The 72089-nt window shown below is 37.3% G+C and overlaps 2 protein-coding genes across 2 annotated transcripts; both read left to right on the forward strand.

Annotated features, from left to right (window-relative positions):
- The first annotated feature begins 13015 nt into the window (after positions 1 to 13015).
- Positions 13016 to 41709, forward strand: LOC132311228 (ras-related protein YPT3). Its single transcript, XM_059809055.1, has 2 exons — positions 13016 to 13372; positions 41024 to 41709. The coding sequence occupies exons 1-2, from the start codon at positions 13152 to 13154 to the stop codon at positions 41448 to 41450; spliced, it is 648 nt and encodes a 215-aa protein (XP_059665038.1). The 5' UTR covers positions 13016 to 13151; the 3' UTR covers positions 41451 to 41709.
- On the forward strand, positions 29758 to 32862 carry LOC132313786 (uncharacterized). The gene is made up of 5 exons (XM_059812734.1): positions 29758 to 30237; positions 30318 to 30399; positions 30525 to 31334; positions 31453 to 31571; positions 31671 to 32862. The coding sequence occupies exons 1-5, from the start codon at positions 29758 to 29760 to the stop codon at positions 32124 to 32126; spliced, it is 1947 nt and encodes a 648-aa protein (XP_059668717.1). The 3' UTR covers positions 32127 to 32862.
- Positions 41710 to 72089: the final 30380 nt, after the last annotated feature.

Genomic DNA, 72089 nt, shown 5'->3' on the forward strand with positions numbered 1-72089 from the left:
AAATTACCCTCCATGATTTTATGTAAATATAATGCCAATTGAATGGACCAAAATAACCCTAATAGTCGTTCCATGGCCAACCCAAACATCACCACAACCACAGTATAACTGGAACAAACCATGGTCACCACCACCGCCACACACCACAACCACCTGAAATTATTGGTTGGATGAAATTATTCAACTGAGAGATATGCAACTGAGAGATGAAATTATTGGTTGGATGAAATTATTCAACTTACAGTTTGAATTTGACACAAAAAAAAGACCTTAACCCATTTTCTCTTCTCTGCAAAATCAAAACTAACACCATCGATAATACAGTGAGATTTATGTGGAATGTATAAGAAGGATCCATGGCCGAACTCATCACCAACCAGCTCCATCTGACCCGCCATTCAAATCACCGAGAAGTTTCCCTGCCGACGTAAACCCAGTTTTGCCGGTACACTCTAGTTCACTTCTCTACAACCATCCATCAACGGAACCGCTAGACGACCTTTGCTCACGACTGTTTGCTCACGGCAGATTCTGGTCGTCTTTGCTCGCCGGTCCACTCCGCAGTTCTTCAGACCGTCCCTCGCCGATTCATTCTGCTGGCCTATCCAACTGAGCCCGAACCTATCCATCGCCGCAGCCGCCACTTCACCGCCGGGCATAACCATCATTAGCAGTTCAGTCCTCTACTCTATCACGGCCGAAATCATCCAAGCCGAGCCCTATAAGTTGCCGTGAGTCCTCCATGCACAAGTCGTCGTTGCCGTCGCTGCCATCACGCCGCGAACCACCCCATCGCGACTGAGTTCAATCCACATTCCACCGCCGTTCCGAGTTATCTCTTGCTCGCCAGCCAGCTGATTCTTTCCCGCCGGTGCAACGCCGTAAAATCTCAGCCGAGTCCTCCACTCCGAGCTCTTCGCCTCTTGGGTCAAAACCAGTAAAGCTAGCCTGCCAATTATTGCTCACCCGCCGGAATCCTCTCTGGTTAGAAAAGGTCGCTGCTTACTGCAACCACTAGGTCGCTCCGACAACCTAGTTCTTCCATTACTGGTGACCTCCTTGGTCGCCTCTTTTCAACCACACTACCCATTCCCATATACTTGGCTTTCCTCTTTTATAGGTGACCATTGAAGATTTTTTTTTTTTTTACTTTTTTTTTTTTTGGTTTTGGTAATTAAATAATAAAAGGTAATATTGTTATTTCACATTTGACCTGCACATGTCAGCAATGATATAAGCATGAGATTTAAATCAAGGGTATAATAGTAAAAACACTTTATTCATATTTTTATAGGGGTGTGAGAGTAATTTTGGCTGAAGTTTAATATAAGAGCAATAAGTCGAAACCTGAGGGGCTGTGAGAGCATTTAACCCTACCTTATATGGAGTTTACTTGCTCTTCTCACAGGCATCTCCTATATATACCCCCTATACTCTTGTATTATGAAAATCTCATAGCAATACAATATATGGTATTAGAGTCTTTTGAGATCCGGTAATAATCTACCAATTTATTGTAGTCACCGTCGGCGATGGTACCATCAGCCTCATCCTCTGCAGTGATCAAACTTCAAACTTATGCTTCTGCATCCCAACCTTCAGTCTCAAGTCCATAATCAACAAAAACCTTATTTGGCTACCCAATCAGCCTCCAAGACACATCAACAGCGGTGTCAGCAGTAGTGCATCACCTGCCACGACAGTTGCCATACATGTCAGACACAACTAGCAATGGTGCCAGCAATAGTGCCACATCACCTGCCACATCAGTTGTCATGTCAGACATAGTCAGCAACGATGCAAGCAGTAATGCCATGTCACCTACCGTACGTCAACTGTTAATCGTGCCTCTATCTTTATCATAGGTGAAAACCTATCTCCACCAAATTTCTATCAACTTTCATGATCTTGCCTTCAATCTCAAGTTGAGTCAATCTTTAATTACCGACTATGAACTATTTATGATTACTGTTTTTGTTCTTATATTGATCACCATCACCAATATATAAACGTTTATTCTAACCAAGTGGACATATTCAATTCCATCATGAATCGAAAACATAAATACATTTTCATTCACCAATTGTATAACGCATAAATATTATTTCAGATAAAGAACATATGTCTCTTGTGATGACTGTGTCATCTTTTCTTTTTCCGAGATATTTTTATTATTATTAATAATTAATTATTATATTATTATTATTTATTTTTCTTTTATTATTCATTATTATTTCGTTTCTTGTTACCTAAGGGCTTTGGAGGACATGAGGTAGGGTTCTAGGATTGATTTCCGACACTTAATGCATTTAATTTAGTTTATTTTATCATCAATGTATAATTTAATTGCGTAATGATGCATACTTATTATATTATACTTTCGTGGGGGTATATGTGCTTTATTTCTTTGGGGATATTTTCATTTTTGGGGTCCTTTGTGTGATTATCTTTTGAAGATATTTTATTTTGGGGCATTTATGCAATTATCTTTCTAGATATTTCCAGGAGGGAATTTTGTGCAAATTGGAGAAGTTGTGCAAAATGTCATCTTTTGATTGGACCAAGTGTTAGACTTTAATTGGTGACATGTGTAAGGCTTAGATGGCCAAGTGTTGGGTTGGATGTGTGTTTTGTGTGGTAGACTTGGATGGTGATAAGTGGAGAGCTAGGATGAATGTGTGTGTGAGCGAGGTAGTGTAAGACCACCTAGTAAGGTTATATCTCATTTGTCTTCCGGCTTTAAAGATTAGTAACTTCATTTTCTTCATCCATTCTCTCTCCAAACCACCATTGTTGCATACCTTAGAGCTTAGGTTCTTCCATCTTCCTCTCACATTTTGCTCTCACCATGGAGGGAAGAAATCTTGCTTGCACCTTGGACTACAAGGCTCTTGTCTTGGATTTCTCATTGCTCATCTTTTGCTTGGATTCTAGAGAGCCTTTCTCTAGTGAGGTAGGGGGTGTAGTATGGTTGTAACTTTTAAATTTCCTTGTGTTTTGGAGTTTACCATATGTTATATACATGTTGCGTAAGTTGTAGTAGGATGCATGCAGAGATTATCTTTCTTAACTTAAGCCTTTATATTAATTCAAGCATGTATATTTATTGTCTTGTAAGTTTGTTATTCAATTGGTAGAAGATTATATTATTACTAATTTCCTTGAAATATAATTGTTATATTCTTAAAGTTTTCTTGCCATTATAAATTGCTAAAGACTTATATAATATTTGCATAGTTGTGTAGTTAAAGTATTAAAGATTTTGTAGTGCTAGCATGAATTAATTATTTAAGTTGATTTCTTAATGTTAGCATATATATAGTTAACTTGTTGATATCATGCCATATTTAGTCTTAAGGACTTTAGACATAAAGTGCTTGATTTTCACATCTTATGTGTTCATGGAAGGTGAAACTTGTGTATTATATATATATAATTATATTGTGAACATTATTATTGATTTTGGGAAACACCTGGGACATTGTTACTTTGATAGCTAGAGTTTTGCTCTAGTAAGAGAGGTATGAGTTCTCCCCAATTATAGTGCCTACTTGAGTAGTTCCCGGCGGGTTAGTATCCCGGAATAACTAATTTTGTCTTGGTTGTGATATGTAACTAGATTTGATGTCCAAGATGTACCTATAATGTAATTTCGTATTTCATTTCCAAGTTGAGAATCTTATCTATTTGTAGCTTGAGGTTTTGGTATTGGATATTCCAATCTTGTTAAAATGCATTCTTGAAATGTGGATATTGTTTACAATGCTTTAATGTTAGTTCTAGGATGATTCCTCAACTTCACCATTGAACTAGACATTAGGAGGCATGTTTCTCATGTTATGATTTATGTTATACGTCAAAGCCATTGAAACCTTAGGTTATCCTCATAATGCACTTTTCTATGGAGTAATTTAAATTACTCACACCCATTGATAAACATTTTTCAGGACAAGGCATGCTTGGCATGGATATAGCTTCATCTAGCTTGGATGTATCACTTTTATTCTTGTTTGATCATCTTGTATATAGAAATGCTTCTATGTATAAATCATCTTGTGAGCATAGATGTAATTGTCTTTCAGGCACATTGTATCTTAAAAAACAATTGATGTAATGTAATAAGGTGAATGACCTTTTTATTTCAAAGTGTACTTTTGCTACTTCAATGTACCCATGTATGTATTTATCTCATTCCATGCTTCATTTTATTTAGTATTGACCTTAGAGGCCTTAGGGATCATTTTTTGGCAAGGGAAAAATAATGTACCAAATATTCAGTTTTCTTTTTTTGTAATTTTGGTCACGGTTACTATTCATCCATTTTTTTTCTACAACTGTACCGCCCACTCCGGGACATCCGGGGGTCATTTGGGTGTATTTGAATACTGCATATTCAATTTAGACCTTGGGAAACCTTTCTAGCAGCCTACTTTCAGTTCTTGGGCAGAATCCGCAGCTATTGTTCATGCATTGGACATATTTTTCACCCAATCTTGCAACAGTCATAACTCCCTCATTCAAGATCCAAATTAGGCCATTCTTGAGTCTAATTTCAAGGATTTTGAGTTATATTTCCAATGGTATCAATCCCATTTTTATATTCTATTCCTACTAGGAGTTATACTCTTTTTAGTGGGATAATGTTGGGAAATCACTTGATCAGGAGTAGTATTTTTGGGAAATCATGACTAAAGGTCTTAGAACCTCTTGAGATGTTATGAATTGATTAGATTGGATTGAGTAAACTTCATGTGACTTGTTTTGAGTTAAATTTCTCAATCATTGGGTAAAATGACCATTTTACCCCTAGTTCCATATTTTGTCCATTTTGACCTTGGCTTCCGCATTCATCTTTTATTTGAGTTTTGTGACTTCTTAAAAGGTCACTTTGTTGTCTTAAAGGTAGTGTATATCTCTAAAGACCTCCTTTCTTTTCTTGCTTCTGCGTTTCGGACTCGATATTGGGTTAGTTTTTGGGTTACTCACTGACGCTCCGGGTTATGAAATTCAGGCCGTCACATCTCTATAATCCAAATAGGAATTCACTATATCAAGGCATACAAATCCTAACACTCCTAACATTAGGAAAAGGTTGAACCAACTGTAGAGGACTCTAGACAGTGCAATGTCATCTTTGTTAGAGCGGATGAATATGAAGTGATGGATGAAACTGGCACAACTATGGTAGATCTTGGTGCTAGGACTTGTGTATGTAGGGCATGGAAAATTTATGGCCTCCGCTGCAAGCATGCAACTGCTGTAATGGCTTACAGGAGAATGAAAATTGAGTTGTTCTGTGATGAAAAATTTAGTAACGATGTTTATTTAGAAGCTCACGGGGGAATGCTACATCCCATTGTTGACTCAAAACTATGGCCACTTGTTCATGGTGATCCACTTAATCCTCCTCCACCTTATAAAAGACCTGGCAGGCCAAAGAAAAATAGAAGAAGGGATATAGATGAACAAGCAACAAAGACTAGTCAAGTGAGAAGGTCGATGGCCATAAGATGCATACTTTGGAAGGCTTTTGGACATAAGAAAAGAACATATCCAAAATATATTAATAAGGTCCAAAAGAGAAGTTCTTTAGAAGCTGTCAATACAAATGGTTCACAGGCAACTTTAAGCACATCTGAGGTAATTTAATTAACTGGTTTAATTTAATTAAGTGTTTTAATTAAACTGGATTAGTACATACCATTTATTCTTGTGTTGTGTTTGTTTTTTAATCTTAGAGAGTTAGGTGGGGGGTTTATCACAACCCTTGTCTAAGCACCAAGTTACTAAAGGGACATCTCAAATGATAACAACCCTAACTTGTTTCTTTTTCTATTTACACTTTTACTTTATTGGCAATGTAAGGCTTTGAAATTAATTGCTTTGGTTGTTTATCTCAAGCAGCTAGAGGTGGGAGGGGTGGTACAAGCATTTCTCAACCCTAATTTGGTAAATTAAAGTGTGTGATGTAAATTTTAGTTCTATATATATATTAAAAAAAAAATTAACTCCATTTATTTATTTTCCATAGGTAATGTGGTAACTGTCATGCTGTTACAATCCTTCTACCCTCCCTTGAAGACTATTTTTTTATGTTGTTATTTGGAGCATATGTGGATAACCTGCCACTTTTGTTTATCGTAGTCACAGAAGCCAGATCAACATCATAAGAAGCAATTCCCCTTTGGTAACAAATGGTTGTCAATTAAGTGGGGAAAATCCTATTTCTACTCAATCTGGGACTACGAAGGATTGCTCGCCTCTTCACACAAGACAATATTGCTTTATTTTGATCGCATATGGACAAGCGCTTGCTCATAGTTAGGGTTGCTTATGCTGCTTTATTTATGTTTGGGATCATTACTTGCTCATACTTGACAATATTTTGGATATTGTTGGAGAACTTCTTGGACAGGATAGAATTATAGACTCATACTCATGGGTCATGAGTATACTTTTGGTTGTTTTGTGTATGTATTGAAGTGGAGACAGTTGGAATGAATTATATATAAGCTTTACTTTTCAGTTAAGTGTTGGTATATTTTTGCATGCCACTGTGTTTTGCAATGGAGTTCATACTATATAACTTGATTTATTACATTGTTTCTAGTTCATATAAACACGCAAATTTCTTATTTCTTCTTAACAGACTTATATTGCTTCTAGTTCATATGAACACTAAGTGTCATATTTCTTCTTAACAGACAATACAAACTTAATAGCTTCTAAAACATTTTGACAAGGCTAACAAAGACAACAATAAAGCTGCAATAATGAACATCTTCATTTGTCTATTTCTTGCTTCAATCAGATCCATACATCTATTCATATCTTTGGTCTTTCATATCAGCTTTGAACTTTACCATTTCGATTTGTAGAGGATTCATAACCACCCATTGAACTAATGGGGTTGCACCACTTCCACACTAAACATATATATATATATATATATATATATATATTTTTTCATAAATATAATACAGCCTCCCTTTGTTGCGATTAGTGTTGCAAATTATAACCCATATTGAAGCTATTATACCACAATAACAAGTCATACAATTGTACCTCAGATTCCTTAGAGCACTACCTCTTGCAGTATTTGAGCTTGGCAGAGACCTCTAGTTGAACAATAATGAAAAGGAAAAATAAATAAAATCACAAAATACGAGACAGATAGAGGGAAAAACTGTAACTATATATATAGATAAAGAAAGATAGATATTATATATATATATAGAGCAGTGTATATGTTAGAGATTGGACCTTGTGCGGAGGGAGACCGACCTTGTATAGAAGGATATTAATATGCTATCAGGTTCCTACATAGATGTTGAAAATGAAAGATTTGGTAGTAATACTACCAAATATTATTAGCTGTAAATATAATTTTTGGAGAATATTTTCTGTAAATAAAATATTGGTCAAATACTGTAAAATAAGAAATTATTAAATAAGCCAGCTAGGTATGTATGTGTAGTCTCTCCTATAAAGAGAACCTGTGTAAACTCGTGAATTGTGTGCTAATACAGAGAAAAGGTTTTTCTATTTTTCTTTCCTTTATAGTTTATATGGTATCAGAGCTACCCTAAGGAAAAAAAAAAAAAAAAAACCTCTAATTTTCTTTTCTGCACAATTTCTTCACTGATCAGCCATGTCTGACGGCTTCTCCATGTCATCCTCGCCTATCACAACCCAGTCAACAAATTCGACAACCCAAGCCCCCAGTACCGATTCTCACTTGATCGGTTTAGATCACCAATATTCGCCTTAATGGTGACAATTATTTACAGTGGTCCCAGTCCATTCGGATGTACATCCGAGGGTGGGGAAAGATCGGGTACCTAACGGGAGACAAGAAAGCACCAGCATCGGAGGACCCAACGTACGTGACCTGGGATGCAGAAAATTCAATGGTGATGACTTGGCTTGTGAACTCCATGGACGAGGATATTAGTTCCAATTATATATGCTACTTCACGGCTAAGGAGCTCTGGGACAACGTGAATCAGATGTACTCTGATTTGGGAAATCAGTCTCAGATCTACGAATTGACTCTAAAACTTGGTGAGATTCGGCAGGGAGAAAACTCGATCACCAAGTATTTCAATTCATTAAAGCGCATTTGGCAGGACATGGATCTATTCAATGATTATGAATGGAAATCCACTGAAGATGCCAATCACTACAAACAAACCGTGGAGCCTCATCGTATTTACAAATTTCTTGTTGGGCTCAACGTGGAATTTGATGAAGTACGAGGACGGATCATTGGCAGGACTCCACTTCTTCCAATTGGTGAAGTGTTTGCTGAGGTTCGAAGAGAAGAGAGACGTAGACATGTAATGTTGGGGAAGAAGACTACCAGCGGACCTGTTGAAAGTTCTACCCTTATTGTTGCTGAGACTGCTGCTAATAAAGCAGTCAATTTTCAGCGAAACTTAAAGAAAAGCCACGGGTTTGGTGCGACTTCTGCAACAAACCACGCCATACTCGAGAGAATTGCTGGAAAATCCACGGAAAATCAGCGAATTGGAAGAGTAGCAAGCCTAGTGACAGAAATAGGCGTGCGGTTCCTACTGCCAATGAAGCTGAGACAAGTCCCTTAAGCAAGGAGTAGATGGATCACCTTCTGAAGCTGTTGAAATTTAATTCCTCATCTGGTATTCCTAATGTTTCTCTTGCACAAACAGGTAGTGCACTTAACGCCCTTTCTTGTTATTTAAATTATACTCCATGGATCATCGATTCTGGAGCCTCTAATCATATGACCAGCCTTTCCAATCTTTTTAGCACTTACTCACCATGTTCTGGTTTTGAAAAAATTAGAATTGCAGATGGTAGTTTCTCACCTATTGCAGGAAAAGGTTTGATAAAATTATCCGAGAATATAAATCTTAAAAATGTTCTCCATGTCCCTAAACTAGCCTATAACCTTTTGTCTGTGAGTAAACCAACCAAAGAATCTAATTGTCATATAATTTTCTGTGATTCTTACTATGAATTTCAGGGTCGGAGCTCGGGGAAGAAGATTAGCAGTGCTAAGATAATAGATGGACTTTACTACTTTGATGGGGACTTCCCAGTAATAAAAAGGTTCAGGGTCTTAGTAGTGTTAGTTTTAACTCTGTTTATGATCAAATAATGTTTTGGTATTTAAGACTAGGACATCCTAACTTTTCATATCTTAAACATTTGTTTCCTACTTTATTTAAAGGTTTGGATTGTTCATCGTTCTATTGTGAAAGTTGTTGCTTATCTAAGAGTCATTGTACTACTTATTTGCCAAAACCTTATACTTCCTCAAAACCATTTTATTTAATACATAGTGATATTTGTGGACCTTCAAGAGTCACTACTATCTCTAGGAAAAAATGGTTTGTTACTTTTATAGATGATCATACCCGTTTATGTTGGGTTTATTTGATGAATGAATTTGGGGAGTTTTTTGGAAGAAAAGGGTATTCATCATCAGTCTACGTGTGTGGATACCCCTCAACAAAATAGAATTACTGAAAGAAAAAATAAACATTTACTTGAAGTGGCTCGTGCTATAATGTTTTCAATGAATGTTCCAAAATATCTTTGGGGGGAAGCTGTTTTAACAACTTCGTATTTGATTAATAGAATGCCTTCACGTGTTTTAAAATATAGCACACCATTAGAATGTTTCAAAAGAACTTTTCCATTATCAAGGATATACTCGGATTTACATCTAAAGGTTTTTGGCTACATAGCTTTTGTTCATATACCCAATAATACTCAGTCCAAACTTGATCCTCGAGCTGAAAAATGTGTTTTCATAGGGTATGCTTCTAATTAAAAGGGATATAAGTGCTATAATCCCCAAATAAGAAAATTTTATGTAAGTATAGATGTCTCTTTCTTTGAAAATAAATCTTACTTTCCCAAAAATTCTCTTCAAGGGGAGAATGAGGTGATGGAAGAAATTTTTTGGGATTTATCTCCTACTCCTTTACCAAATGTGATTTTGACTCCTTCACCTCATCTTACTGTTATTCTCGAAATTCAAAGTCAAGAACAATGTGATAAAACCAATGAAAACAATGAAGAGAATTCTAGTCATATAGTGCCAAACATTATTATATCTGAAACAGGGGAATAATCACTACAACCGGGCACAAAAGTTCCCAATACTGAGCATACTCGGAGAATACTTCATCAAAAGAGTCAAAGTTAGCCTATTCCTCTTGGAATTGATCAATCTCAATCTCCGGGAACTGGACTTCCAGATATCATAGGTAATTCTGATCCTAACTCATCTTCAGTTCTTATTGTTTCTCCTACTCAAGAACCATCAGACATTGATATTCCTATAGCTGTTAGGAAAGGTATTCGAATCAAATATCCAAATCCAAAATATCCCATTGCCAAATACCTTTCTTATGAAAAACTCTCTCATACTCATAGGGATTTTGCCTCAAAAATCTCACACTTGTTTGTCCCGAGAAACATTCAGGAAGCTCTTGATGATCCGAATTGGAAGTTAGAAGTGATGGAAGAGATGAATGCTCTTAGAATAAGTGGTACTTGGGAGATAGTTGATTTACCTAAGGAGAAAAGAACAGTAGGCTGCAAGTGGGTTTTTACGGTGAAATGTAAAGCTGATGGTAGCATATAGAGGTACAAGGCAAGACTAGTAGCAAAAGGGTTCACCCAGACCTATGGAATTGATTATCAAGAAACTTTTGCTCCTGTAGCCAAGATAAACTCAATCAGAATTTTGTTATCTTTGGCTGTGAATTTTAGCTAGCCATTACACCAGTTAGATGTAAAAAAATGCCTTTTTAAATGGAGATCTTGAGGAGGAGGTCTTTATGAATCTACCACCTGGGTTTGAGGGAAAATTGGAACCTAATAAAGTCTGTAGACTGAAGAAATCTTTATATGGTGTCAAACAGTCCCCTAGAGCTTGGTTTGAGAGATTTGGGAGAGCTGTGAAGAATTGTGGCTCCTGTCAGAGCCAAGCTGACCATACCATGTTCAACAAACACAGTAGAGAAGGTAAGGTTGCAGTGTTAATTGTCTATGTAGATGATATAGTCTTGACAGGTAATGACAATAAAGAATTGGAGAGACTGAAAAAGAGACTTGCAGCTGACTTCTAGATCAAGGATTTGGGTGCATTAAAATACTTTCTTGGAATGGAGTTTGCTAAATCCAAAGAAGGTATATTTGTGAATCAACGTAAATATGCTCTTGATTTACTTAGTGAGATAAGTCTGCTAGGATGTAAACCAGCCGAGACACCCATTGAGCCCAACCTTAAACTGCAGCATTCTAAAGATGAAGAAGTTCTTAATAGAGAGCAGTATCAAAGACTTGTTGGAAGACTGATCTACTTGTCACATACACGTCCAGATATAACTTTTGCAGTCAGCATGGTTAGCCAGTTTATACATTCACCTGGACGAGAACACTTTGATGCAGTCTACAGAATTCTTAGATACCTAAAGGGGATCCCTGGAAGAGGTCTATTGTTAAAAAACCGTGGGCATTTGCAAGTTGAAGCATATACCGATACAGATTGGGCTGGGTATGCTATTGATAGACGGTCAACTTCTAGCTACTGCACCTTCGTTGAAGGGAACCTTGTCACTTGGCGAAGTAAAAAACATAATATAGTAGTGAGAAGCAGCGCAGAGGCCGAGTTTAGATCAGTTGCTCATGGAATTTGTGAGGTGTTATGGATTAAGAGACTATTGGATGAATTAAAGGTCTCTAATCCATTGCCTATGAAATTGTACTGTGATAATAAAGCTGCTATTTTGATCGCTCACAATCTAGTGCTTCATGACAGAACAAAGCACGTGGAGGTAAACAAACACTTCATCAAGGAAAAGCTCGAAAATAGATTAATCTGTATGCCATACATTCCTACTACCGAGCAAGTTGTAGATGTGCTTACAAAGGGACTTCCTACAAGATAGTTCGACCGACTAATTGGCAAGCTGGCTATGGAGGATATCTTCAAACCAGCTTGAGGGGGGTGTTGAAAAGGAAAGATTTGGTAATAATACTACCAAATATTATTAGTTATAAATATAATATTTGGTAGAAAATTATCTGTAAATAGAATATTGGTCAAATGCTGTAAAATAGGAAATTATTAAATAGGCCAGCTAGGTATCTACGTGTATTCTCTCTTATAAAGAGAACCTATGTAAACTCGTGAATTGTGTGTTAATACAAAGAAAAGGTTTTTCTATTTTTCTTTCCTTTATAGTTTATGATAGAGAAATTTTAGAGAGATAATTTTTAGGGAAAGAAAGTAGGTAATATTTTGTAGACATAGCGTGGGTTTATAAAAATGTCATGCAAAGGCTTTTTTTGTCTATCTATTCGGGGTATATAGGTTACTATTTGAAATGTCCTTGCAAGTTGTAACTATCGTAAGGGCAAGTGTGATATTTCAAGTTTAAAAATGGCTTATGTATCATTAACAGACATTCACTTTCACAAGAAGGGGTAAAATGTTATGATCGAGCAAACTTTAAGAGAAATCAGTGCAATATTTGACATGTTAGAGGTATTGTGTATAATCAAGTGTGATATTTCAAGTTTAAAAATGGCTTATGTATCATTAACGGACATTGACTTTCACAAGAAGGGGTAAAATGTTATGATCGAGCAAACTTTAAGAGAATTCAGTGCAATATTTGACATGTTAGAGGTACTGTGTATAATTGGGCCTAATATAAAAAAAAATGTAATATTGACGTGTTAGAGGTATTGTGTATAATTAGGCCTAATATAAAAAAAAATGTAATATTTTATTTTAATTGAAATCCATTAGGTGTACTGACATATAACTTATCCGTCCAAATAAACCGAAAAACATTAACCAATTACGTAGTAAATAAAATACGTAGCATAAAAGAAGACTATTATTTTTGGACTTTAATTAAATTGTGCTGTAAACTTATTTTTGGGCTTAAAAAGTCACCATTTGCCAAAAAGGAGAAAAAGGAAAAGGCCAAAAAGAAATAAATTATTTCATCTTTCCAAGAATCTAGCAAAACCCGACAAGAGTCCTTCTTCCTTGCTATTTCCCTCTTCAAATTTGGAAAAGGGCGAAACGAAGCAAAACGAAAACAAGTGAAGAAGCTAAAGAGGGAGAAAAGAAAAAAGAGATGGCTGGATATAGAGGTGAAGATGAGTACGATTACCTGTTCAAGTTGGTTTTGATTGGTGATTCAGGTGTGGGAAAATCGAATCTTCTTTCGAGGTTTACTAAGAACGAGTTCAATCTGGAGTCTAAGTCTACAATCGGGGTTGAGTTTGCCACCAAGAGTCTGACTGTCGATGGTAAGGTTCTCAAAGCTCAGATTTGGGACACTGCTGGTCAAGAAAGGTGAGATTATTTCTCTCTCAATAGTTTAATCATTCATGTGTGTATCTGTTTTAGTGGGTTGGTGTATCTTAACATGCATGCACATCGGAATTATATGTGGGTTTCTGAGGCCAAGTTGAAAATTCCCTAATTTTATGATATGATTTGCGATTCCATTATCTGAAATTTCTTGGGTTTTCTAGCGAATGTTTTCATATGGATTTTGATGCCTAATCCCAGATTTCTTGGGTCTGTGAAGCCCAGAAAAGTGAATATTTTCGTTGTCAGAAGTTTCGATTTTAATCCTGAGGGTTTTTGTATTTCTGTTTGGAATTTCATGGGCTTTTGTGGACTAAGGTGCTTATTTTTCTGATATTGGTTTGAATATCCTTATATTTTGTGGGTTTATGAGGCCAATTGGGATTTTGCATCTTTTAATAATCTTATTTTTAATATAATATATGATGTATACCATATGTGATTTTTACAAATTTGTTAAGAAATTATTACTTCAAAGATTTTTTTTCGTTCTATTGATCTATACCACAAATCCTTGAGAATTATGTTGATTTAATAATTTAGCAATTCAATTCAGTTAGTGTTAAATATTTGTTCAAAATAATGCGTTCTCTACCAATGCAATAATTTCCCATAATTATTTCACAACTTGAAAATGCTATTGCCATACTGGAAAGTGTTCTCTCCTCCTCCTGCACCTTCTTCCTATTCTCCTCTGCTTTGACCTTCTTAAGTCGTAACAAATCACTTGTTCAGAATATCATTTTATCACTTCAAGAGATTGATGTTGCAAAATATTAAATGTGCCAATTTATAATGCTCTTGCTTGAGTTGATAGCAATTTTCTTTGCGAAAGGTTAATCCCTGCGTTTGCGTTAATCACAGTGACCTCCCCTGTATTTAAAAAAATTCCACTGCAGTCTCCTGTCACAACTTGGCGCCTCACTCCATTATCAGAAGCTAGGAAATTATCATTGCACTCATTATTTTCTTGATATTATTTTAATGGGTAAAGTGAGAAAAACATCCTTAATGTTTACATTTTGGGCAAATAACACCCTTAATCCTTTAAATTGTGTATATAAGTCCGTTAAGTTTGAAAAAATGAGCAAAGAAGGGCTTATTTTGTGTATATAAGTCCGTTAAGTTTGAAAAATTAGCAAAAAAGGGGCTTGAAGTCACTGTTAAGATATAAAATTCCGAAAACATCCTCATTGCTTCCGATAATACCCCTAATGTTTACATTTTGGGCAAATAACATTCCTATCCTTTATTTTGAGTATATAAGTCCGCTAAGTTTGAAATAATGTGGCAAAGAATGGCTTGAGGTCATATAAAACTTCAAAAATACCCTTGTCTATTTCGATAATGCCCTTATATATATACACTTGTCACTTTTAATTAGTTTTTTTTTTTTTTACCTATTTTTAATTTAGTTATAGAGGGATACTTTAGTCTTTTCAGCATTCAGGTCTTTGTTTGCACCAAAATTAAATGTTAAGGAGGTTTTAGAACGTATAAGGGGTTATATACTCTATATGCATACCATAAGGGTGTGTCTTGCCCGCAACCCTATATTATATATATAAAAAGAGGGACAATTTAGTTATTTCACATTTAATTAGTTTTTTACCTATTTTTTTATTCAGTTAGAGAGGGATACTTTAGTCTTTTCAGCATTCGGGTCCTTGAATGCTCCAAAATTGAATGTTAGGGACTTTTAAGAACGTATAGGGGGTTATACACTCTACATGCATACCGCTCGCAACACTATTTTAATTGAGATACCAATGGTTTGTACTAAAACACCCACCTAAGAACATATTTTGTCTCTACCATCTTCTTTCTCTCTATAGCGTTCAAACAAACCCAGTAGACATATACTTATATATATATTATAAGCATATAAATCCACATAAAAGAATGGTTTTCTACCAAATTAATACATATGAATACAACATATACATCTACAAACAATAGACCTGCATAAAGGAACAACTCTATTGGATTGAAATGGACTCTGTATTGATGCTAGAAGAGTCATGACCTTGCCGGCGATTGAGAGAGAGTTTTAGAGAGAGAAGAGAGAAAGGTTATAATGGTCCTGGGTCTTACTCTTTGGTTGCCAACCTTTTGTCCTAAGATTTAGTACAAAAATTTAATATTTAATATTGACATACAGTTGTAGCATAGGGTTGGACTGAAAGTGGTTGCAGTGGAGATTTGATCAGTGTCGGGGGGATGGATTAGGGTTTATTGGAATGGATGCCAATGGTGTTGATGAGGATGGTGATGACAAATCTGGTTGATTTGATTATGGGAGTAGGTTCCGGGTTTGGATGGTTGCAAATTGGGTTTTGTAGTTGCAGGAGGGGTCAAAGAATCAATTGTCAAAGAAGCTTGTGAAGAAGAGCTGGCGTTAGGTGTGTGCCCTAGAAATGGTTTCTTAATGCATAGACAACTTGACCATATACCCCATTTCTTTAATGTATGAACATTATGCCAGCCACGCCTCCATCTTAGCTGCATCTCCACACTCCATCTCAATCTGGGTCTCTTTCCCTTCTCTTCCTCGATCTCCAACTAGGTTGAGTTACTCTCAGAAACAAAGGTTGGATTATGCCATGTATATATGTGATACGTATTTCTTTTTGATAAGTATATACATGATACATATTTCACCAGAAAAAATATGGGATATATATACAACGTATGTATATATACTAGTAAGTGTGGTCAATATATATATACATGTATAGTGTATATATGTTTTTGTAACAAAGATTAAGCAAGAGAAAAAGAAAAAAACGAAACGAAGGAGAGGAAGGTGATGTTGATGGAAATGGTTGATGCAAGATAGAGTAGATCGAAGAAATAAAGAAAGAGAAACCTTAATTTTCCAAATTAGATGAAAGCACTGGATGAGCAATTGGAGGCACTGTTTACTTGAAGCATTGATCACTTGATTATTTGCAAATAAAATTGCACTGATCATTGTGTTTGTATGTATATATGTGTACACAGGGGCGGAGCCAGGATTGCCAAGTGGACTGGGCTAAGAGGAAAAGTGGTATTGCATATGGACCGGGCTAAGAGGAAGAGTAGTATTGCATATGGATCGGGGCTGTGAACTGATGCACAATAGTACTAATATATATATTTTTTGAACCTGGGCTATAGCCCAGGTTATGCCTTCAGTAGCTCCGCTCCTGTGTGTACATATATGTTTATATTAGAGTTTTGAAAATGCTGCACCAAAGCAGAGGTAAGGGCAAATCATCCTTTAGATAAGGGTAAAATCGTGATATAATGAAACGATTGAGTATATTATCTTTCAACTTTTTTTCGAGGCCAAAAATGGAATATAAAAGGGCAAATCATCCTTTAAACAAGGGTAAAATTGTGATATAACGAAATGATTGAGGAATATATTATTGTCCTTCAACTTTTTTCAAGGGCAAAAATGGAATATCAAAATATTTGGTTGTTGAAGTTGTTTTAGATTGTCAACGTCTTTGACTGTCACTAGAGGGGCAAGTGTTACCAAAACACAAATGTCAGAGTAGGACTTCATTTTTGAAAATACAAGGAGAGGGGGTGTAATAAACGCAAATGTCTTGGGAGATAGTTTAATTTACCCAAAGATATATGTATCATTATCACAAGGATTAAGGTTGCAACTTGGCATTTATTGATTTGGTTCAAAGCAATGTCTTCTTGCATAATTTGGATTCTAAACATTCATGATCTGGATGTGAATGAGTCAAATTACGTATCCCTCGGTATAGTGTAATTTTCCCAAAGATATATTTATTACTATAATAAGGATTAAGGGTGCAACTTGGCATTCATTGATTTGGTTTTTGTATTATGACAATTATCTTATAGGATAAGGATCCTGTACATTGGTTGATGTGGCGTGTTTATGCTCATTATCTACCGTGATCATATATTTGTTGTCAGGGACTTATTTGTTATTATTTACATAATGGAGGGTGCTTATGTGTGATATGCAATTTTTGAAACTTCTTAGTATAAATAGAATGTGTTGGAAGGATGAAAGTATTCTTTCATTATTTATCTTTTTCCCATCTCTTTTTCTTTTTCTCTTCTCCTCTTCCTTCTTTTCTTCTTCTACTTTACTCTTGTTTTGATTTTCTCTTAAAGTCAACATGGTATCAGAGCATGGTTTGTAAAGCTATAGGGTGTGTAGTTGAAACTAGAGAAAGTTTGTGTAAACCCTAGTGGGTGTGAAGGGTTTTGAAGAGATTCCAAGATGGGATTTGTTTGCACGAATATTTTTGTACTTGTTTTTGATCGATTGAGTCTCGATAAGTGGTTTTTTTCAGTGTTCATGTGGTTCTGCAACGACGGTTTTTTCTTCATTGTTCGTGATTTTGGTATGGTCTACTTTGTTGCTTTCTAGGCTCTGTGTGGTGACTGTGTAGTAACTTTTTTATGCATCTAAGAAGACAATAATCTCTCTCGTTGTAGTCTTTGTGTGTTAGAGAGGTGGTTCTCTATACATTTTGTTGTTGTTTTGTCTCTGAGGAGTATATACCTAGAAATTGTTTGATAAAATATATGTCTCAGAGGTGACTTCAAAAGAAGCTGGCTCTTCTTCTAGTGTGACTCCAGTGTTAGGAGGTAGTAGCGACCACCATCCAGGCTTTTGTATTACACCTGAGGTTGGATGAGATGAACTATATGGAGTGAGCTTAATCTGCTCATATGCATATCAATGGTTGTAGGATGACCATGTGGAAGGGACTGTCACATATCCCTCCAAAAGCGATCATGCATTCAAAGAGTGTAGTGCAAATAATGCACTAGTTATGACGTGGTTGTTGCAGTCAATGCAACCACAGATGAGTAAAGGGGTTTCTGTTTGCGAAAATAGCTAAAGAGCTATGCGACGCTGTGAAAAAGAAGTATTGGTAATTTTGCAAAACTGTACGAGTTTGATGGAAATCATTAATGGTACCTTAGTCAAGATTGAGGCAGTTAATGGTGCCTTGAAAAGTGTTTAGTCAAAGTCTATTAAGTAGTAATTATGGTATGGAAAATCTAAACTGTCATGGGAATATAAGAGTTGTCTTTAATGCTCTTTTGGGTAGTCTAAAAGCCAATATAGGAAAATGTAGTCAGTGATAGTTGGCTTATAAAAGGGACAACCTCTTTATCAGTTGAATCTAGTCTTTATCAATATATTTTGAGATTATTATCAGCTATAACAATTCTTAAGGCTTTCCCACAGATTTCCCTATAGAAATCTAGGCTCCGACGGTGATCGGAGTGTCTTTTGTCTTGCTTACTGTTGTAAGAAGACTAGTGTCATTTTCTGTTTGCTTCAAGTGGCATCAGAGCCTTTCTTCCCAGATCTGTGATTATTGAGGATCTATGGCTAGGCAAGGAACCACGATAGCCACAAAAGAAGACTTTCAGAACTTTCACAATCTGCAAAAAAATCTGCAACATCAAATTTCTCGATTGAGCACTTTATTAGAGCAATATGGAATCATTTCTCCATTGAATATGGACAATAGGAGAGATGCATATAAATGTGAATATTAGGCAGAACAGCCTAGAGGAAGAATTCAGCAGCATAAGTTGTATAGAAGTCCAAAGCAGTTGTGCTGCCAGATCACAAAACACATGGACATCAATGGTGAATCGTATTGAAGAACCTGAATTGTGATATGTGAGGATTCAAGATTTAAGTCTGCCAAGATCCCAAGAAATGTAAACTGCCACAATATTGATGGGAAACAACTCCGGGGTGAGGAAGATCTTGGGAATTATGTTGATGTCAGCTCAATTTCTGATGAATCCTTCGGATGTATGTGTGAAGAAGGTGAGACATTGGATGAAAATTCAACTTTTGACGAATCCCTCGGAAGTGTATATGAAGAAGGTGAGACACTGGACGAAAATTCAACTTCTGATGAATCTTTGGGAGGTGCATATGAAGGTCAGATCTTGGGGGTGCATTCAACTTTCCATCTTCCACAATTTGAGGACAATGGAGAGGAATATGAAGAGACAGTTATGGTAGAAGAGAAGTCCGAGGAAGAAGTCAACATGTTAAAAGCTGAGGTTGAAGAGGACAATCTACAGACATAATCAGAAACTTGTCTAGAGTTGAAGAAGCTGTCACTGTTCAACCTGAGCCTCATGGATTTGTCAAAACTTTTCTTGCCTATCACATACCCTGGTCAGAGCCATGCCCAAATCTTATACTCTTACTATGATTTGCCCAAGACTCTAGTTGCAAATCTGCATCAGGATTCTGCTATGAAAAGCATGGATTTGCATCCAATGCAACAAACTCTGCTTCCTTTGGCAACGAATCATGGTGATGTTGCATTGTGGGAGGTTGGTGGCAAGGAGAAGTTTGCTCCTAGAAATTTCAAGGTATGTGTCCTTGGATCATGTTCAATGACAATGCAGGCATCTTTGGCTAATGAATATCCTGCATCAGTGAAGAGAGTGATATGGAATCCTGATGGCATCCTTTTGGGTGTTGCGAAATCCAAGCACCTTCTGCAGATATCTTCCTATCATACTGGTGAGGATATACAAAACAACCTAGAGATTGATGCTTATGATGATCTTGCTTTCTCTCAGCCAAATCAACAGTTATGGTTCATGACTTGTGGAGAGGACAAGACAACTAAGGTTTGGGATGTTGCTACTGATTCTAAGAAGTACACTTTTGAGAGTCATGAAGCTTCTTTCTATTCTGTATGCCCACACAATAAGGAAAAAATTCAGTTCATCTTTTTAGCAGCTATTGAGAGTAAGACGAATAAATCTGATTTGGCAATGTCTTCTCACCGAGGAGAATCTGAAGATAAAAACAGTGAACTTCCCATGGTACATGGCACAATAAGAATTACTCCAGATTCATTATCTGTTTGCTTCAGAGTTTCAACAAGAGATTTCAAGATTCAAGTAGAAAGACCAAACTCTTGTTACATATTACCACACTCTATGTGGTAAATGGGAAGAGTTAGATCACTAATAGGACTACATACCTGTGTGTGTAGCTGATGTTAAAGCTTTTCGGGCTATGGTTGGAAGGAATCGAATCTATGAGTTCTTGGGTGGTCTGCATCCGAAATACGAGCATGCTAGGGTATAAGTGTTAGGTAGGTATAGAGCCCTTACTTCAGTTAGAAAGGTTGTTGGAGAATATCATAGGAGTGATTTTAACCTATGATAGAATATTGATTGGAGGGATTTATGGTATTGATATTAGAAATCCTCTGCAATGTATTTTCTATATTTATAACTTGTATTATTTCACCTATATAAATAGAGGTGCCGATTATAAACAATATTAAGAGAGAATATAATAAAAGTGATGTAGCTCTTTGGGCTTTGTGCGTCTTACCTTGTGTTCTCCATGTTTAATTTTTCTCTTCAATTTTTATGTCTTTCAATATGGTATCGCCGTATCAGAGCAGGTTTATTCTACCCTAATCTAAACTCTACTCGTATAGGATTTCAGATCAACTCGTCTTGAATTTTCGGATCAACCCGTCTCGGATCTTCGGATCAACTCGTCTCGGATCTTCAGATCAATTCATCTCGGATCAATTCAACAGTTATGGTTCATGACTTGTGGAGAGGACAAGACAACTAAGGTTTGGGATATTGCTACTGGTTCTAAGTAGTACACTTTTGAGGGTCATGAAGCTTCTGTCTATTCTGTATGCCCACACAATAAGGAAAAAAATCAGTTCATCTTTTTAGCAGCTATTGAGAGTAAGAAGAATAAATCTGATTTGGCAACGTCTTCTCACCGAGGAGAATCTGAAGATAAAAACAATGAACTTCCCATGGTACATGGCACAACAAGAATTACTCTAGAATCTCCAGATTCATTTTCTGTTTGCTTCAGAGTTTCAACAAGAGATTTCAAGATTCAAGTAGAAAGACCGAATTCTTGTTACATATTATCACACCCTATGTGGTAAATGGGAAGAGTTAGATCACTACCAGGACTACATACTTGTGTGTGTAGCTGATGTTAAAGCATTTCGGGCTATGGTAGAAAGGAATCGAATCTATAAGTTCTTGGGTGCTCTGCATCTGAAATACGAGCATGCCAGGGTATAAGTGTTAGGTAGGTATAGAGCCCCTACTTCTGTTAGAGAGGTTGTTGGAGAATGTCATATGAGTGATTTTAGCCTATGATAGAATATATTTTTTTTTGATAAGTAATAATTGAAATAAAAAAGGCGTTCAAAAGGGGAACGCATCCCTTATACAAAAGTGGAACTAGGGATTAAGATCCCAAAGAATCCAAAAAAATAATTAAATCTTCGGAAGAAGAATAGGAGTTCCTCTTCACATAACTGAAAAAGAGCGTATGATGTGAAGTTTTAGACTCGCCGTGGACGATTCTTTCCTTTCGAACATTCTACTATTCCTCTCCTTCCAAATGCACCACCAAACACAATATGGTACAACTCTCCAATAATCACGAACAGCGCTACTCACACGGCATCCTCTCCATATACAAATCAAATCCTTAGGATAACGAGGCATAACCTAATGCATATCAAACAGACAAAAGATAAGATTCCAACAATCCCTCGCTATAGGACAATGTATTAGAATGTGAGCAACTGACTCACCATCTTGTTTGCACAAACAACACCAATTAACAAGACAATTGCCCCTTTTCCTTAGATTATCAATCGTAAGGATCTTACCTCAAATAGCGGTCCAAACAAAGAATGCCACTCTAGTTGGAGCCATAGAACGCCAAATAGTCTTCCATGGAAAATCAACAATATCCAAATCAGAAAGACATAAGAATAAGGAACGAACTTCAAAGCGACCATGGGAAGAGGGAATCCATGTCATGACATCACTACCTCTGCCAACTGCCTCCTGTCAATACAACAAATCCATGAAAACACATACCTCGTCCACCTCCCGATCCTGAAAAGAGCGTCGAAATTGCACGTCCCACGTAATCCCTCTACTATCAAGTTGATAACAGTTGGCTACGTAGGCAAGTCTATCAACTGCAATACTGTATAACCTGGGAAATAAACGAGATAAAGGTTGGTCTCCACACCAAAGATCCTCCCAAAAGCGTACACATCTGCCATCACGAACTTTGAATCTGATATGAGTAGAAAAAGCATCCCATCCCTTCCTTATGAATTTCCACGCCCCAACTCCTCCCACTAGAGAAACCGGACTAGTAGACCAACCACCACTCTCTTCCCCATATCGACATGAAACTAGCCGTCGCCACGGGCGATGCCTTACCCTTCCATACCTCCACAGCCATTTACCCAGAAGAGCTTGGTTAAAAGGGACCAGTCTTCTGATACCAAGACCACCAAATTTCATTGGCTTGCAAACTTGTTCCCAATCGACAAGGTGATACTTAAATTCATCACCTCTTCCACCCCAAAGGAAATCCCTTTGAATTTTTTCGATCCTATTAGCAACAGAGAATGGAATTTGGAACATACATAAAAAATAAGTAGGAAGGCTCGATTAAGTGCTCTTTATAAGCGTAACTTTCCCTCCCTTAGACAAGTATTGCTTTTTCCATCCCGCTAATCTCTTACCTATCAATCACAGGGTCCCAACACCCCACTGTTCTAGTGGAAACCCCTAAAGGCAAGCCCAAATACTGAATTGGAAAAGAACTCACCCTACACCCAAGGACTTCCGCTAAAGAAGAAATATCAGCACAAGCACACTTTTAGCCACATTAACTTTTAGACCAGAGACAGCCTGAAAGCAGGTCAAAATGCACCTCAAATATCTAAGCTGAGACACATTAGCATCACAAAAAACAAGGGTGTCGTCTGCAAAAAGTAAATGAGAGACCTCCATCTGATGAACATAATCTCTTCCCACCATAAAGCCCTTGATAAGATCAAGATCATTTGCTCTTCGCATAAGTCTGCTTAAGCCCTCCATAACAATAAGAAAGAGGAAAGATGACAGGGGATCTCCTTGTCTTAAACCCCGAGAGCACCCAAAGAAACCAGTAGGAGACCTGTTCACAAGAACAGAGAATTTGACTGACGAAAGGCATGTCTCAATCCATTTTGTCCATTTACTTCCAAACCCTATTCTCTGAAGCAAATAAAGCAGGAAATTCCAATTCACATGATCATACGCTTTCTCAATGTCAAGTTTGCACAAAACTCCAGGAACTCCACTTCTCAATCTGGAATCCACACATTCACCTATAATAAGAACTGAATCAAGAATTTTTCGTCCTCCAACAAAAGCATTCTGAGAATCTGAAATAATCCCATCCATCACTCCCCTCAACCTAAGAGCAAGGACCTTAGCCAGAAGCTTGTAGATACAACCCACTAAGCTGATAGGACGAAGGTCTTTAATGTCAGAAGCACCTCCCGTCTTAGGGATAAGGGCAATGAAAGTTGCATTAAGCGACTTCTCAAAAGCACCAATAGAATAAAACTCCTGAAAAGTGCCCATGACATCATTTTTCACAATTGTCCTACTTTCCAAAAGAAACCGCATAGTGAACCCATCTGGCCCTGGAGCTTTGTCCCCATTACAACTATATAAGGCCTTTAGAACTTCTTCAGTAAAAGGAATCTCAAGCCCTTCCCTATCAATCTCGGAAATGGCCTCGAAATGAAGACCATGAAGTTTGGGTCTCCAAACAAGCGGTTCAGTATAAAGCTTTTGATAAAAAGAAGCAATCCGATTACGCACATCTTCCTCCTTCGACATCTCTACACCTTCTACCCGAATACGTCCTATATGATTACTTCTTTTATGAGCGTAAGCGAGTCTGTGAAAAAATTTTGTGTTGTGATCTCCCTCTTTTAACGAAAGAGCCAGAGATTTTTGTCGCCAAGATATCTCCTCCATACTAGCAATCTCTGCAAAAGCTGCCTAGCAAGAAGCTCTCCTAGAACGCAAGAACTCCACATCCCCACCCGCCTCTTCAAGGCGATCAATCTTATAAAAATTAGCAATGACTCTACTCTTCCTCCATTCAAGATTCCCAAAAACGTCTTTATTCTACTTTTTAAGATCGAATTTGAGAGCCTTCAACTTTGTAGTTAACATGAAGCTAGATGAGCCTATGACAACAACTCCTTCCCACCAAGACTGAACTTTCCCTTTGGAGTCCTCCGTTCTTAGCCACATATTCTCAAATCGATACGGAGACCTTTGAGAACTCAAACCTCCACGATCTAAAACCAAAGGAACATGATCAGAAATGACCTGAGCTAAAACTGCTTGAACGACATCCGGGAATTTTTCTTCCCACTCCCCATAAATCAAAAAACGATCTAGCCTTGAAAAAGTGACTAGGTCCCTGCCATTAGACCATGTATAGGCTGCGCCTTCCATAGGTAAATCGATAAGAAGATGCTCGTCAATGAAATCAGAAAAATGATCCATTTCAGAAGACCTCCTACCTCCTGTGGACCTCTCTAATGGGGATCTAACAGAATTGAAGTCCCCACCCAAGCACTAAGGAAGAGACCGCATTTCTTGAGCATGATTAAGCTCCTCACAGAAAAAAGGCGATCAATATCAACAACTGGTCCATAGAACCCAGTGAAAACCTAACTGAAATTGTCCTCTTCCAACTTGAACTTGCAAGACACTGAGAATCTCCCCACCCACACATCCAACCGTGACACCCATCTACAATCCCACATAATTAAGATACCACCCGAAGTACCTGTAGCATTCAAAACCTCCCATTCTACAAACCTTCTTCCCCACAAACTCCTAACCACCCCATCCGTAATGGATGCCAACTTTGTTTCTTTCAAACAAACAACATGGGCCCCCCACTTCCTCAAAGCAACCTTTACAAACTCCTAACCACCCCATCCGTAATGGATGCCAACTTTGTTTCTTGCAAACAAACAACATGGGCCCCCCACTTCCTCAAAGCAACCTTAACCACCCACTTTTTATTCGGGTCGTTGAGACCACGAACATTCCAAGAAATAATTCGTAGCTTCATTAAGAACCAGATAAGATAATCTCCCCACCTCCTTTCTTCGTGCTCCGACTCCTAGTCCTTCCCCTCTCCTTCACCACCCCCTTCTTTCCTTCATTATTGACTTCAGAGATCAGATTCTTGATCTCCTGTGCCCCTTTCTAGGATGATAAAGGCCTCGGGTTCACTACCTCTTCAGTCACAGCAACCTCTCTGCCTTCCACTATAGCTTGAAGAATGGAAAGTGTTTGGTTACTGTTTCCCTCTGAAGAAACACCTAGCAACTCACTAGCAGCTCCTATGTTTTCAATCATCCAATCCTTACCCAAATCAACATTTGTTGTTGAACAACCAGATCTCTCAATTGCCAAAGGTTCCTCCTCTATCACTTCAGAAAAATCATTCTCCATCCAAGGTACAAACTCGTTAGAACAGACTTCTTGGATAGAAACCAAATCAGTAGCCACCTCCTCATTATAAGCCCTTCCAAAATCAAAAGGCTCTGAAAACGAGTCAGAATCAGTACAGTCTCCCAATCCACTGCTCAAGAAACTAACCAATTTTTTCTCCTCTTCCCCAACAGACGATGTACAATTAAAACCTTTTAAAGCAACATAAAGGCGAGGTTCTTTGAGCAGAGCCATGGTTGACTCATTAGACAACTGAAAGTGAAGGTCTCTTCCAACTCGAACCAAGACCCCATCTGATGAGTCCTGAACTTCACAATTGAGTGAATCTGCTTGGCCTGAAGTGACAATTTCGCTAGCAGTCGTCTCTGTAACCAGCCCAAACTCTTCAGCAGGTGCCGAATTCGGCACACGAGACATAACACAACTCTTCTCCATTGGCATCTCAACATCGCCCCTCACCTCTCCAGAAAGGGAAGAGGAAGAAGAAGGTGCGTTAAGGGAGCTCTGAGAATGAGAAACAAAGGACATACCTGGGTCAGTGGAGGTCCATTTCTGTTTATCTTTCCTCGACCATCTATAAACATGGTTGCTTCTGTGAGAATCCCGAATTGAAAGTCTAGAGCTGTTTCCCATTATCCGAGATGTAGCTGGAGGGGGCTTGATTGAAGAATCAACGCAACACTGTAGATGACGAAAACCCTTCTTATCTGTTCCCACACCAGCCTCATCTTCACTTAATTTCATCCATCTCCTTTTCTCCGGTGAGCTCCAGAATTTCACAGAGAGAACATGAGGAAGACGATCCTGTATATGATCAAAAATTGGTTTGGTGGCTGGACTGGGTTTTGTATTAAGAAAAGAAACTGATTTCTTATTATTGGCCCAATGAACCAATCTTTTTAAGTCTTCAAATGGCCCAATACGTAACTTAGTATTATTACGGCTGGACTTGGGCAAATGTGGGTTGGGCTTATCATTTAGGAAAGAAATGGATAGCTTATTGTTGGGCCTCCACATAACATTCCTTTTAAGTGAAGCTTGTGGTCCATAAGAACCTAAAGGCCCATTGTTCAACCCAGAAAAAAGAGGCCCACACTTACGCCCATTTGATTCAGCTGTATGAAAGGCCCTCGTGAAGCCATGTGGTTGAATACCATCAAGGCGATCAAGACGAGGATTTGAAAAGCATTGAAAATGGGCGTTATGCGTACGCCTCGGAAATCTGTCAGCCACACTTGCTTCTGGCGCGTCGGCGAATGCTCTTCGTTTTCCTTGAGAACTCAGTAGAGTCTGCAAATGCCGATGACACCCGCCGTTGAATTCTCCATTATACGGGAGGAGAGAAGCCTCACCAAACCCATAATAGGATTTTGGAAGAATGCAAGGTGAGGTTTCCTCGATTAACCTGATCTTGAAGGCTACTCGTTGGTCTTCAACAAAAACAAACTCTGGCACCACAGCTCCGGCGGAAACAAGAATGAGAACTCGTTCGCCTCTTGCTTGATCATCCACTTCCACTCCTCTAAACCCACCGTAGAGGTCACCGATAGCTACAAACAGTTTGTGACACTAGAGATGGAGGGGCAATGCGAACAACACCACCCTTCGTAACCTGTCACGATCAACCACGGCTGAGCAACCCACCGCGAAATCCCACTTGTCGATGTGTAAGGAAGCTTCACCCCATCTCTTCCTCCCCACATTCAAAACTCTGCAAGCTTCGGCCTCCGATGGTAGACGGAACAAAAACAGGCCGTCAGGTAAGGTTGAGACTTTTACTCCACACGAGATCTACCAAGATATCGTCACCCACTCCTCGATCCTCTTAATGCACCCCACATCACGATCAAATCGACCAACCAGACAAGATTTCAGTACGGATTCACGTTTTGCAATGCTCTGACGATCAACCCTAAGGACCACATCTCTATCAATTGAACAACTTTGGATCTTCCTGTGAAGATTGAGACATGGTAGGGTCGCTACTTTGAGATACGAACGTAGCATGATCCGTCAAAACCAAAATAGAAAAGAAACAGAATGATAGACGTCGGAGTAGAAGACTCCGGCGTCAAAAGAGAAAACAAAAGTTGAGAGGAAAGTCAAACATCAGTTAGCAGCCGGAATATTGAATCTGGTTGCACTCTGAGAAGCGAAGCTTAGAATGGTTTCTTCGCAGGCCAGAGGATATAATCTAGAAATAAGTTGAAAATGGTGAACAGTGTCACGTGTAGTTTGAGCAGTTACCGAGAGAGGAGGGGGGGGGGGGTGTTAGCAGTGGTGATCCTATGATAGAATATCATAGTTGTTAAAGGCGCCGAAGGCGCGCCTGAGGCGCCACCTTGGCGCCTTGAAAGGCTTAGGGCGAGGGCCTTGTAATAGGCGTGCGCTTTTGGGGCTTAGGCGCAGGGCTACAGGTGCGGCACAGGCGCGCCTGTTTGAAAACTTTTTTTTTTTGATTTTTTTTTGATTATTTTGGTTGCAAGTCTTGTGAGTTGTGACTTGTGTGACAGTGTGAGTGACAGACCCACGTGATATATTCAGATATGTTACAGTCACTTTAAGCTTTTATTAGTTGTCAAAAAAAAAAAAAAAAAGCCGGAAGCAAAAAGCAAAAGGAAAAGGGAAGAAGAGAGTAAGGGACAGAGAAGAGAGAGAAGTACAAGCCGGAAGCTCGTCGGATCTGCTGTCTGCGAAGCCCGGATCTGCAAAGCGCCTGTTAGTTCTTCTCCTTGCTTCTTCTTCTCCTCTGTTTTTTTTTTTTTCTTTTTTCTTTTTTTTTTTTTCTTCTTCTTTTCTTCAGTTCTCTTCTCTCGGCTCTCCTCGACTCTAGAAGTCTAGAGTCTTGCTTTTTATTTTTTATTTTTTTATTTTATTTTTTTTCTTTGAGTCGAGTCTCGGCTCTTCTTTATTTATTTTTTTTCTTCTCGGCTCTTTTTATTTTTATTTTTCCTTTCTTTTTCTTTTTCTTTTTATTTTTTATTTTTTATTTTATTATTTTTTTTTTCAGCTCTTTTTTTTTTTTTTTTGCCCTCTATTCTTCTTCTCTCGGCTCTCACCCTCTCTCTGATTTTTTTTTCTTATTTTTTTTTCCTATTCTTCTTCTTCTCGGCTCTCTCTGACCTTTTTTTAAAATTTTTTTTTTTTCTTTCTATTCTTCTTCTCGGCTCTCTTTGCTTCTAGCCTTCTGCTCTTCAACCTCTTCTTTTATTTTTGTTTTTTATTTTTTTATAATCTGAGTTGCTGGAATAAATTGTAGTTTACAACTTAAGGTGCTGGAATAAATTGTAGTTTACAACTTTACAATTTTGTGCTGGAATAAATTGTAGTTTACAACTTTACAATTCTCTGCTGCTAGAATAAATTGTAGTTCACAACTTTACAATTCTGAGCTGGAATAAATTGTAGTTTACAACTTTACAATTCTGTGCTGCTGGAATAAATTGTAGTATACATATCAGTTGGTATATGCCTATATGGTATCATGCAGTCCATATATGCATATATATTACATCTCATATAGTTGATAAATCTCATATAGAATTTATCATGCAGTGTCCATATATGCCTTTGATTCTTTGAAGCTCTGTAATTTTTTTTTTTTTTGTCAGAGTTGTTGTAGACACTGATTACATGATGCTAATCATGTTATTGTTTTGTTATCTTGAATTTGATTGTAGTTTGTACTTTAAAAGATGCCTAGTGATGGTTTAAGAAAGGATCCGGCATGGAATTACTCACATTTGGAGAATCCGAAAGATACAAATGCCGTCACTTGTAACTTTTGTGCAAAAGTTACAAAAGGAGGTATTTATTGGGCTAAGCAACACTTAGCTGGAGGGTATAGAAATGTGAGTGCATGCATAAGATGCCCATCTAGCGTTAGAGAAGAAATCAAAGAGTACATGAGTAAGAAAAAGGAAGAAAAAGAGCAAATGAATTTATTACCTAGTGATGAAATTAATTTCCTTGATGGAGAGGATGAGGATGATGTTATGGAAGCTAACAATCGGGGAAAAAGGGTAGCTAGTGCAGGTAGTGGCAGTGCTAGTGTCAATTCCTCAAAGATGCAAAAGCAAAAAGGACCGATTGATTTATATTTCATTCCCAGACCGGAAATTGTGGTACAAAAAAGAAAGGAGGAGGGAAAACAGACAACCATTAATGATGCATGCAAGAAAGAGTTGAGAGGAAGAGCGTGTGTTGCTTTTGCAAGGTGGATGTATGATGCAGGAATTGCATTCAATGCTGTTAAGTATGATAGCTTTGCCGAGGTTGTTGAAGCAATTGGACAATATGGTCCTGGCATGAAACCACCTAGTTATCACGAGGTGAGAGTTCCTTTGCTTAGGAAGGAATTGGATAATACCAATGCTTTGATGAATGACCACAGAGAGGAGTGGTCAAAATTTGGATGCTCATTAATGGCAGATGGGTGGATAGACAAGAGAGGGAGAACATTGCTTAATTTCCTAGTAAATAGTCCAAGGGGAACCATGTTTATTGAATCGATAGATACTTCTTCTTTTTCAAAGGATGGTGCAAAGATGTTTGACTTAATAAATTTGTGAACCGCATTGGAGTAGCAAATGTCGTTCAAGTCGTCACAGATAGTGAATCAAGCAATAAGTCTGCCGGTAAGAATGTTCAATGTTTATAACTTCAAGTGTATGTATATTCTTTACAAATATATAATTTAAATCTTTTTTGATTAATATATAATTTATATCATTTTTTCTTTTTTCCGTTTGGTTTCAAATAGGGAGGATGTTAGAGAAAGAACACCCACATTTGTATTGGACACCATGTGCTGCTCATTGCTTAGACTTGATGTTAGAAGACATTGGGAAAATACCGTCCATCTCCAAAACAATGCAGAGGGCGGTGGAGTTGAATAGTTATATCTATATGCGTCTAAAGTTGTTGAACATTATGAGGAACTTTACTCATAAAAAGGAGTTGCTTAGGCCCGCTAAGACTCGATTTGCTACATGTTTCATCACATTATCAAGTATTCACAAGCAAAAGAATAACTTGAGAAAGATGCTTACTTCAGAAGAATGGAATCGTAGTAAATGGGCGAAAGAGGAAGCCGGTAAAAGAGTTGCTTCTTATGTTTTGATGCCTTCCTTTTGGAACAACATTGTCTTTAGCCTTAAGGTTTCCGGTCCTCTTATTCCGGTTTTGAGATTAGTTGATGGCGAGAAAAAGCCTCCCATGGGATACATTTATGCGGCTATGGATAGGGCTAAAGAAGCCATTGCAAAATCATTTGGGGAAGTAGAAGACAAATACAAGGATATCTTTGAAATAATTGATAAGAGGTGGAATGTTCAACTTCATCGCCCTTTGCATGCAGCAGGTTATTATTTGAACCCAGAATACTTTTATTCAAATCCGAAAATTGAAGAAGATGAAGAGATTGCAAAGGGTTTGTATGCATGCATTGCAAGGTTAATTCCAGATATCAAAGACCAAGACAAAATTAGTGAGGAGCTGTCCTTATATTCTAAAGCTGAGGGCCTCTTTGGTAATCCCTTTGCTATTAGACAGAGAAATACACGAGGACCAGGTAAAGTGGTAAAGTATATTAAGTTAGTATAGCTAAGTGTTAAAATTATTTTGACAATAGAGTCGATAGAAAGATGAAGCTAAAGTTGCTAAACATCATTATTAATTTTTTTTAATAGTTAATTGGTGGGAAGCTTATGGCAAGTCAACAAAACTTCTCAAAAAGTTTGCTATAAAGGTTTTAAGCCTTACTTGCAGTTCTTCTGGTTGTGAACGAAATTGGAGCGTGTTTGAGCATGTAAGTATATACTATCTACTAACTAGGTTTGTAATTTAATTGTTGAAAGTTAAAATTTTAATTTTTTATACTTACTAGTTAAGGTTGAATTTATTGCAGCTTCATAACAAGAAAAGAAATAGGCTCGCTCATACAACTTTGAATGATTTAGTGTTCATCAAATATAATAGAGCATTGAAGCGTCGATATAATATGCGTGACACTCTTGATCCCATTTTACTCGATGACATTGATGAGAGCAACGAGTGGTTAACGGGGAGGATGGATGATTCTGATGCAGAACATGATCTAGTCTATGAAGATGATTCCTTGACATGGGGTGATGTTGCTAATTTTGCTGGTATTGGAGAGGCTAGCAGGCCGCAACGGTCTACTAGATCAAAATCTAGTTCTAGTTCACGGTTGCCAACAAAGGGAGCAAGAAGTTCTTCAGTTCGACTTGTGGATGAGGATGAGGATGATTCAGATGAGATAGAAGAGGATCCTGAGAATTATGAATCATTTAGTGACGATCAAAATGATGTTATGCTTATTGATGACGAGGATGATATTTAGATTCATTGGTGTTGTCTTCTTAGGAAGAAATGATGTTTATGTTTGTTTTAGTTTTATCTTATACTTCTCCTTAGTTGACTTTCGCATCTTTATGTTAATATGTTTGATTATTCACTGTTTTGAACTCAAGTACTTGATTTAATTGGTTTTGGCATCTTTATGTTGAATATTTAACTTAAGTAATTCATTTAGTTGACTTTTACATCTTTGTATATACTATTGCATCTTTAATACTTTATTGGGTGAGTTTTGTTTTTTTTTTTTTTCCGTGCGCCTTGCTTCAGTCGGGCGCGCCCCTCGCCTTGCGCCTCAGGCTCCAGGAGGCATTTGCGCTTTTGTGCGCCTTGAGCCTTTAACAACTATGTAGAATATTGATTGGAGGGAATTATGGTATTGATTTTAGAAATCCTCTATCAATGTATTTTCTATATTTATAACTTGTATTATTTCACCTATAAATAGAGGTGTTGATTGTAAACAATATTAAGAGAGAATATAATAACGGTGATATAATCCTTTGGGCTTTATGCGTCTTTCCTTGTGTTCTCCGTGTGTAATTCTCTCTTCAATTTTTATATCTTTCAATATGGCATCGGAACAAGTTTATCATACCCTACTTAATACTCTACTCGTATAGGATCTTCAGATCAATTTGTCTCGAATCTTCTGATCAACTCATCTCGGATCTTCAGATCAACTCGTTTCGGATTTTCGGATCAATTCATCTCAGATTTCCTGATCAACTCGTCTGAGAATCCCTGACAACTTAGTATTTAGTTTCAAGTTGGACACTTGACATAAGATATCCATGTATCAACTTGAGAAGGGAAGGGGGGGGGGGGGAGGATTGGAGGGACTTATGATATCATAGGAGTATTTTAGCCTATGATAGAATATTGATTGGAGGGACTTATGATATTGATTTTAGGAATCCTCTATCAATGTATTTTCCATATTTATAACTTGTATTTTTTCACCTATAAATAGAGTTGTTGATTGTAAACAATATTAAGAGAGAATATAATAAAGGTGATGTAGCCCTTTGGGTTTTGTGTGTCTTTCCTTGTGTTCTTCATATTTAATATCTCTCCACTTTTTATATCTTCCAACAGTTGCCAAAGCTCATTTTGTCAATATAGTGACATTTAAAGCACATGGTTTGTCAATGCCACTTTAATTTCTATCGAGGCAACATAATTCGCTTTGGCGAACAAATTCCTTTTTGATTTTATGTCAGCGAACTTTGTTTTTGTTTGTCATACTAGAGTTTTTACTGAGTTGCTCTAGTATCTACAACTCCTTTGATGTGGTTGCTTTGAGCTGTCTAAGTAGTTAATGTATAGTCTAGAAAGTTCAATTCTTGACATAATAATATAATTGGACTCTGGAGAGGGACCTATTAATTGAAAATTGTCCTCTTCCTTGGATAATTTCCAACACAATATCACATTGCAGACCAACTTTTGGTCTTTTTTTCTTTCAGTCCTTTTTTTTTTTGTTGGTTTCACTAGAGAAAATTGATTCCCCACTTGCGGTAAATGGCTCCACTCTTTCCTGATGTCATTATCATCATCTTCTCCTTTATCCCTATAAATGGGGTCAGCCACATGAGTTCTCCCTTTTCATTGATCATTGCTAATTACTTCATTCCACTTGACTTTTGGCCGGCCTTTTTGTCTCTCATCTTGTATGCAATTTAATCTATTATTTCTTACGGGTACATCCATGGGTCTCCAGGGTTGTAATCGAGCTGTGCCTAGTATTGGAGTGCTCAGGCTTAGTTCAGCAAATAAATAGATGTGTTTGAACTTGATTGGAGCTCGATCAAGCCTAGCCTACCCATGATCGAGCTTGGCTCGGCTGTATTTTAGTGGGTTTGATCTCGATAACATGCATTAACCATTGATGAGACGATAGGTGAGACTAGATGAGACAAACTTGATAACGTGCATCAACCATTGCTAGATCTCCATCGATTCATGCAATCCAAAATAATCCCCGTTCAACATTTATGCAAATTTTAAATAACACAGAGAGAGAGAGAGAGAGAGAGAGAGAACTTGAAAGGCATGTAGTTGCAGGTGCGATTTAGAGCTAGCTTCATGGTTGCAAGTGTGATTTGTCGGCTTGATGTGTCCTAGGCAGCGAGGGCTTGCCGGTCGCAGCAATCTTCTATCGCGTTGGCGTCTAGGGTTAGTCCGTGTGAGAAAGAGAAGATTAGGGTTTGGTGCGACATGGTTACCGACTGGAAGATCGACTTCCAACATAACCTAGAGGCAACCAATACTCATATGGCTTCCTCTTTTGATGATGTCCAACAAGGCTTACTCTCCTTGAATGACAAACTCGAAACTCTTACCCAGATTTTCACTCTTTCTACTCCTCCTGATTCAGCCCTTCAGGACCAAATAAATCAAATGCAGATCGATTTAGCTAAACTACAAAAGGTTAAATTATCTGATTTATATCCACCAGATCCACCCGATCCTCCATCGTCGGTTCCTTCTGATCCTCCTCCAACATCTACAGACCAACCGTCTGTTAAAAAACCAAGCCGTTATAAAGTCAAACCTTTGTTTTACGGCCATGAAGACACTGTTGAAAACATTAAAGTTTTCTCAGTACCCTCTTCCTCTTCTTATCGCCGTGATGACTATGATAGCATCATAGATCAGCTTAATTGCTTACAGGCCCTATACGTCAATCCACAACTTACGTTTGACGAAAGTGCTCATATCATCACTCGAATAAGACAGATCTCTTTGCAAAATGAGAATCTCCTTACTCATTTCGGTTACCCCATAAATGAGAGTTCAAGTTCCTCTGACGAAGAAAATACTTCTGACGATGAACACGTCTATGCCCTTTCCGACCATTCTAATTCGACCGAAGAATTAGATGAGACTATAGAAGCTGACCCTCTTCCAGTATCTTCCTCTTCTTCTGAGACAACTATCAAAGAAGCCCCAAGAGGAATGGGCTGGGTTGTTTTAGGCTCCATCTTAAGTGATTTAAGGCCCAAATTAATTCATCTATCAGTATATATAATTAATATAAATTTATATATTTTCAAGCTCAAATCGAGTAGATTATCGAGCTTGTTCTCGAAGGCACTCGTTAACTAATGAGCCGAGCTTGGGACTGTTCAAGTTCGCCTCGTTTAATAATTGAGCTTGAAAATTGTGTTTGAGCTTTGTTCATTTATTAAATAAATGAACACGAACCGAGCCCTTGTCGAGTTGAGCCCAAGCTGATCGCAAATAGCTCGGTTCATTTACAGCCCTCTCTCTGTTGTATATGACCATACCACCGAGCTCTACTTTCTCTTATTTTTCGCTAATGGGGAATAGGCACCACTTTTGCTTTCCCCCTCATGTTGATTATTATAAATAAGATATTTTCTGGTCACTCTGAACATCGATCTTAATATTATTATTTCAGCTACACAAATGCTTTGTTCGTTTTTTTTTTTTTCAGTGCTCAACATTCCACTACATATAATATAGTTGGTTGAATAACCGTCTTATAAAACTTCCTTTTAACTTATGCGGTATTTGTTTGCCACTTGAACCGCCACTGGATTGTCTTCACTTCGTTCGTCCTGCTTCAATTCTACTTATTAAATCGTAATCTCTCTCCATCTTATTGTAGCATGGACCCTACATACTGAAAGTCGGTATTTTTAGTTAGCTTTTGGCCTTGAATTGTGATAATTATATTATCATCCTCTACTGCATTATTAACTTACATGCCATGTATTTTGTTTTCGCTATGCTAATTTTTAGACCTTTCATTTTTAAGGCATTTCTTCACGTTTCTAATTTTATTGCTAAGTCGTCTTTAGAAGTATCCAAGAGTACTATGGGATCAGCAAAAAATATGCACCAGGGAAGTTATTCTTGGATGTCATTTGTTATTTCATCTAAAACTAGGACTTAACAATGAGCCTTGGTGTAATCCTACTTGTATATAGAAAACACTAGTCTCTCCACACACAGTACGAACCCTAGTCCTTTTCTCACTATACATATCCTTAATAAGAGTTATGTTCTTTAGGGAGTTATTTTCTCTATAGAACCCACAAAATTACTTCACTAGGTAACTCTATCGAATGCCTTCTCAAAGTCTATGAAAATCATGTATTTCTTTTATTAATTTTTTTATGCTGCTTAATTAAATTCCTCTATTATTTTCCCAATTTTGTATATGTCCTTTAATTTTATAAATTGGTACTATAGTACTTCTTCTCCACTCATTTGGCGTTATTTTTTCTAGAAGATTTTTTTTAAAAAAATAACTTCATTAAACATTCAATTCCTACTTGTCGCAGAATTCTCCATACTTCTATAGGTGTTTTATCAGGTCCTATGTAAGATTCGTTATTATAAGTTCTCGTAGTGCATTGCTCAATTAGTGATTTTTGAAAGTAATTTTTCCGTCTTACTAATATGTAGTTATCTTTAACTATATTGTTTGATCTATATTCTTAATACACTTAACTTGATCTATATCTCTAGTCAACCTTTCTCTATAATTCACTAACTTGTAAATAGCCTTTCACCCTCTTTAGTGCCTAATTTCTTGTATAAGTTAATTAATGCATTTTTTTTAGCTTTAGTTATCATCTTTTTAGCTTAGCTTTTAAGTTCTTTGTATTTCTATCAATCTTCGTTATTACTTTTTCGCCATTTTCTAAAACTCGTTCTTTTACTTTTTATAGGTGCTTGTATTTTATGACTCCACCATCATGTTTCTTTCTTTATAAATTTTTTACCTTAGATTTCATCGTTCCTGTCTGATGTTGATCGAGCAAAATAAGCAGCACTAGTTGACTTAAGGGTCTGCTCTTGATCAATTGGGTAGGGCTATAGCTAGTAGTGCTCTCCAAAGGCATGTCTGTAAGCCTAGGGAATCTCATCTTTGTCTGCATTGATTTTTTAAAATTCAAATAGAGAAAATGTATAGACTTATCAAAAAAAAAAAAAAAAAAAAAAAAAGAAAGAGAAAATGTATAGAACTGAAATAAAAATGATGAGCAATTAGAAATTTCAAAAAGGGGATAAATGTGACAGTGTTGAACTTAAGTTGACTACTTTGGAAATGGAAAGAGCAGTGTGACTGTTGGTGTTATTAAAATGTAGGTGTGGGTTTTTAGCATCAATATAATTTTGGTAATTTTATGATGGTTATTTGAAACAATTTTCTCTTAATTTTGTGATGCTTACACATATTTGGGAACCTTTTAATGTAAAAAGTCAGTGCGCGCGCATACACACACATGCACGTATATCAATATATCTCATGAAGGAAATAAATTTAGATCAAGGTTATTTTTGGTAATTTGACATTATAGAAATTCAGGTGGGGTTTAGTCTTTTTGCTTGTATTTGTTGGGTTTCTATTTGATGCTAGTTGGGTTACTCATGGGTGACTTATTACATAGTGGTTTTAGAATGGCATTCTGTGAGAATGTTTAGTGTTGGCAAATTTTGGTGTCAAAACTTGTGAATTGAGTTGTAATTTTTGGTTTACATTGAATCTCGATCTCCAAAGCTGAACAACAAGTGCCTCAATTCCTTAGGATCAGATTTAGACATCACATAGAACAGGTAAGAGAGATTCTGAAAATTGGATTAACTTAACAAAATCCTCATTTCAGAACGCTTCCCAATCGATTGGACACCATTCTGGATATGTCCACAATACACACCAACTGGTTGGGATTTGGCCCAACTGGTTGGACACTGACGAATTGTAGTGTACTTCCCAACCTGTGACACCCAAGAGGTTTATAACTTCAATTTTTCTGATCTAACTTGGAGTCCTCTTTCAACCCAAACACAAGAGACGTCCTAGCATATTTTTAAACTTCTTTTTCATCAGTTTTAAGGACTTATGCCCATAAAAACTTCCCTCCTAGCTTGTACGCATACCGTACTCAAATAGAAACCCCAGTGTTAAAGCTTAGAGCGAGTTTTTGAGAGAAAAATCAGTCATATTTTTATATTTTTGAGAGCACACACGTGAGCATTTTAGAGTGATGCTCTTCTTTTGATCGATGATAGTATGAGCTATTTACGGATTATATAGTACAATAAGAACATCAAATTTTTTCTTACATCTTTGCGTTAGTGAGTGAAAGGAAAGCGAGTTCAATCACTTGGAGAAGTGGATCATGGTGAGGTAATTGCGTTAGCGTGAATCAATGTTGCTGCTGCTTCTGAAGGCACTGGGATTGGAGGACACAGAGAGTTAAAGGTATATCAATGGCAGGTGAGTCCGAAGGCTCTGGAATCATATACAGTCGTGGAGATTAGTTCCGAAGGTACTGGAACTCATTGTACTCTTTCTTAGTATATTGGATTGTTTTGCCAGAGACGGTCAGTCTTAGTGGTTTTTCCTAGTAGAGTTTTCCATGTAAAAAATCCTGGTGTCATCTCTTTCTGTGTACTTTATTTTTATTGCTTGTGTGTTGATTGATTTATTGTGATTGAGTTAACATTGAAAATAATCGTAAAATCAATCCAAAGAGTAAACTAGATCTATTCACCCCTCTAGGACCTTTGTCTGAGATCAAACTTCCACACCACTTTCGTAATGTGCAACTCACACATTCTTATCTCTTGGTGGAAGTTCCTTGCCTATAGTTCTACTTTTGACTTTTGAACTATTGACCCAGTTTGCGATTAAAGTATGGTGGATTGTTTTGCCAGAGACGGCTAGTCTTTGTGGTTATTCCTCGTAGAGTTTTCCACGTAAAAAATCCTGGTGTCATCTCTCTAACTCTACTTTAATTTTATTGCTTGTGTTGATTGATTTGTTGTGCTTAATTTAGTATTGGAAATAATGGTAAACTCAATCCAAGGAATAAAATAGACCTATTCACCCCCCTCCAGGTCCATTGTCTGAGATCAAATTTCCACATCACTTCTGTACCGCACAACTCACACACTCTTATCTCTTGTGGAAATTCTTTGCCTATAGTTCTACTTTTGGTTTTTGGTATTTAGCTTTTCCTTCGCTTCTTGAGGTGAACTATTGGCCCAGTTTGCGATTCCTGTGACATTTGTTTCTATCAAGGGGTAGTTATTGGTCATGTGTAATATTTATTGATTTGTTCTTTTGCACAAATGATGTATCCTTTTGTCAGTAGCATCATTTACTAATAGATTCTTTTTGGTTATGATCATTCCTGAACATCCTTGTTAGCTTAAGGTTTGCATTAGCCTTTGCAGTGCTAGTGTGCATGATATCGTTTTCTCTCTGATGTTACCTACACTTTCTTGGCACTCGTTGCCTTCAATTTATCCTTTCATTCTTCAGGCTGAAGTCCTACTTCTCCAAGTATGTCTTACTAAGATATCTACATGATATTTCTTTTAACTTGAAATAAAGTTATTACACCCCTAAATTTTCTTTAGCTTGGAGAATATCTTTATAGGAGACTAGGAGCTCACAACACAATGGTAGTTCAATTTGAGCAGTTAAGATATTTGTTGTGAAGGAGATAATTGTGACAGATTATAGAAGTTTTTCAGGCAGATATGAGAAGTTGCTTTTGTCAACAACCTAAGGTTCAACATCCTCCAAAATAGAAACCAAAACTCTCTTTCTTCGTTCTCCCTATCCTCTCTCTCTCTCTATTATGGCCAAGTCTAGGATAACATTGAATTGGGATTGGATATGGGGTTTGAAATTTGGTTGTGGGGCTATGTTTGGGTCAGAATCGACCTAAACCTATGTTGGAAAGGGGCTGGACATTCTTAACAAAGTTTTTACTACGTATTTTTTTTTCTTTCTTCTTTTATAGGTAAGACATTCTTAACGATAAGATAGATGGTGAAGTTTGATATGATATTGGCATCTGTTCTTTATTTGATGACCATTTTAAAATCAGCATGATTGGGGAAGTGATTGCAATATCTAACACAAACATGCATGCACACTTGTGTCTTTAACAAATTGAGTTTGGTTTGGTCAAAACAAGCATTAAAAATGAAAAGGAATTGAACTGAAATGGAGACAACGGTTCTCTGAGTTGGTCTTGGTTTCTCTTCCTTGTACAGCCAAAAGTGAAATTGCTAATATCATTGCTTATAATCTCTCTGTTGTAAATCCTGAATAAATGTAGTTTACGTGTCAGAGTCATTTAAAGACATTACATGTATCTGGTGATTTACTCTTGTACTATTTGGAAAATGAGTTGCCAGCATGGGTGCTCAACCAGGTATGGATTTTGACAATATTGAATATGACAACCTGTTTATCATGAGTCTAATTTTATTCTTATCATAAGGTTCCTTTTGGGCCACAGATTTTTTTTTTTCTCTCTACAATCTTTCTACTGCAAATGGCAAGGAGCCATCGATTAGTACAGATCTAACAAAACAATGGATGTGGGCTTCTCCAAGTCATCCCTACAGGACTTAAAAATTGAAGAGAAAAGTGATATGTTTATCCTTTAGCTTCTAAAGAAGTTGAGGAGCACATTTGGCATGAATCCCTATATTTTTATTTTGCTCAATGACGAGTGTGGGCTTTAATTGCATAATAATATTCCCCGAACACTAGGTTTAAATTGTTATTGTGTGATTTTTCTTCTTCTTGTGTTTGATTTCTTTAGGGAATACCAAGTCTATTTCCCTTTTTAGCATATGAAAACTAGCCATGTTAGAACTTTTTTATTGAACTCCTATCTCTTGCTTGTTTCAGCGGTGGGCGTTGGGGCAGGGGGTTCGACTCTAGAGATGTTTCTGCTTTACTTGATTATTAATCTGACAATGCTATGGAAGTTGAAAATGAGTCACATCAGTCATGCTACAATTTGGAAATTAATACTACTGTTGCAAAATTGCTTGTGCCGAAGTATGTTTTATTCAACATTTTTTGTTTGGCAGGTATCGTGCCATTACTAGTGCTTACTACCGAGGAGCTGTTGGTGCGTTACTTGTATATGATGTCACTCGACATTCTACGTTCGAGAATGTTGGAAGGTGGTTGAAGGAGTTAAGGGACCACACAGACCCCAATATCGTAGTAATGCTTATTGGCAATAAATCAGATCTCCGACATCTTGTGGCAGTTTCTACGGAGAATGGTAAATCTTTAGCTGAAAGGGAGTCCCTCTTCTTTATGGAAACTTCTGCCTTGGAAGCAACCAACGTGGAAAATGCTTTCATGGAAGCTCTTACTCATATATACCGTATAGTTAGCAAGAAGGCAGTTGAGACTGGTGATGAAGGAGCTCCTTCGGCCGTTCCATCTAAAGGAGAGACGATTAATGTCAAAGACAATGTGAATAGAGTTGGATGTTGTTCAAGCTAGGATTTTGTATCTCAAGGATGTGGCCAGTAGTTCTCTAGGCATGTCCACGATTTACTAACCACGTGAACACCAGATGGATTATTCAGTTTTAAGCATGTAATTGAATAGGAGCAAAGTGTGGTATAGTTAAAGCATTAATCTAGTGGGAAAATGTAATATGTTAGGTATGCTTTGATATGTTTGAATATTTCTTGAAAAAGTTTGTTTCTGGAAATTTATTGCCGAAATGAACAGTTTATAAACTTGACATTTTGTGAAATTTATATTTTTACTCATAATTCCAGTATGGAGGCTCTGGTTGAAACATTCCAACTGCCTTTGGTGTAGACTGCAAAATTTGGCGAAGAGAATTGTACACCCTTGTCAAATCCCTTAATAATTGTGGTGGCTGGAATGTGGAATTTGGGTGCAACTGTCCAAGTTTAGGATCATTTGGAAACTGATACTCGTGGTATGTTTATTATTGCTGACCATTTGCTAAAGATGACTAGTATCTTGCTAATACAATTACTGTAGCAACTCAGGGTGCGTTCTGGAGTTTTAGAATTGTAATTTGTGGATTTTTAAAAAAACAACCAAGAAAAATGAGCCAATTTTTTTTTTCAAATTTCATCAATTCCAAGTTCAAAACTCCAATTTTATATTGTCGAACACACCCTTAATGTTATGTGCAATTTCAAAGTGATCAACAAATCCAAAGTGATCAAGTTCTCAAGGCTCATTTGGATGGAATTGAGAACTAGAAAGTGATCAACAAATCCGAAGTGATCAAGTTCTCAAGGCTCATTTGGATGGAATTGAGAACTAGAAAGTGATCAACAAATCCAAAGTGATAAAGTTCTCAAGGCTCATTTGGATGGAATTGAGAACTAGAATGGAAGGTGGGGAGTATTGAAAGAAAAATGAAAATAAATTATAAGAAAAATGAGGGAAGATGCCATTCTTTTCCTTTCTTCCTACTTATTCATTGGAAGATACACCAACGTACATATTTAACTTGGTTCCTTCTAAATCGGTTCTTAATTAAGACACTTGCACATTTAGGGATGTCCTGAACACGTGCAGAATTGGATAAGTTGGAATCAAGATCAGAGATGATATAATAAATCCTATTAGAATCAAGATCAGAGATGATATAATAAATCCTATTAAACTTATCTGTAGTGGAGAACGAATCCATATTATCTTTTGTGTGTGTGTATATATATGGAAAATACTTGCCAGCTCAAGGGTGAGTTAAAAATTCTACTTACCATCTTCGTGACCTAAAAATAAAATGACAAGTGTCCTATCAATTAAAATAAATAAAAAATAAAAATCTGAAATGCATTCGGATTAAACCCAAATAAAAACAGGATCCAAATTGAATCCCTAATTCCTTCCCCTCTCTCTCACTATTCTAGCCAAAGACAGCTGAACAACCTCCAATCCCCTCTCAGAAATGCTACCCTAGCAGAAGGCTGCGAACAACCCCCAAATCACTCTAACTCATCGGAGACTTACAGTCCCATTAGGCTTTCCACCATCAATGCTTCACTACCGACACCCAATTTCCTGTTGCTACTCCTTTTCGGTTCTCCTTTGTTTGGCATCTGAGAAAGTTTCTGGAAAATTAGAAGAGAATCAATTTCTAAATCTGATTTTTTTTTTCCCGTAGTAATCGCTTCAACTGATATTACGCTTGTTTGGTTTATATTTTCCAACGTCTCAATACAATGTAAAACAATTAAAATTTCAAAAAAAATCTCACCTTTTTTCAGGAAACGAATATAGCTAAAGTTTGAATACTTAGAACTTGATATCTCATAACTGGTTCTTTAAGGTTGAACCTTAAGCTTTTTAAAGTATTAGCCTATGAAAATAACACATCAGATGATAGGAAAGTGTGGGGTAGAGCCAAAAAAAAAAAGTAATTATACAAGTAATCACAATGCATCTCATTCTTCTGTCCATAAATATCTAGATGATGGTGAAGAGTTTGGATAAAATTCAAACTATTAGGATCCATCTTCTCAACCACAAAATGGCCTAACGAGACTCATCCAACAGAATTTACAAGTTGTCCGTTGTCTTCTACAAGGGTAGTAAGAGAGATTGCAGTCTTTAGTTGTCTCTGGCTAGAGCAGTGTTAGAGAGATGGGGCAGATAATTAGGGATTTAATTTGGAACCGGTTTGCTATTTGGTTTATGTTTACTCCATTATTTTTGTTCAATGGAAATATGACAAATGGCGAGTTTTAGCGAGCTTGCCATATTGGATTAATACACTAATTATCCAACAGAGGAAGGCGTGACATGGAATTAATAGCTTTTCTTTGGCCGCCATGATAGCATTATCTAAAGGTCCTGGGAGCATGATGACACTGGTACTTAAGGTAGGAGTACTTGAAGATTTGGTGGCCTTGATTACTTTTTAAAGATCGGCCAAAGCTGGAAGGGCACTTCTTTGTACCGTGAAAGAGGTTGAGGTAGACATTGAAGGAGTGGCCTGAAGCAAGAACAAGTTTGTATTAGAAAGAAATAAAGAAAGGAGGCGAAGTAAAAGTATAAAGACTTGCCTCTGGGATGGAAGGAACGTGGCCCGTAAAAGTTCCACCAGTTCCAGAAGGAATAGATATTCCAGTAGTAGAAGTTGGAATGGCCAGACTTTCATCTTTTTTGCTGGTCAAACTTTCCATGATCGAAGCTCGAAGGGCTAAATCTTCTCCTTGTGCAATTTGTTAGTCCAGATGGATATTCATCAAGTTGTGTCCCATAGAAGAGCCTTGTTGGTTAAGTTGGAAGAAAGTTACAAACATCGTAAAGTGGTGAAACTGGAAAGGGACAAAGATTGAGACTTACCAAAATAAGTTCTTTGGATGGTTTTGATTTTTTGTGTTTTGGGGAGTATCTGGGCTGTTTAAACTCTTCTGTTTTGTGTAGATTAGGCATGATTTTTCTTTTTACCTTTCCAACAATCTTTCCAGAGGGGCAACGCACTTTGAGGGCTTTGCTGGAATGTTGAGTAGCGGTTTGTCCTTTGTAAATACCAACTTCACCATCAGAGGAATCTTCATCAAAAGAGGAGAATTGTAGCTGAAATTCTTTTTTGACAATAGCCAGTTCCTGTAAAAGGAGATGTAAGTAAAGTCTAGAATATGGAAAAACTAAGTCCAACCACATTGAAGTACTCTAGAGGTTTTTCCTTTTCCCTTTGCTTTGTACAAAGCACCCTCCTCCTCTTTTAGTATTTCTTCTTCAACTTCTTCTTCCTCTTCTTCATCGTCACTTGAGGAAAGACTTTCGATACTTACATCACCATTTTCGGCGACACCCTCAATTTTGTTAGTTATTGCAGTGGTTTTCTCCCCACCTTCATCTTTTTCACTTTCCTCTAGTATTTCTTCCTCTCCATCTAAAATTACCAAATCTCAGAATATAGAAGATTGATGGAAGTTAAAGGAAAAGATGGAGAGATAGAATTTATAGTAAAATGAATGTTCAACTAGAGACAAGGGTTTGAATGACGCCAGTATGGAATCACAGACAGCCTTCTGATTTTTTGTCCTAGTAGAGGAAATATAAGCTGACCACCATACATCAAATTCACTGGTTGACCGAGGCTTGCTAGTATGGCCTTGGAAATTAAAAGCTGCTTTTTCCGCTACATAAGCCTTATTAATTGCTGCAAATTGCTCAGCATCGGTAAGCCTTACTTGAAGATTAAAGAACCTCTTATAGGACTTGTAGGGTGGCAAAGGAATCATTTAGGTAAAACCCATTTGCCTAGCCAGTTGAGCTGGATTGTAAAACTCAACACCGCAAAAGCTATTTTTCAGAGTGGGCTGGGCAGTGCTATAATGGAGATTACGGGTAAGAAGAAAGCTAGACCAAATATTTTTTCAATCTTCAGAATGTTTTTTGGTAGACACTCTAGGAGATGGAACCAACCAAGATGGCATGCGACCAATGGCAGTAAATGGATCAAAGAACCTATCATCACCAGTCTCACATTAATTGTAGAAATATTCGAAGTTTTCAGTAAAGCTAAAAGGAGAAGAATCTGTTGTTCCCAAAGAATGGCACAGAAGAGATTTTCCAGTTGGAGTGGCTAGGGGTGAAGTTCTATTTTGGAAATACACTTTAAGGCACATCTGGAATAACCAGAAGGGACCTTGAAACTTTGAAAACGTTAAAGCAAGCAGGTCATGTAGACCTCTGTATAAGTGAGAGAGCATGAGAGGCGTCAGTGCCAAATCTCCATTTTTGGCTAAGGAAATAGCTACTTGAACAAAGTCCTTTGTAACTTGGCCAGATGGAACATATAATAAATGGCCAGAAAGCCAACAGATCTGGAAAGCAATGTGTTCATCTTCTAGAACCGGGCCGGTTTTCATGCAGTGTTTGATGAAAGGAAGATGAGAGGAGATAAATTTCTTACTTCTAGTGGTTTTGGTAGGGAAAAGGAATTGCTCAATGAAGAGGGTGGCACTTGCATCATCTCCACGGGGTTTAAGACTTGTAATGTAACAAATATCTCTCAAAGTAGGGGGCATCATTCCACATTTAAGGTGGAGAGAATTGGTGGTTGAAGACCAAAAGAAAAGAGCTGGGAAAAGGTGATTTGGATAAAGCGTAATGGAAGACTTACTAATTTGAATGATGTCAAAGATGTCCTATTTTTTCCATTGAGAGGAAATCTTTTCATCTTTGGAGAGACGAATCACCCGGGAAGACCAAGATGAATGGTATGTTGGCTAATTTTTTATTCTAAGAGAGGGCTTCACTTTCTTTCCTTTCTTTGAAATGAGGGGAAATTTTGAATCAAAGGGGAGAGAAGACTTACTAGAAAGGGTAGAATTTGGCCAATTTAGAAGGAGCTATGTCAGTAAAAGCTAGACCTAGTCTAACTGAAGAGTCTTTAAAGTGAACCAGAGGCTCAAGATGAAGCCTAACAGGGTTTAAGGACTTCAACAGTACTTGAACTTGATGGCTATGGCTTCGAGTCTTGATTTTAGTTTGAATAGAACGGGCTGGCAGAAAAGAGCTAGTGGTTTGTTTAGAGGGTTTCTTAGGAGCCATAGTTTGTGATTCTCGCAGACTAAGTTTGCTTTTCCTTTAAGGTTTTTTGGGTGGAGAGGAAGAAAGTAGAAGAGAGAAGAATAGGGTTTTTTTATGGTTAAGTGGTGAGGATGGAAGATATATATATAGAAACGATGAGGGAGGTATTAAAGTTCAGATACGTTTTTCTAGGATTGGTAGTTGGGGTTATCGAAATTTAAAAGGGAAGTTTTTTTAAAAGATTTTGGAAGTTGGATGGTTTAGTGCCATAGATGGGTAAGAGATTTATGGTAACACGGAATGTGCTTTGTTTGGTGGTGGAAAAGAATGGCGCAGAGAAGATCGAGAAACCAGCCGAATAATGCGTAGAACATTTCATTGGATATAATGATTACATTGAGTTTCCAAGAGTCCAAGGATGCCTTTTGAGGGTTTATAGCAGGAGAATTTCAAATTTAAAAAATGGAAATAACAAGGATTGGGAAGTCTGATAGTCTAGTACCATAAATGGATAGGACTCTTGATGGAATATGGAATTAATAGGGTTGTTGTAGAAGAGGCCGAGGGAGCAGCCACGTGTTACATATGAGCTTTCCTTTTAAGGATTATTTTTTGGTTTTCCAAGAATCAAAGGGCGTATTTAGAGGGGTTTAGTTGGAATTTTAAAATTTAAAGAAGGAGGAAGTAGTGCGATATTGTGGGATGCCATAAATGGATAGGATTTTGTGAGATACGGTATCTTTTTAACTAACGGCAAAGGAGATTGGTGTGAAGCCAGCTGTATGAAACGCTGAAGGTTGAATGATTATGATGGTTATATTGAAGATCAAGTGGGCTGTGATGGCGAAGGTTCAAATCCCATGCCTTGTCATCAAATTGTTCCACAAGGCATGGAATTTGGTAGGCATATGTTTACTCCATTATTTTTGTTGAATGGAAAGATAACAAATGGCGAGTTTTAGCGAGCTAGCCATATTGGATTGATACACTAATTATCCAACAGAGGAAGGCGAGACATGGAATTATTGACCTGGTTTTACCAATAGATAAGAGGTACATAGCGAGGTCTAATGGAACTCACCACATTGGATCGTAATTCTGGCGAAAAATATTCTTTTGGGACATTGAAACTACGTAGTTTCATTAAAAGAATGATTGGTCAAGATAAATTCCACCACTGGAATTATTGATTAAAAGAAAGTGGTGAGTCCTGGTAGGACTTTCCAACTTTGGATTTAATGGCCTAAAAAGTATAAGAAGGTGGCATGGAGTTACTATAATGAGGGCAACCTTATAAGAATATTCAAGTCAAACATCAACCAACCAATGGTTTAACAACATGTGGCGAGTTTTATTAAACTTGCCACGGCAGATCAATTTTTTTAAGTTGATTTTATTGGAAGATCCTATTTTTATGGGATACCAATTAAATGGATATTTTTTCATTTAAAATCAAAGTTGACCGAGCCAAGAGAGGAGAACGTGGAGGCTATATTTTTTCCTTTTTCTTAGGAAACTTCAGTGGCTTGTCTAAACCTAGTCAGTCTTCGTTGCTACAATTTTTGCAAGACACATGGGTTTAATATATTTATATATATATTAGACCCACGATTTAAAAGTCATTTGTACCTAAAGAGCATGAGGCCGTGAAAATAGGAAGGAAGGTTTGTTTGAGGAAAGTTGTAGAAAGTTAAGGAAACATGGGATGATTCAACCCACGATAAAGAAAACCACCGGAGTCCAGGAACCACGATGTCATTGGGGAGGAAAGTCTGAAGAAGGGAAGTTACAGGGGTTGAGGATGCTAACCCACGATGAGAAGAACACTGAAATTCAGGAGTTCATGGCGTCGTAGGGTCTAAAGTCTTACGAAAAGAAGGAGTATGTGTAATACCCCTAATTTTAAAAAGGATAAAATTGGATAAAATTAGAATTTCAATTATTTTTATTACATTTGTTTTTATGTGACTAGTTATTTAAGTGTGTAATTGTTTTACTTTGTTAATTGATTTAATTGTAGTTATGTGTGTTTTGTTTGTTTAATGTTTAAATTGTTTTAAATTGAATATGTATTTATATATGTTTTTATTTGAATTAATGTTTAATTGTTTGTTTAATGTTTAAATTGTTTTAAATTGAATATGTATTTATATATGTTTTTATTTGGATTAATGTTAATTGAATTATTTGTAAATTTAAGTTTTATTGATTAATGGAAGTTGGGTTTGGATAGTAGTGATGGACCAACCGTTTGGGTCTCATGGATTATTTGGATAAGAGGGGGATGGGTACAGTATTACCCATGGAAGTATATACATGTATATTTGAGTATATCTGTATATAGGGTTAGTTTAATTGTTAGTATTTATTAATAATTAAACTGGTGTTATCAATCCTAATTTAATATGTATTATAATTTTAGGGTTTTGTTTTATTCTCACGAGTTTTTCCGGCTCCTTTCAGAATTTCAGAATTCTATTTAGGTTTTCCTTAAACCTCTATAAATACATCATTATATTTTCTTAGGGTTTTTGGAAAAATAAACACAAACCCTATTTTCAAACCCTATTCACGTACAGTGAAAATACAGAGAGTTGTAGAGTGCAAACAGAGAGAGGGTTTGAGGAAAACAGAGTAACCTAGGTGAGGGTTTTGGTTACGGTTTAGGGTTTGAACTTAGGGGAAGGGAAGGTTGAGCAGTAGAGGGTGGAGTTGACAGTACTCGGACATCGTCGGAAAGCTTAGGAGACGGCGACATGGTTTTGAATCCAAAACTGTAAAGGCAAGTTCTATCTTCCTCTTTCCCTTTGGGCCGTGTTCTGTGCACCTAGATAATCTCTAGGGTTTAACTAATCAGTAATTGGAACTTACGTGTTTATATATATATTTCATTGATGATATGTTTGCCTTAAAACAAATCTGTTACAAAGCATGTAACACTGGTTCCAGTTTTCTGCCTTTTAAGCATGTTGTAACTTTAATTTTTGTAGTTAATTTAAACTACTGTAAACAAAGAATAAGAATGCTACTGGGGTATATAAAACTCATAGGGATGCTATTATTCTATTTTAATTACTTGTTGCAATCCGTTTTGTTTCAATTTGCACATGGTTCCAATGTTCATACTAACAGCATGTTAAGTTGGGTAGCAAACTTAAGCTTTGTATTTGATTTAAATTGCTATAATCAAACCCTGGGGATGCTATTAGGAGGGTATTAGATCCTTAAGATCAGTTTAAGAAACCAACAGAGGGGTAGGAATTGATCGGAGAAGGAGCAGATTGACGGAAACGGAGCAGGGATGAACTGGAGGCTCTCAAGAGGGAGAGAGTCGGCTCTAGAAAGTCAAGAGCCGGCTCCTAGGGAATTGGAGCCGGCACCAATAGGAGAAGAGCCGGCTCTTCCATTCCAAGAGCCGGCTCCAATTTGTTTTACGTCCAGAAAGTGTTTTCTAGGGCTCTGTTTGGTGTTTTGAGCACTGTTTGAGCTTCTGAGTGATTCTAATGAACTGTAGGGACTTAACAGAGGATCTAAGTAGTTAATTCTAAGTGTTATTAAACTTATTGTTGCATAGTTTAAGTCTCTAAGACAAAGGATGTAGCAGTGTAAAAATATACAACGGTGTATGCTACTAACAGAAGAAAGGAACTAAATGGCTTGATTAAATTTTAGAAATTTAATGAGACTTCACGGAGGGATTAAATAGTTAATTTTTGGGTGTTATTAAGACCCTAAATTGATTTAAGGTTAATTCTAAATTAACGGATCAAACTGTAAACACTTATGTGCATTGTATACGATTAGTGGATAGATGAAGTTTTAAATACTTAAGCTTATTTTTAGGCATTCCAGTGGGATTTAATATATTTATAAAATGGTTTTAAATATATTATAGGGTCATTGATGTGTTAGATGTGATCTATGCAGGCTCTGGATGTTAGTTATTGATTTATTAAATCATCTCCTGCAACTATATGGTTAATTGTTTGGATTTAAATTACTGAAACATTTAAAAATCTTCTGTAATTAATTAGATATTGGTTTTGGATTTTAAATTGCTGTACTATCATTCATAGTCTGTAATTTACATGGTTTTGGTTTTAAGTTGTTGAAATACTAAATACTATTCTGCAACGATGTGGATGGTTGGTTTTGGACTATAAATTACGTGCTTATTATTTATGCCTTGTAATTTACCTGGAATTATGTATTGGAACATAATTGCTGAATTCTTATACTTAATTCGGTCAATTATTTGGAATCATATATTGGATTATAATTGCTGAATTCTTATATTAAATTTGGCCAATTATTTGGAATTATGTATTGGATTTTAATTGCTGAATTCTCACATTAAAATTCTGTCAATTATCTGGGTTTGGTTTTGCATTGTAAATTACTTGCTTATCATTTGAATGTTGTAATTTACATGGATATGGAGGATTGTATGCACCGGTATGGGACGGTGGCATACTAGGTATGGTTTAGCTCAAAATGCTAATTCCTACCTTATGGATTTTAATTGGTGAACAGCTTTGCCTGTTCTATCAATTATATGGATTTTGTGGATTATATGTACCGGTATGGGATGGTGACATACTAGGGACAGACTGATTCAAAATACTCAGCCCTACCTATTTTGGGAAGAAGGGTACGAATTATAAAAACATAATTCTCCTTATATTTAAGTCTGTGCAGTTGAATAAACTGAACGACTTACTGGATCTCTTATATAAGTCTGTGCAGCTGAATAAGCTGAACGATTTATTGGAGTTCCTATGGATGGATTTGAATGGACTTTAAATATATGGTTATGCTACCACAAGATGAGCTTGAGTCTCAGACTTGTTGGTTAGGACGCGTATATGCAGTGGATGCGTAGCTAGCTATAGTAGGTTGAGGTGTACCCTGTTAGGTCTAGGTACTCATGCCCACCTTTGGGTGCATTTTCGCATGTTACCTTCTATTCAGGTTAAGACCCCTATTGTAGTTCAGTGAATGTCCCATAGTGTGGATATATATATATATATGTATGGACTAGATAGATATTGTGAGGTATCTACGGTATATCTGCGTATCGGGTCACTGTATGGATTGCAGTTAGATTAGAACTTGCTCGTGGGCCTGACCCACTCTTCTATTATTCTTTACAGGTGTTCGTTAGTTCCAGGCTGCAGAGCTTGATCGTGCTGAGCAGATACAGTTGTTCACTCCACCAATGACATAGGAGTATATTTTGTGTATAGACTTGGGTTTTGTTTCCCGTCTTTTGAGTTCAGTGGGTTATTTTAGGGGTCCACTAGATGGATTCCCGAGTTGTATTGGAGAACGATATGTGTTCGTGGTGAATCAGTTGTATCTGAAATATCTTATTTATTAATGGAGTTATTTTTCTGAGGTTTTCAAATATTGGATTACTCTTTTAGTTTTCATTTCAGCAAATTTTATTTATCTCTTTTGATATAATTATTCTGTGTTCGATTATTGCTAATTGTTTTGATATTCTCGGGTAATCAGGCGTGGGCCTGGCCAACCCGCATCCGGAAATCCGGGGGTATCACAGTATGGGTGATAAGTTATATCGTGGATGTATATATGTGCACACTTATGATGGAAAAGTCGTTAATTTTTGGACACGATGCCATAAGAAGAAGAAAGTCTAGTTGGAAGAGGTTACCTAAAGTTAAGGGGACATGGAGTACGCCAGTTGAAGGTGGTGGTGTCTCATACAACTACTACCACTGACTGAAGTGGTTGTTGGATAATTTGGATAACAAGGCCACTAAAATCATGCTTAAAGAAAGGAGAACAATAGACATGGGGCATATGTCAGTTCATGGGGAAGATAAGTGGAAGACCACTCTAAAACTACCCATGATATAAGTTCATGGAAGAGAAAAGGAACATGGTTTAAGTAAGATATTAGAAGAAATATATAGCAAGAGATAGGAGGAAGAAGATGGTGGCAGAAATAAAAGGAACTGCCAAGCACATGGGACACTTCGCAGCATCGGACCAGGCCAAGTGGAGGTTGCTGAAGTCGCTACATCTTAATTATTGCATGCAAGGAGGTTTATAAATAGTGTACTAAGGATTAATTTGCAAGCCCTGCTCAATGCACGCAACACAGCTCAAAGCTTTATCAACACAAACATCTTTGTTTTCGTCTCTCATTTCAACAATGAGTTTACATTATGTCTAAACTTAGCACCCTGCTAGTACATGTATTTCCATTCCAGTAATGAATTTACATTCTTTTAAGTTGAGTCCAGCACTTTGTTATTCTATATAGCATTCATTTCAGCAATGAATTCTCATAATGCTTGAGTTAAGTCCAGTACTCTTTTGCTACTTCCAGCTTAGCACTGCATTTCCATGTCTCTAATTTCCAGTCATGCACCTCAATTATCCTAATTTCCAGTCCTACACTTTAAATTACTTTAATTTTCAGCACTTGCACTTCAATACCGTCTTCATTTCCATTAGCCATAGAATAGTTTGAAGTCCTTGTTCAAAGGCAAAAAAGACCCTTTGAAGGTGGTCATTCCAGACTTTCGTACAATCGCCTGATCCCTACAACTTTCCAACTGGATAACCGTTCGGATTTCTACTTTGGAACTACTACAGTTCCTGGCACGCCCGCAACTCACTCCTACTTTTCATTCACTTGGAAAGTGGAACCACGATTTTTCACAAGCCAAACATTTATTGGCATGCCCGGTGGGACCTCTAGATAGATTGTTCAATGGCCGGTGGAAGAAGGTAAGGCAAGTCTGTCCAAGACCTTGCCAAGATTGAAGAGTTGCAAACCAGTGACCTTCCAGCTGAGGGCTCGCGATTTGCACCTGATGAAACTGACATGGTGGAAAAGTTTGCCCAAACGATGGTAAATGGTCCTATCATGGACAACATCCATATGATGGTAATGCAGCAAGATAGGTTTGCGCAAGACCAAGCAAAAGTCGCTAATGACTTAGCCAGAGTTGCTCAAGACCAATCTAAAGTTGTTCTTTCTCAAGAGCGGAATCTAGCAGAGCTTGTGGACCTAATCTCACGTAAGTTTGAGTTCATGTTGGAATGGACCCTTGGAAGCTCAAACTAAGGTTTGGGCCCTCCGCCAAACAACTTTGAAGGGTCTCAACAGTCGGCCTTCAAAGCTAGCAGGCCGGCCACGTTTATTGAAGGTACTTCCTCTCAATAACATGCAGGTTCATTCCTTCCAACTCAGCAGCAGGTACAGTCCCTTCCAATGGCACATACTTATATTCTAGCTGCATATTTGGCCGCTCCAGTGGCACAGATGACTGTTCCACAAGTGGTGCCCATGCCAATCACTCAACAAGTTTAGAACCCTTTACCTATGGCGTTTCCACAGCAGACTTGCCATGATCAGCCTGGCTAATTGTGGCCATACCATACTCATCAAACACAATAGAATGTTCCACCTGTGAGCATTCAACCAGCTGCACCTATTCCTTCAAGGCCACACATGGCTATGCTGATGCTAGTTGGGGGGCAACCTTTTCTAAGGGAGCCACTCCTGGACCAAGGGGGAAGGAAGCGTTGGAGGAATAACCTTTTTGACGCTAACCCACCGCCGATAGTAGGTGGGGGGCATCAAGGAATTAACAAACCTCAAGGGAGGCCAAACAACAACTTTTCACAGCCTATGGCACTTGATAGAGCCCAGTTTGCAGAATTTTTCCAATAGGGAATTTGGCCTAACTCGAAGGGGTGGAAGACCAGCCTATAGAAAGCCTTATCAAGAGTTTATCGACAAAGTTGAGTATCTAAGGAATTTTAGAATTCTAGAATTCACAACATTCAATGGAGAGGGCGAATAGTCCACATTGGAACATATCAGCCATTTCATTGTCCAATGTGGAGAAGCAACAGCCAATCCATGGCTGAAGGTACATTTATTTCCAAATACATTGACTGGCTATACTTTCAGGGGGTATTCCAACTTGCTAGCCAACTCCATCCAAAGTAGGCAGCATTTTGAGGACTTTTTTCATACTCAGTTCTATAATATCGAGCTTGAGGTGTCCATGGCAGATCTTTCCAAACTATATCAGTTACCTGGAGAGTCGGTGATCAGTTTCCTTTCCAGATTCAGAAGGGCTAAACACAAATGCAATTTGTCCTTGCCACTAGAACAGTATATGAAAATGGCTGGTAACGGCTTGGAATTTGAGCCTCGTAAGAAGTTTGAAGGAGTACATTTCCATGATTTATTCGATTTAGCAAGTAGAGTGGCTAAGTACGAAGACCTTCTTCATGAAAAGGAAGACCGTAAGTCTTCTTCCAAGGACACTTACTATCGTGATCCTAATTATGAGGTGTTTGCCACTGAAATAGAGGGAGATTTGGAAGTTAATATAGTTGAGCTCAACATAAAGAAGGCCTATATTTGTGAGGGTTTGGCAAAACCAAAATTAGCCACGGCCAACTTGCAGGCCGCTTCTAGTTCCAAGTGGAAGGGGGCAGACCCTTTCAGGAGTTACTCGTTTGATATTTCCAAAGCCGAGCAAATTTTTGATTTGCTCACGGCTGAAATAACTGATCTTCACAGCAGGCCACAAGTTGCCAACGGCTTCTGAAATGGCCGAGAAAGAGTATTGCAAATTCCACATTATGTGGAGCCATTCCACTAACAATTGTGTAGTTTTTCATAATATTGTGCAGAAAGCAATTGAAGATGGCAGGCTGAAGTTTCCAGAAAAATCAGAGGTGATGGGTGTTGATGGGAATCCTTTCCCCAACGTCGTTGCAACAAACGTTGTTTCTATGGTTCCGGAACATCCTAAAAAGAAGGTGAACTTGACAGGTCCAGCGGCCAGTGGAAAGCTGAAAATTCCTAAGGCAGCAGCATCCATGGAGAAAACAGTGGCTGAGTTGGAAAAGCAACTCTGAGAGGCTCAGATTGTCTTGATACAGAAAGGTTGTTGCCCCAAGTGTAAAATTCAGAATGGAGGTTGCTAAAGAGATTTTTTAAAGGAGAAGCAGCAGGAGAATCTTTCCAATGATGACCGAGGTCAGAAAAGGAAGATCCATGACTGACTAACTTTCCAAAAGGTGGAAAACACAGTTAATGTAACCATTCCAAAGAAAGAAAGCTGAGTCTATACAGAAAGAAGGGTAGCAGAAAGAAGACCAGAATTCTTTCCAAAGAGTTTGGAAAGGAGTAGGGTTCTTTATGAGGTAAGGCCTCGTCCTAGCAGAAGGTATGAAAGCAGCAAATGGTATGGTAGAACTACTGAGGGTGATAGTTATTCCAGGCCAAAATTGGCCTCGGAAGTATGGGTCAGAAAGGGGAATGAGCATCTCTGACCAAGAATGGTTAAGCCTCCCATCTTGCAAAGTAACAGGTGAGAAAAGCTTGATCATCCCAAGTTCCCTATTCATGATGATTCATATATGACCCGCATACAAAAGCGAAGGTAGCAAAGGAAGAAGGCTAATAGAAGGAAATTATGAGAGAAAGACCATGGTTGGTCCAATTGGCCAAAGAAGATTACTAAGCTATCAGATTTGTCAAAACTTCCAGTCAAAGGAAAGGAAAGAGATCCTGATGACTTGTTAGACATGGATTCAGAAGTTGGAAGTTCCTTAAAGACAGATAGCCCTTCTACAAAAGAGGAAACAGATTTGGAAATCTCCAACAGTTCCAGCAGCAGTAAGAAGATTTGTTTTGGCAGCCTCTTGGGTGAGTTTACTTGCAATATGGTAGTGGTTCTTCCTTTATTTTTTGAGCCACAACTAAACCAGCCAACTTCAATGGAAGGAGATGTAGTCGACACAAGCCTTCCCTTGGAAAACCCTGGACAGTCTAGTTCCGGAACATTTGAAATGGAACTGAATAAAGGTATCCATCTAGAAGAGGTCTTCGAAGATGAAGCTGAGCATCTCCAGAAATTAAAGGGAGTTGTGATTGAAGAAAATAGCCCCACGAAACCAAAGAAAATTGTGTTAGAAAATCCACTATATGGCATGACTCAGCAGCTCAAACCTTTATATATCAAGGTACTGGTGGAAAGGAGGCCCCTGGCAAGAGTTCTGGTGGATAATGGTTCAGTACTAAACATTGTTCTAGTTAATGTTATGCGCATGCTTGGAAAGTCACTTAAAAACATTATTCTAACTGATGTATCCATTAGTGGATTCACGAGAGGAATAGTGAAGACGCAAGGAATTCTACCGTTGGAGTTAACGGTGGGAAATGGAACTTCCATCATAGCCTTATTTGTCATTGAGTCCCTATCGGCCTACGATTTACTTTTAGGTCGCGAATGGATGCACCCAAACTTTTGCATCCCATCTTCACTCCATCAAATGCTAATATTTTGGGATGGAGATGAGGTAAAAGTGGTGGAGGCTGATAATCGGCCATTTGTGGCAAGTGTTTACCATGCAGATGCCAAACTATATAGTGAAGAATTCATTCTAATCAGATTTATTGGAAAGGATAGCAAAGGCTGTCCAAGGAAGGCCACTATAAGACGAACTCTCACCGAAGGTGATGCAAGGGAGCTCTTCCAAGGAACACTAAGGCCAACAGTTTTACCTAAGGCTGGTGTTTAACACTACATTTCAGATAAATGTTTTTATGGAAGGGAAGCCTAAAGAAGATAGAATACTTGGCCAGGCGGTTAATTGTTGCCTTGCCAGGTTGAAAGCATACCTAGTCGAACTACGGCTGGAAAGGACTGCAGCTGCCTGTACTTTATTTTCAACTAATGTTTTGGAGATTATGGAAGATACTGAAGACAAGTTGGATACCATCCAATTGGTAAACTTGAAGGCACCACCAATGAAGTTAGATGATCTTAAGGCTGAAGTACAAAATCCACTTTTGGAAGTTAATCTTGGAATGGAGCAAGACCCTCGGCCTACCTACATCAGTAAACTTTTGGAACCAACCTTTAGAGAAAAATTGATTTCCTTACTTGAAGAATACAAAGATTGCTTTGCATGGACATATGAGGAAATGCCAGGACTTTCTAAAGAGCTGGTAGAGCATAAGCTGCCAATCAAGGAAGGCTTCAAGCCTTTCAAGCAGCCTCCAAGAAGGATGTCCCAGGAAGTTGTTTTAAAGGTCAAAAAAGAAATAGAAAGGCAACACAAGGCTGGTTTTATAAGAACTGCCAGGTATGTTGACTGGATTTCCAACATAGTTCCGGTTATTAAGAATAATGTCAAGTTAAGGGTATGTGTGGATTTCCGGAATATTAATCTTGCAACTCCAAAAAATGAATACCCCATGCCTGTTGCTGACCAGTTAGTAGATTTTGCTGCCAAGAATGAAATTCTTTCATTTATAAATGGACATTCTGGGTATAACCAGATTTACATTGCAGAGGAAGATATTGCTAAGATAGCCTTCAGATGTCCAGTTTCCATTAGAACCTTTGAAAGGGTTGTCATGCCATTTGGGTTGAAGAATGCCAGAGCGACATATCAAAGGGCCATGAATGCTATTTTTCATGACTAATCGGCCATTTTTTGGAAGTATACATTGATGATGTAGTCATTAAGTCCTCGACCAAGGCACAACATCTCCATAATTTGAAAATGGCTTTTAAAAAGAATGAGATAGCATAAATTGAAGATGAATCCCTTGAAGTGCGCTTTTGGGGTTTCAGCTGGAAACTTCTTGGGTTTCCTGGTCCACCAAAGAGGTATTGAGATAGACCAAAATAAAGCAAAGGCAATTATTGAAGCAAAGCCACCGGTCACTAAGAAAGAACTATAAAGATTTCTTGGCCAGGTTGGATATTTAAGGAGATTCATTGCCAACTATGCTGGAAAGACTCATACTTTCTCCCCATTGCTGAAATTAAAAGGCGCTGAAGAATTCAAGTGGACAGAAAAACACCAGCAAGCCTTTGAAGGTTTGAAAAGCTACCTGGCCAACCCTCCAGTGATGATGCCTCCAATCAAGAAGCGGCCTTTAAGATTATACTTATCGGCCGCTGATGAGTCAATTGGAACCCTTTTAGCCCAGAACAATGAATGGGGAAAGGAGCAAGCCATCTATTATCTAAGTAGGGTGCTCACCCCAGTGGAATATATGTACACTTCCATTGAAAAGCTGTGTCTTTCCTTATATTATGCGGCTATAAAGTTGAGAACCTACATGTTGCCAGTAGCTGTGTATATTATTTCTCAAACAGATTTGATTAAGTATATGCTCTCGAGGCCTTTGACTACTGGACGTATTGGAAAGTGGTCATTTGCCTTGATGGAGTTTTCTTTCAAGTATATTCCACAAAAGGCGGTCAAAGGAAGGGCAGTGGCAAAATTTCTAGCAGATCATCCTTTCACCAAGATTGATTCAAAGGTATGTGACGAGGTGGATAATCTCTACCTTGACTATACACATTGGACTCTCATGTTTGACGGGTCAAGCACCCATGATGGAGGAGGAGCTGGAATAGTCATCATTTCACCAAAGGGAAGAAAGACCACATTTTCTTTCTTCTTGGATTACAAGTGTACAAATAACCAAGCTGAGTATGAAGCATTAATCATTGGGCTGGAAATCCTGCTAGAACTAAAGGTGGATAAGGTCCAGATTATTGGAGATTCCAAGTTGGTACTTAGCCAACTTTCTGAGGAATATAGATGTCTCAACTGGCATTTGAGGCCTTTCCACTCTGTGAACTTGGAATTACTATGCCAGTTTGATGATTTCCAACTCAAATATTGGCCAAGGCATTTAAACACGGAGGCAGATGATCTAGCACAATTAGCTTCTCGAGTAAAAGTCCCATTGGGTGTAGTAGAGAATTTGATTACAATCAAAAGAAGGACTCCACCTTCTGTAGAATTATGGCATGAGATGACAGGTCATTTCCAAGCTGATGGGCCAGAAAGAATCAAACCAGCCAAGAAGACATAGGAGATTTTCAATGTTGATATAGATGGTTTAGACTTAAAAGATTGGAGAACACCAATTATCCATTTCTTGCAGGAGCCTAGTACCAACGTGGACAAGAGAATTTAGTTTTTGGCACCTTATTATATTTTGATTGATGGAGATCTTTACAAAAAGAGTAAAGAAGATGGACTTTTATTAAGATGCCTTGGCAGAAACGAGTCCATGAGAGTAATGACAGAATCACACCTTGGAATATGCGGAGCACACCAAGTTGGAATCAAGATGAGGTGGCTTCTTAGAAGGTACGGTTATTATTGGAAATGCATATTAAAAGATTGCATAGAGTTTGCAAAAACCTGTATTGCATGTCAAGAATATGGCCCGCTCCAAAGAGTTCCAGTTATAAACATGCAGCCAATAGTGAAAATATGGCCATTTAGAGGGTGGGCTTTGGACTTCATTGGAAAGTTAAGGCCACCATCTGCAGGTGGCCACACTTATATAGTAGTTGCAACGGATTATTTCACAAAGTGGGTGGAGGCCATTCCGTTAAAGACCTGTAAGCAGTCAACATTGATTAATTTTATCAAGAAGCACATTATACACAGGTTTAGAATTCCAGAGACTCTCACCACAGATAGAAGCCTTTCTTTTATTGGAAGTGAGGTTATTGACTATTGTGCTGAATGTGGCATTCAAGGAATTAGTTCCACTCCATATTTTGCCCAAGCAAATGGATAGGCAGAAGCTTCCAATAAAGTAATTCTCAACATCCTTGAAAAGATGATTGAGAATCATCCATGGGAGTGGCATCACCTACTTTCTGAGGCCCTTTGGGCTTACAAGAATTCAAAAAGATCAAGTACGGGTGTCACACCATATATGCTTACATATGGACATGATGCCGTTATTCCAATGGAAATGACCATTAGGTCTGCAAGGGTGGCTTTCCAAAATAAGCTAACTCCAGCAGATTACAACCATGCCATGTTGGTGGAATTGGAAGACCTTGATGAAGTCCGTCTTAATGCCTTAGACCATATTATTGCTCAAAAGAAGAAAGTCGTGCGGGCATACAACAAGAAGGTTAAGGCAAATACGTTTGTTGAAGGAGACTTGGTATGGCAAGTCAAATTTCCACCTGGAGTTAAAACCTTGGAATATGGAAAATGGACACCTAACTAGGATGATCCTTACTTGGTAGAAAAAGTCCTTGGAAAAGGGGCTTATAGATTGATGGACATAGATAGAGGATCCCGTAAGCATCCTGTGAACGGTGTGTACTTGAAAGAGTATCACCCTTCCATCTATGAAGATTAGAAAGACACAGTTGTTCATCCGGCCACATAATGTGGCTCATACGTTCCTTTCCAAGTAAACCCGAAAGTTGGAAAGGAAGTGTAATGGCCATACGTTGGCCATTCCAAGAAGGAAAAGCTAAGTACTTGGAAAAGTATATTGGCTAAAGTTATGAAACAAATTTAGTTGTTTTCCCAAGATCAGTTAATTTCCTAAGTATGAAGCATTTTATTGAGAAGAGGCTACATTACATGGTCCAAATTTTATTCATACAGGAAATTACTCATCTTGCTTGTATATACATGCGTTTCCATGTTAAACAATTTCCTTTCATTTTTTTGAGTTCCTTTGTTATGGAAAGTCATTTGATGACTTCGCCTTATTGTTAATATATGAAGGAATTTTTTTAGTTTCAATGATTTAGAAATTCTCTCCATATAATTATAGAAGAGGCACTTGCAAAAGAATTGATAAATGGATATCACTTCCGTTAGATACTTGAATTCATTACAAATTCCAAAAATAGCCACAAACACCAAGAGTTAGCCATACAAGTGATTTCAAAAGTATTTATTTATATTCTACCATTATCCAGAAACCCATGAGTTTTCTAAAAACAAACCACATAACAGTACCATAAAGAGAGCCACATAAGATTAAATAGAAGCCAGAGCACCTCCAAGTTCCTGTAATGACCCGGTCATTTTCCTTCTTTTCCTTTTCTCAGATTTTCACGGATATTTTTTTTTCCGTTGATCTTTCCTTTCTGAGTTCGGTTTCTCGTTACTTAGTGTCATCTTGAGTGCTCAGGGATGGTTTCAGAGACTCTTTTCCTTGGATTGACGGCTTCCTTTGAGGATCGAGTCATTTTCACATTTTCACTTTTGTGACACTATTCACTTTTCGTCTTTTCTCGGTTATCACTTTGTTGGAATAACCTCACCTTTCATGTTCGGATTTGATTCTGGTTTTGCATGCATTCATGATATTTAAATTCCATTCTATGTGTATTTTTACTTTCTTATAAAAGCATGCTAAGTATTTACTTTTCTTGTAAAGGGCATGGATGCATAAATTTTGGTAAATATTCATAACTTGAGGGGTTTTGTGTAATTAAATAAAGTAATTATTTTTCGTCTTAGGGACCATTTTGTAATTTAATTTGGAAGATATTTTCAAAAAGAACCTTTTTGCAATTTTTGAAAAGTGTCACACTCTCATTGGTCCATTTGTTGACATTTGTGTGGAAACACTTTGATGCCTTGGATGATAACATGTGGAGGGTGTAGAGTCAACCACTTGTTGGCTTAGGATTGGTGCACTTGTTGGCTTAGATGGTTGATAAGTGTAGGCTTGAGATTAAGCCTAGGATGGAGCCTCGGATGAGTGACAAGTGTATGCTCCAAATTAAGTCTTGCAATTAATTTTTGGGCCACTTTGGAATTATGTTGTTAAGAGGGGTTTTTGTGCAATTGACCAAAACTTGTGTGTGTTGACCTTGGTGTAAGACCACATAGTGAGTGGAGGATTTCTATTTCCTCCACTCACATTCTTTCACACTTAATTTCTATCTCTTCCCTCTCTTGTAAAGAAAACCCTAGCCTCCATGGATGGAGCTTGAAACCTTAGGCCTTGACCTTGATCTTTGATGGCTTTCCACTCACCTTAGACCTTGAAGCTTGGAACACTTTTTGTTCTCCTCATCCTCCTCTACATAACCCTAGAAGGGTTTGCCATTTTGTGTTGATTTGCCGTGGATTCTAGAGAGACTCTTCTCTAGTGAGGTAGGGGATGTTATAGGGTTATATTTTTGTTTCTTGCATGTTATTGATGCTTTTATAAGTTGTATGCATGTCTTTTGTTAATTTGAGAAATTAGTGATTTATCATATCTTGCATATAACTCATTTTAGACTTGGTAAATGGCATGGCCATGAGTTGATCTTTGATGTATATTAATTTGGGATGATTTAGATGAATTTTTAAATCTAGAGATTACATGGATTTAATTTGATTTAAATTCTAGTAAATTGTATTATACTTGTATTCCATTTTAGATTTGAGATATGGTATGACCATGATTTAGTGCTTGATATATATCAATTAGGGATCATTTGAATAACTTTTGAAATCTAGAGATTTGATTAATTTAAATTAATTAAATTTTATATGATGCTATCTTGCTCATTTGACACTTTTGATTTGATATATGTAATGAGCATGCTATGTTGTTTAACATATATTAATTTGAGGTTATTCAAATTTGATTTGAAATCTAGAGAATTTGATTATCTTGTTTAATTAAATTCTATCTAATGGCTCCATGGATCTATTGGTATTTTAGAAGTTGTTTCTATATTCAAATCATGGACTTGAACTTGTTCTATATTCACTTTGTTGTGTTTTGAGCATTGGACAACTTTGTTGTTATATTTATATTCATGAGAACATGTTTTCTTTATGGAATATATTGATGCCATGTGTAATGAATTGCACACTTTGTAATTGACATTATAGATGTCATTTTAGAATTGAAACTCTAAGGCATGGATTGTGTGGTTTCAACCTACTTGTGCTTAGAAGGTGGTTTTCGTGCATTATATAAATTACGTAAAAGTTGTGAACTTATTTGATTATTTTAGAGTCTTGGGACATTGTTACAAGTGACATGGCTAGAGTTTGGCTCTAATATGGGAGGTATGAGTTCTCCCCAATTGAGATAGTGCGCACTAGGGTGGTCTTCCCAGCGGGTTAATGCCCGGAATAACCATTTAGTTCTCGGCGGAAATCCGAGACGTGATGTCTAAGTCTTCCACTATTTGATTTCGCATTCAATTCCAAGTTGACAATCATGTTTAATTGTGACTTGTGGTTTTGGCTATTGGCGATTGATGTTGTTAAGTACATCCATACTAAATCGTTATATTTAGTTGTTTTCACACTTTTAGATTTCAAGTTGATAACTTAGAGAATCTATGTTTTGTTGTGTGGTATTGTGACGACCCTAGTTTTTAGGCCAGCATGTCCTGTGATGAACCGAAGATTGACCCGATAACGGATCCGATATGCGGAAGCGAAAACAGAAAATAAGACTCTAAGAAGTCAAAGTGACCTTCTATGAGGTCGTGGAACTCAATGCGAACTGATGCAGAAGCAAAAGATAAAAAGATATGACAAATAAGCCCCCAAGGGCAAAATAGTCATTTTTGAAAGTATGCATTCCGGTGCCACCGAGCACGCCACTGGAAAAACAATGAAAAACTAACCAAAATGGAGTCAAGATTCACATGATTCAGGGTCCGGTTGAAGAAGATATGAAACTCCAAAATTTCATAAAATCAAACTTTTGGGTTTTTAAAACAAGTGCGGCAATGGTACTTTACAAGGGTTAAACTAGTCTTTTTAGACAAAACCATATGCAACTGAGAATACCATTAGATAGACAAGGAAAAGTTAATAAATCTAGACTCAAGAATCACTTGATTCGGAGTCCGGGCAAAGAAGATATAAAGCCTCAAAGTTTCAAAAAAATAGACTTCTGGGTTCAAATCAATGTGGCAAGGGTACTTTGTAAGGGGTAAAATGGTCTTTTTAGATAGAATTGGATTAAACCATTCATACTGTTGGATAGACAAGCAAAATTTAATAAACTTAGACTAAAAAATCACTTGATTTGGAGTCAGGACGAAGGAGATATGAAGCCTCAAAGTTTAAAAAAAAACCAACTTTTTCGGGTACGAAAATCTGGCAGGAATAGTGTTTTGACAGAAAGCAACTTTTCAATTTTTTTTCCAGAACTGAAGCTAGAAACGGACCCTTAAACGAATTTTTTCTGCAAAAACATGAAGAAGAAACCCTCCTTAAAATCACGTTTCCTACCCGGTTACATGGAAGAAACGAAAAAAAAACACGCTATAAAATCCCTAAAATGCCCCTAGAACAGAGTAGGTCAAGAGGGACCCAAAAAGTTGCTACACGTATTTTTTTCCAGAAACAGCCAAAACAGAGAGTAAAAACAGTCTAGTAGATGAATTTTTCTGGAAAAACACAAAGAAGAAACCCCCTTCAAAATTGAGTTTTCCACATGACTCACAAGAGAATTAAAAAAAAATGCAATGTAGAATGTCCGAAATGCCCCTCCATGAAATCTGGTCATGGAGGTCCAAAAGCTGCTAAAAAAAAACAGAAAGCTAAATTTTGTGATCGATTTCTGGCACCAAGACAACATTTTCTGGAAAAACACGAAAAAGAAACCACCCTTAAAATCACGTTTTCTAAGCGACCATGTAAAGACCAGAATTTATTTCCCAAAGGAAAACCCCAGGATGCCCTAAACTCAGATTATACAACAAAAGTGCAAAATGAATCCATAGGAGGCTTATTTCACCAAAGGAGAAGGTTTGCCCGGAAACGACCATGCAAGCAAACGTAACTTACCTATTAGGATGTGCCACAATAGTCCAGAGCTTAAAAATACCACCGATGCAAAATTTGACCCCCCAACGGCCAAAAAGGCAAAAATGAACTAAAAATGGGAAATTTGAAAACTAAAATTAGGAATTGGTTTCAAATGACCGTTTGGCCCTTGGCCACATTTCATACAAGTTAAATTAGACCTAGTAGAGGTGCCGAAACACACTTTGCACCACCGATTTGAAAATGAACCCTTAAAGGCTTGGTTTATACTATTTTAGACCAAAATGCAATATGTGAATTGAAATGCAAAAATGAAAACTAAATAGTGTTTGGCCCTTGGCCACACCTCACATATGGCAAATGAATGCTAAAGGATGAATTGCATACACAATGCACACACTGGTGTGAAAATGACATATTGAAACCCAAGTTTTCATGCTTTTCTCATTAAAGGCAAAATTCTACATTTTTGAATATACATGAATTACAATGAAAAGAGTGTGCTTATGCACACTTTACATATATGGAATCAAAGAATATAAGTTTTATTAAAATAAACGAAACTAAATATGATATGATAACATGTGCATATTCAATGTCATCAAAAATACTTCAAGATTTCTAGCATGTCTAAGAGAGTTGTGTATCCCATAACAAAGCTTCTTTACCTACAAAACACCCAGTAACTTCGGGGTGAATAAACAAGACTAACAAGTTTATTCGTAGGGGATGAGCATGCATCGACTCGATTTCTTTAGAGATTTTTAGGACTAGCATGATATAATTGAAAAGGAATCATGCCACCTAACGTCTATGTCAAAGTGAGACTCAGGGATCATCCTAAGCTACCATGGAGTATAAGCAACAAGGATCATGATATATATATACATATATGAAATAAGTCAGAGTTGGGATAATCCAAGAACATGATAAGAAGGATGCTAGAATACAAGGATCACATTATCAAATGCAATTAACATGATTGGGAGTGATACATGAAATCAAGAACAATGCATAATATTTATGCAATTAACAAGATTAGAGCATTCCAATTAACACGATAAAAGTAATACAAGAAATCAATGACAAGGCATAGTATCTATGCAACTAAACAAGGATGGAATATTCCATGAAACATAAAAAGAGTTATATCAAGAGCAAGGCATAATATTTATGCATTTAAACAAAGATAGAATCTTCCATACAGCACGAAAAGAGTCTTAAATCTTCAAGGAATACAACACTTGAAATTTAAGGAGTTAAATCACAAATGCAGCATAAAATCTATGCAATGAGACAAGTTTGGAGCATTTCACATACACGACAAGTTTAAATCTTCAAGGAATAGCAACTTGAAATTTAAAGAGTGAAATCAACCAATGTGGAAACTCGGATATCGCCCGGATTAAAACCGTACTCTTAAGATCACTTTAGGGCTACTAACCCATGGGTACCTTTCCCCTAGTGCGCACTATAGTTGTAGAGGGACATTTCCCCGTACTAGAACCAAGTCCTAGCCATGTCAATTCTTGATTGATATCCCAAGTTCCAAAATCAACAAGTTGTGCAAGTCAAGATTGTATCAAAATATAAGAAATGCATTAACCACATATCGTGCACAACCAAGATTTTGGAACACACAAGTCATGCCCTAAGTTCTCAACTATGATGGCATGTAAAATGTCAAGAAATCAATGTGTGCATTTATATAGACCAAAACCAAGATAAATAACACATGGAATCCATCGAAGCAAATATACCATAAGTATAAGATACATGATTCAATTGTATACTAAACAACACGTTTCAAAACTTATCCGATTATGCTCAATGTAATACACGTGAAGGAACTTATCAAGGAAATCATTAATACAAGGTTAGAAACTTAATCAAGTGCATAGAACCATTAAATGGATTTTAATTATTTCATTTAATTAAAATCTCTAGATTTTGAAAGTCCTCCAAATGACCTCAATTTAACATATGTTATACAACATGTCATAACTTGATTTAAGAACACAATACAAGTACATTTCATGCAAGTTACGGCCTTGAGTATTAAACTTTAATACAAGGAAAATAATAAATGAAAGGTTTCAAAACCTAATAAAATATTCTAAATTTAATATATGTGAAACTATATGCCATGCACATCAAGAATTTCAAGTCGGAATTCCAATGGAGTGAATAGTACACTCGGAGCAATTTAATTAATCTAATTAATTAAATATTACTAGATTTCAAAACTTCTCCGATTACTCTCAAATTAATCTATGTTGAAGAGCATGCTAAGGCCTATTATAATGTGCTATCACATGTTGATTTAAAGCTAGATAAGGTCACATGATTTAATATTTTATTGAAGATAAATATTAAATAAAATCTTTATTACTTGTCCAAATAATCTAGATTTAATATATGTCAATCTACATATCAAGGGGTAATATTCTATGATGCCACATGATTAAACAAAGCTATGGACAACTGGGAAAATTAAATCCTTCACAAGAAAAATAAATAATAAAATCTCTAGATTTTGTGATTCAAGCATGTAATCAAGTTGTATAAGCATCACAAGCATGTAATATAGCAAGAAAGTAAATTATAACACCCCCTACCTCAATTTGAGATGAAAATCCCAAATCCCCACTGAAAAAAAAGTGTCCCGAATCCGCCGAGATCGAAGGGTTTTGTCGGAGACAACACGATCTATATGAATCCCCAAGAAGCCCCATGAAAATCCAAACTTGGCCGCAAACTCAAACTCAAAATTTGGTCAGAAATGGGTTCTAATAAGGGGTAATGGTAGAGCACGACGAGAGGAACAACAAATGTTAAGGCTGAAGGATTTCTACCAAGGAAAAGTGGTCCAAAGGAGGAGAGAGAAAGTGGCAGCTCAAGGAGCTCCCATGGCTGCCAGTCAAAAAGGAAGAAGAAGGTGGAAAATCTGATTTTTAAGATTAGGGCAACCTATTTATAGAAATCTCAAAAAGTGCCCCGAAATGGCCCCGCCGGATCCGGAAAAGTGAAATTTGAGCAAACGCACTCAAACGGCAAAAATCTATGAACAAAAAAGATTCAAAATGAGAAAATATGAACAACGGAAGAAACGGTGTAAAAAACGAGTCCTGAGCAGAAAGTTATGCCCCGAACAAGTTCGGCGGCAACCGGGTCCAGAATTCTGAAACTGGAGAAAAATGACCAGAACGGAATTATAAGAGTCCACGACTCGACAAAATGTGAAAATGAATCCTGTACGAGGATCCAGGATCTAGACGAGACATTTTGCAATAACTTTCGTTAATTACACAATGGCCCCTACAAAAAATGTTAACTGCGAAACTGCCCAAGAATGAAAATATCTTCTAAAAGATATTTTCTTAGATACCCCTAAAATAAAATATCTTCAAAAGATATTTATGAAAAACACTCCAAGAAATGAAAAAGATTCTAAAGAATTGTGCATCTATGTCCCTGTGGACACCGGGAGCAACCAGAGTACTTTCTTGCAAAAGTAAAGATACATATTTCGAGGAAACCACTCAAGATGAAGACACGTGAAGTCAAAAACTAACTCCAAGCATGAAAGTGAGGTTGTGCCAAAAACTGGCAAACGGGGAAAAGACAGAATAGGGAAAATGACGAAATAGGGAAAAGGACAAAAGTGAATAGTGTCCCGAAAAGTGAAAATGCGAAAATGACTCGGTCCCCAAAAGAAGTTGTCAATCCACACGAAAGAGTCTCAGAAGCCAATTCTGAGCACTCGAGATGACACTAAACGACGAGAAACAGATCTTAGAAAAGAGAATTAAACGGAAAAAATTTATCCGTAAAATTTCAGGAAAAAGGAAAGGGAGTCAAATGACCGGGTCATTACAGGTATTTGAAATTCTAATTGTACTAAATTGTTATATTTAGTTGTTATTGCATTTTAGATTTCAAGATGGTAACCTTGAGAATCTATATCTTGATACTTGTGTAACATACTTCTATGTTGGTTAATTGCGTAGATATTGTGATTTGTGCTTTGTTGTTCAAATGTGACTTTGGAATGATCCTATAGATTCATTTGGAACATAGACTTTAGGTGGCATGATCCACTATAATTGTTTTAGCATTTTAGATTTCAAGTTAGTGACCTTGAGAATCTACATCTTATTGCGTTGTATAACATGCTCCCATGTTACTTGAATTGTACGAATGATGTGATTTGTGCTAGAAATGATCTTAGGTAGCTTAGGATGCTCCCTGGGTCACACTTTGACATAGACGTTAGGTGGCATGAGCCCCTTTAACAACTTTCACCTCAAGGTGATAAAATTGTAAAAAGTTAGGTCGATGTATGCTCATCTCCTACGAGTAGCTTTATGTTACTCACCCACGTTGTGGGGACATTTTTCAGGTATAGGAATTAAAGTTGAGACTCTCATTATGCTTGGATGGTTTGTGGATTTAGAGGTTTCCATCTTTGTGAAGGTTGGCTTGGAATGTCATATATAGCCTTATTTGTCAAAATGTGTATATTTGATTCCATATATGTAGTGTGTACATGAGTGCACTCCTTACAATGTATTCAACATGTATAAGATGAGGCCGGAGGCCAATGTCATGTATTTTGTGTCCTATGTAATTTTTGACTTCATGAGATTTTGTGAAAATATTGAAAAATCACAAGTTATTGTTTCACCATGGGTGCATCGGGTGTGGGAATTCCATTTTCATTCTTTCATAGGGTCTTATTAATCATGTATGAAGTGTGGCCAAGGGCCAAACGGTCATTTGAAGTCATTTGTTGATTTTGGTTTTCAAAGTTTCCATTTTAAGTTCATTTTCGCCTTTTTGGTCGTCGGGGGTTCGAATTTTGACTCGGCCATTTTCAGGAGCCGTGGACCATTCCCGCACACTATTTACATTTTTGTGAATGATTGTTTTCATGAAAACACCTTTCGTTTGTGTTTTTAGCCTCATATGGACTCATTTCACCTTTTTGTTAAAAAATTCAGCTTAAGGGTATTTTGGGAATTTTCTTTGGGAAATAAATTCTGTTCTTGACTTTGTCACATAGAAAATGTGATTTTAGGGGGAGTTACTTCACGACATTTTTTTGAAAAATGTCATCTTGACCTCGAAAATAGTGTCACAAACTCATTTTTCTGCTAAAACATTGTTTCTGTTGCATTTTGGGTGTTCTGTTCAAGTTGAACCGGTTCAAGAATAGCTGAACCAGTTCAAGGTGTCATTTTGGTTCAGCTTGGGCATACTACCAATGTTGAACCGGTTCAAAGAGGTTGAACCGGTTCAAGTTCTCCAGAGTTTTTAGTTTTGGTCATCCAATTTCAATCTGATATAACTTCTTCGTTGTAACTCCGAATTGGTCCGTTCTTGAGTCTAAATTGACCGCCTCGAAGTAAGATTTCCAATGGTACCAATTTTAGTTTCAATTTCTTCTCTTAACTCAAGATATACTTGTTTTAGTGAGAGTATGTCAGTTTTGGTTCGAACCGGGATAGGGTTCATTTGGGATTTCTTTTCCTTTGGCCTTGGGACTTCATATGAAGTTACCAAAGGATGTTTTTGGATGTTTTTGATCTCATTCAACTTATTGGGAATCAAATTCCTTCCTCTTAGGGTAAAATGACCATTTTACCCTTGGTCCTTCTTTTGGTAGGGTTTTGATACCCTTGTCTTCGTTTTACTTCTGCTGAGTCTCAAAATTCCTTGAAGGGCCATTCTTGTGTCTTAGGGATAATGTACATCTCTAAGGACTTGGTTTTGTTTTGCTTCCGCATTTTGGATCCGCTTCGGGTCATTACATGACACACTGGGTTGAAAAATCCAGGGTCGTCCCAGTTCCGTCCAAATTTTCCTTACTTCTTCAAGAGTAGCCAATGCTCTAACCTTAGTAGCCTCAAATTGAGGAAACTCATCAACCCGTATTTCCCATTCCTTCCTTAAAGGTTTAGATGCATTGACAAGAGCACTGGCTGTTTGATTTAGTTCAAATTCTTCATGTTCAACCTGTTCCAATTCTTTTTGAATTCTGGCCAGTTCTACATTCAACTCCTCCTTCTTGGCCAAAAGTTTTTCGGCTTATTCTTTGATTTGTGGATAAGTTTCTAATGAAAGTTGAAAATCTTCAAGAGCTTTCTCTTTGAGCTTAGCCTATTTCTCGTACTCAGCAATTGTGGAAGAACTGAGGCTTACATGAGCAACAATGAATTGGAGTTGATGTTACAGTTTGGTTAAGGAAGGTTGGACTTACTCAGGAAATCCAGAATGCTTTTTGAGGGTCATAATAGTGCTGGTCAGACTCTGGTGAAAAGATACAACATCCTCTACAGTACGAGCAAGATAAGTTAATAGCTTTTCTTTGGCCACCATGATTATGATACCACAGGATTTCCAGATATGGGTTGGCTAGGCCCACGCCCAAACACCCGAGGATATCAAAAACAAATGGTAATAATCGAATACAGAATACAATTATGATAAATAGGAATAAATAAAATTACAGAAAGAAAACTAAAACAATAATCCAATAATGAAAACCTCAAAATAACTTTTATATATAAGAACCATTCTGGTACATCCCAATCTCTAAAACAAATACAACTTGGGAATCCATCAGGTGGACCCCTAATCAAAACTCAACTGAAGATAAACTAAACTAAAAAGGAAATCCAAAACTAAATATAAATTACAGTCCTACGCAGTCGGAAGAATGAGTGACTGTCTCTACTCAGCATGAACAAGCTCTAAGACTGGACCCGTCCGATACCTGAAAAATAATAGTGGGTAAGGCCCACGAACAAGTTCTATTCTAACTACAATCCAAACAGAGACCCGATACGCATATACAAACATATATATTTATAAAACAAACATCTAGTATGTCGTTCAACTGTTTTAGTTGGCAAGACATGAATCCATGTAGGATTTAACTGTTTTACTTAATCCATTCCGTATGTATGAATAGGTAGGAATTAGCATTTTGATCTAATC

Source organism: Cornus florida, unplaced genomic scaffold (assembly GCF_030987335.1).
Source record: "Cornus florida cultivar Cherokee Brave unplaced genomic scaffold, ASM3098733v1 CherokeeBrave_3.0.0_Hap2_Chr06, whole genome shotgun sequence".
Lineage (NCBI taxonomy): Eukaryota > Viridiplantae > Streptophyta > Magnoliopsida > Cornales > Cornaceae > Cornus > Cornus florida.

Excerpts from the sequence above, each read along its gene's own strand:
- LOC132311228 (XM_059809055.1), top strand. The coding sequence starts at position 13,152 with ATGGCTGGATATAGAGGTGAAGATGAGTACGATTACCTGTTCAAGTTG. Across the intron at positions 13,373-41,023 it reads GACACTGCTGGTCAAGAAAG|GTATCGTGCCATTACTAGTG; the intron begins GTGAGATTATTT and ends TTTGTTTGGCAG.
- LOC132313786 (XM_059812734.1), top strand. The coding sequence starts at position 29,758 with ATGGAAGCTAACAATCGGGGAAAAAGGGTAGCTAGTGCAGGTAGTGGC. Across the intron at positions 31,335-31,452 it reads GAGAAATACACGAGGACCAG|TTAATTGGTGGGAAGCTTAT; the intron begins GTAAAGTGGTAA and ends TTTTTTTAATAG. Across the intron at positions 31,572-31,670 it reads ATTGGAGCGTGTTTGAGCAT|CTTCATAACAAGAAAAGAAA; the intron begins GTAAGTATATAC and ends AATTTATTGCAG.